Source organism: Vigna unguiculata, chromosome 4, assembly GCF_004118075.2.
Source record: "Vigna unguiculata cultivar IT97K-499-35 chromosome 4, ASM411807v1, whole genome shotgun sequence".
Lineage (NCBI taxonomy): Eukaryota > Viridiplantae > Streptophyta > Magnoliopsida > Fabales > Fabaceae > Vigna > Vigna unguiculata.
Genome location: NC_040282.1, coordinates 31,083,092 through 31,143,779, shown reverse-complemented (window position 1 = coordinate 31,143,779; position 60,688 = coordinate 31,083,092). Strand labels below are relative to the sequence as shown.

Below are 60,688 nucleotides of genomic sequence, written 5' to 3'. Positions count from 1 at the left end.
TATTTTGTTTTGTGAAGATGTTACTACTCTAATAATGAAACTCCTTATATAAACATTAAATAAATTTATCCAGAAAAAATTAATTGAACCATTGAACCACAGATTAAAATTAATTTATACCTATATTAACATTTTTTTTTCTAAAAACACTTAAAAAAATAATCGTCTCTACAAACTTTAAATTGTCATATATAATAAAAGTAAGAATTAAATAGATTTGTATAATAAAAAAAAAGTTATATCTTGGAATTAAATAGATTTGCCTTATATATAGCATGTCCACACAGGAGTAGTATTTTTGATCCCGTGGTTCACAAAGTTTAATCTCAATTTTTCACAATTTTTAGATAACAGATTTCGGAGTTAAACACATCACATCCAAAATTGCGAAACACCTCTCTTATAAAGAATCCGTAAATTTCAGACCAAAATCGAGAAAACAAGTAAGCAAACACACAAACACAAAGGGTGTATTTCAGAGTTAAATCAATTCTTCAATGCAGAAGTAATAATTATTCTTATTCAGAATCAATTATAATCAATCTTACGGAACCAAATACACACAAAATCAGATAATAATCTTAAAATGAATTTACCTGCAGAGCGAAGCAGAGAAAGAAGCCACTGTACTTGTCTTCTCCGAATAACGTTGGACGGAAGCAGCCATTGAAAGATGGAGACTGAATACCCGCGTTCTCACAATATTGATAGATGGGATTGGTGGGATAGGTAAAACAACAATTAACTATAAAGGAACTGAGATTTTACAGCGGTTGTTGCTTTACCCGACCCTCCAATTCCATAAAATCCAACACAGAGAACTGAGTTTACGCGTAGATCTCATCACGTACGTCTTCAGCATCTTATCGGAACAGAGAAGATTGCGTAAGGAAATTGGAAAGTATCGCATTTTAAATGGAGTCAATAAGTGGGGCTCATAACTGGTTTGGGCTTTTAACGTTATTCCTTTTATTTTACTTCTAGGATCGGACAATAAACCCGTAAAAGAAAAAGGAAATGTAATTATATTAGCATATATGAGTTTATAGTCCTAAAGAAGATTAGTCCAATAAATTGAGCTTTTTAGATATTGGAACCATCCAGTAAAAAAATGCATAATTTGAAAATAAGCTTAACAGTTTTGGTTCTATATTTGTAACAATAATTCAATTTTTTTCTCTATTTATTTTTTATTCATTGTAATTCTTATAATTTTTAAAATATCCAAAATATCTTCCATTAGATGAGTGTTAGTGTCGTTCCTCCCATTTCACTTCTACCATTGAACAATAAATGTCTACAAAGAATGGGTGATTATATTAACAAGTGTGAGTTAATCATCCTCTAAAAATTAACTCTAAAAGTTAACTGATCTAACAAATTGACTCTTTTTAAAAAGTATATGAATATAAAAAAATATAGGAAAACATTAAATTATTGTTAGAAATATAAAGACAAAATATAATATTAAATCTTTGAAGATATATTCTAAATCATATAATTTACGATGTATTTTTTTTAATTATGCAATCTGAATTATATTTTTGAATTCCATAGTCTAAGTATTTCTATGTTAAGTAATTCAAAAATATTTATAAATTACATAATTCAAAAGTACATTTTAAAATTATTAATTTAAAATATATTTTTGAATTATATAATTCATAAACATATTTAAAATTTATTGTATATATTACATTTTCATACGTTTAATCTATAAACATATTATATATTATACAATCCAAAAATTTAATTCATAAACATATTTAAAATCTACAGTCTATATTACATTTTCATATTATGCGTTTAATCTATAAATATATTATATATTATACAATCCGAAAATATATTTGTGGATTGCATATTTCAAAATACATTTTCATATTTATAAATGCATTTGAGATCGTAAAATCTATTATTATACGTTTAAATTCTATGAATTACATAATGTAAGAATAGTTCCCACTCATTGACAATTTTCCACATCTATAGATGAGCAGGAAAAATGTATGATAGTTTGAAAAGAAATTTCTTCGTAACTTGTAGTCGCACCTGAAAATGAGGGTTAATTTAAGATACTATCATAAAGAAATAACAACAACCAATAAAATAAGATATTTTCTAATATCACTTTTATTAGGACAACATCTCAGCAAAGATAACATATATTAACCATTTATCTTATTTTAAGATCTAATAATCTAAGTGTATGTTTGAAATTCTGTTACAGAAGGTTAGTTTCGTTGAATGGAATGCAAATGTAAAAACAAATATTCTTTTCCGGTTTAAGCATTTTTGCATTCCATTAAATATAAATGTTAATTACCAAACAAATGGGTTTAACTTTCAAGATATTTTGATCCAAGTTTCAACTCTTAATTTGCAGAACAAACACACCCTAAGTATTCGTCCAAAATTTTCTTAATGAAAATAAAGTTTAATCAAATTCTACTTATTTTTTAATTTAATTGATTAAGTTTGAGCTGAATTTTTGGACAGTGGTAAACTATATCAGTAAAAGAAAAACTATATACAATTGAAAATTTTAAATTAATAAAGGATTGGAGAATAATATAACAAAGTGAAACTCAAAAGAATAAAGTAAAATAATAACTTTTCCATTAAAAGGTAGTATTGTAAATAGGAAACCAAAGATTTTGAAGAACTTGGAACTTTGTATGACCACGTGGTCGTATGCACTATGCCAATCTCATAAAAAAGAAATACAGTCCATTTCTTTCTGCACCTCCTGAAATATAATATTTTAATTTTTAAGTTGCACATTCGAAAATACAAAATAGAAAATATATTTCGGTTGTATAATCCAAAATACAATTACATTTTGAATTATACAATATAATTTTTATATTCCGGATTATATTTTTCAAAATATAAAATATTGTATTTCAGAATATTCAAAAATACACAATAAAAAAAAATCAATTCTAGATTGTACATTTTGAAACCAAATTTACATTCCAAATTACATATTTGAGGTGCATGAAGGAATTTATGGCAAGAAGAAGCTGCCACAGTCTTAGGCATGCCCATGCAAAATACCTGCGTGACAACATGGCCATTTCTTTCTACAGTCTATAGCTTTTTTATGTGCACTTATGGGATGGTTACAAGACCAAACTGTCTCTTGCCGTTGCCACTCCCTTATCATTGTTCTCCGTGTGTTGTGTTGTTAATACCACCACTCTTATCTGTGTTGTGTCGTAGATTGATTCGAAGAAAATGTTTTGAATTATACAATTCAAAAAACATTTTTGCATACAAAAAGCTTCTAGGTTGAGTAACAGAGGTGCAGCAGTGTTGGTACAGTGCCAAAAATAACAGCAGTAGCAGCGGTGGCATGGCGTAGTGAGAGGGTATTTTAATCATTTTCTCTTAATATGGAGGTGCAGTTAGTAGTGATGGAGGTGCAGGAAGAAAAATCCAGAGAAGTAGGGCCAAGTATTTTCTTCTCCTCAATGGATGATGGTGGCCTATAAGTGAGCTTCAATGGATAGGGTTGGACAACAAGAGGAACTCATGGCATCGATATTTAATGAAGGGAGAAATAGTTGATGAGAAACCTAGATCTCACCTAACAAAGTTCAGATATGGTAAAGAATAATGATATTTTAATCTACTTTTTGATTCACTTTTAACTCACAATTCTTATCACCTTTAGATCATTACATCACATCACTACAAAAAATTAAAATAGATGATCTAAGGATAATGAGAGTGGTGAATTAAAAGTGAGTCAAAAAATGTGGGTTAAAATATTATTTTCAAAATAAAACTTGGACCGATAAAGAGAAGTAACGATATGTGACGGCTTACACCTTGTTTGGTTGAGAAAATGAGAAAAGAAGAAAAGAGAAATAACTTTAAAAAATTACAAAACCAATTATGCAAGCAAAACAAAATACCTTTTCCAAAGACAACATGAAGAGCATCAAGAGAATTCAAATATAGAGATTTATTGCCTCAAAAACACTTTGATTATTCAAGAAAACAACTCGAGCCATATGAAGATATTCAAGAAAGAGATGATGGTGTTTGAAATGACTAATCTCAGTTTAATAAGTATTTATTTGTGAACAGAAGAAGAATGCCAAGGAGATTGTGACCTCGTCATGAAGAGCCCTATTTACTTTTTCAATGCTCTCCGGTCTTGATTAAAAGAACACAAAGATTTTAGGTTGGCCTGCTTCTGTGAATCCACGTTACAAAAACACCCTCCTGACAGTTCTTGCAGCAGCACGGGATATTAACTGTCTAACCAAGTTGGCTGGCAATTGAAGCAATTGCTGCTGGGATTCTGGTGGGAGCTGGTAACGACATAGACAGTCATGCTTCGGCAGTTATATATGTATATTGAAGAAAGGGACACTGAGCTTAAGATTAAATAGAAGTAATTATAATATAAATAATCTAATGATTATATTTTAAAGATTTTAAAAAAGTAGAAATTGATTCATGTTTGCTCACAATAAAAGATTTTGAGAAGTTGTGAAATTACTTTTGATTATAACCAGATTTATGTTTCTTTTCTGTTTCCCGTTGTTTTGAATAACTCCAACACAAAAAACTAGAAAAAAAAAAGTGAATTTTTTTTTAAACGAAGTGATTTTGATGAAAAAGAAACTAAAACAAATGGGTCAAGGAGAAAAATTGCTTGAGCTGTGACTTGCTCCAGCTAATGAAGAAATGGGAAGTGGCTACAATTCTTAAATAAAATGGTAATGGTTCGATTTACCTCAAGAATGATAGAAAGAACAGGAAGAACGTCTTGAACCGATTCAACTTGATTTAAAACTGAAGAAAGCTCCTCCATATACAGTATTTGATTCTTGTCATGACTCGCCTGTCTGCTTCCCTACATGTCATTCAAAAACAGTACAAAAGATATTTACAAGATAAAAAACAGCACAGTAAAATGATTATCCATTTATTATTCCATGTTTAATATATTTATTGCTGAAAGATTGACTTAAATAGTCATGTATAACAATACAAGTAAAAACCAAAACAGATCCTCATATTGCAATTTACAAACCAACAAGAAAACATCAATTCTGAAAATATGTTCGGCATTAAGAGGGACGAAACAGGGCATTACTATCCTTGGTATAGGGTAATAAGTTTGCCTTTACGACTTCCCGAGTGCATGTAAAATGAAAATAGAAAAGCATCATGTCTCTTTGAAGATAGCTTAACACATAGGTCTACGGAAACCATTATCATGAGGATAACCATGCCCATTAAACAGTATACTACCCAGAATTTGGCTACCGATAGAACACTTGAAGAGGGACTGATACAGCAGGAAAAAGATAGTGAAGAAGACTGTGTTAGTGGAAGGCCCAAAATATGGAAGGTTTACTGTCTTACACTTGGTTTGCTCATTTTCACATATTCAATAATATAGTTTCCATACACTATCATTTTCTGTTCTGTTTTGAATTGATTTTGCTGTCATAGACCTGTCATTGGTCCGACCTCCCGGATCTCTGCGAGGAGAACTAGCGGAGTTACCCTTTTTTCCATGCCCCCGAATCATTGGTAGAGTTTTGTTAGTCCATGTTGGAGGAATTGTCCAGATTGCATACTGCACGTAGTGAAGGGCAGGTTTCAAGTCTCCAGAAATGGAAGCGTCACCGAAGGATAGGATGACAACGAAGAAGGTAGAATTGCCTTTATTCGATGGAACTGACCCAGTGGGATGGCTTACACGCGTAGAGATATATTTCGAGGTTCAAGGGTCGAAGGAGGAAATGAAGGTGCAATTGGCTAAGTTGAGCATGGAGGGGGGCACTATCCATTGGTTCAATCTCCTCCACGACTCTCGTGAGGGGTTGACCTGGACGAAGTTAAACGGGAGCTAATTGGGAGATACGAAGGTGGTTGAAGTGACAATCCCTATGGGGAGCTTAAGGACTTGAATTAAACAGGAAGTATAAAGGAATACCTGTCGGAGTTTGAATTCATTTCGTCCTAGGTATCACGTCTGTCAGAGGAACAATATTTGGGATATTTCATCAGTGGTCTTTGACCGGAGACTCAAAGACGTGTTCGCACTTTCAATCCTATCAACCGCTTAGAGGCTATGCAGATTGCGAGGAACGTGGAAATGGAGTTATATGGAGAACAGAGTGGCAGAGGAGTCAGAGGACGCATGGGAAGAGGAAATCGGGAATGGGGTTCGAATAGCCTGGATAGGATTGGTACCGGATCGGGTTATAGCCCAAATAAGATGGGTGTAGGAGTGGGTCCAAGTGTTAGAGCCCAATCCAAAGGGTTCTCAAACGAAAGTGTGGCCTAAGGGGGGTCAAGCTAAATACCCAATTCTTATGGTGGAAGAGCTACTAGATGAGTTGCATGGGGCTGCTTGCTTTTCAAAATTAGACTTGAAGTCTAGGTATCACCAAATTAGAATGAGGGAGGAAGATGTGCACAAGACAACTTTTCGCACTCATGAGGGCCATTACGAGTACTTGGTAATGCCCTTCGAGTTAACTAATGCCCCAGCCACTTTTCAATCAATAATGAATCAAGTTTTCAAGCCCTATCTAAGGAAGTTTGTCTTAGTATTCTTTGACGATATTCTAGTGTACAGTCGGAGGTGACAAGACCACTTAGAAAATTTATCTCTAGTGTTGCAACTACTACAGTAGCAAGCTTTTGTGGTGAATCAAAATAAGTGTGTTTGGAAGTAGACAAGTGGAATATTTAGGCCATGTTATCTCAGAACAGGGAGGGGTGATTGACCTTGAAAAAATTCGAAGTGTAGTAGAATGGCCTATTCCTCGCAATGTGAAGGGAGTGAGGGGTTTTTTGGGTTAACGGGATATTATCGAAAATTTATTGTGGGGTATGGAAGGATTGCCAAGCCTTTGACAGAACTAACTAAGAAGGATGGGTTTAAATGGGACTCAGCGGCATTAACAGCATTTGAAGAATTAAAAAAGGTCATGACTCAAGCTCCTGTTTTAGTTCTCCCAGACTTTACTCAACCATTCGAGATTGAATGTGATGCTTAAAGAGCAGGAATCGGTGCGGTATTGATGCAAAACCAAAAGAAAAGTGTTATATTTTAGATTCAGGGATCATAAATATTTTTAAGGCGAGAAAACTTGACCTAAAAATGGTTGGATTCATTAATGGTCCACAACTTGTATGAAACAGCTCCCACCTTGGCCAGAATAGAAAATGGTCCATAATAACGAGCTGCCAACTTTGGATTAATGCGTCGTGCCACCGTTTGTTGCCTATGTGGTCGCAATTTTACAATTACCCATTCTCCTACCTCAAACACCAACTATTTGCATTTCCTATCTGCATACTTCTTCATCTGCTGTTGAGCACGCTGTAAATGATATTTCAATTGTCGCAGAGCTTCATCACAATCAACTAATGTTGCTGCCACAGACTCTACATTTGTTTCTCCTTTTGTAAAGCGAACCAACGGAGGAGGTGCTCTCCCATATACCACTTCAAAGGGTGTTTTTCCCGTAGTCACATGGAAACTGGTATTGTACCATAATTCAGCCCATGGTATCCAATCCACCCAATATTTAGGTTGTTCCAAAACAAAACACTGCAAGTAAGTCTAAACATCTATTCACCACTTCTGTTTGATTGTCCGTCTCGGGATGATAAGATGAGCTCATCTTTAGCACAATGCCTTGTATACAAAACAACCCTTGCCAAAGTAAGCTCATAAACAAGGGGTCTTGATCACTTACAATTGAATTGGGTATTCCATGGAGCTTCACAATTTCCTTAGCAAATATTTCTACCACTTGTCTTGTCCTATATGGATGCTTGAGAGGTATAAAGTGCCCATACTTTTGACAATCGGTCTACTACCACAAACACAACATCAAATCCCTTCGATAATCCCTTCGATTTGGGCAACCTCGTTATAAAGTCAAGCGAAATATCCCCCTAAACTCAATCAGGAATGGGTAATGGTTGTAAGAGCCCAACTGGAGATGTTGCTGCATACCTTTGCCTTTGACATATATCACATTGCTTAACAAATTCTTGCACCCTTTTTTTCATGCCAACCCAATATAGATTCCCAACAACCCGCTTATATGTTCGCAGAAAACCCGAATGTCCCCCTGTAGGGGATGCATGAAATTCTTCTAAGATGTGTGGAATCAAGGGAGACGATGCTGACAAAACTAATCGTCCCTTATGCAACAATATGCCCTGCTGCTAGCTGAACCCATGCTTAGGATTAACATCTTGTTGAATGTTTTCCACCACTCTTTTAAGGAACGGATCTGATTGTTGCTCCACTTGTACTTGCTATCCTTGCAACCATCTTGGAAAAGAAATAATATTTCTTAATTTACTATCTTCAAATACCCTTGACAAAGCATCAACAGCTTTATTATCGGGGCCCGGTTTATAAACCACTTCGAACTGATATCTCAACAATTTAGCTATCCAATTTTGTTGTTTTGCTGTAGTTAATAATAATTATAAAACCATATTACTAACTACTCTTTGTTGCATGTGAAATCATTGTCCAATGGCGGAAACCACATTGGTCAAGAAGTGGCACTTGAACTATTATGCTCTTAGGTAGAAAAGTTATGTCCCAACTATTAATTATAAGTTTATGGCTTACTAGGAAACACTCAATCCAATACTCAACTTTAATATTGTAGCACTTGTTTTTCAATAATGAGGCCATTGGACCTATAGCTACATGAACCTGTTATTTATTTTAGGAAATATAAAGAGCTAATTCTAAGGAAACAAATCCCTGTAGTTGTACGATTGTTTTTAAATACATAATCCTAATTTTAATAGCAAGATATACACCTATAATAAATAATAAAATTATAATAAGGATAAAATGAAAAACTTCCTAAAATCCATAATGAACAAGGACAATAAGTCTACTATTCATTGTCTTTAAAAGGCAGTCAGTAGTAAAAGAACAGCATTTTTATAAGATTTTAGTTTGAAATAGATTTTGGAATAGAAGCAAAAGATGGCTTGGTTATTGTATTTTTTTTTTACACACTTTTTGTTTATGATAATTAGTTTCTAGATTTGATATGATATAATGTGGTATGAAGCCCAAAGGGTTTTGACATGAGAAATACTGAGGTCCTTGCTTCCTAGGTTTAAAACTTCAGGTAAAATGTCAAGTGGCCCTCTAACCTAAATGCACACGATTATTAAATCCATTCCATAGATATAATTCTCTTCAAATAAAATAAAAATCTTACTGTATTGAACTCTTCTTTTCTTCTAGCTCCCAATAGCAATAGCATAAGGCGTTGGAAGGTTCTCAAGTTGGTTACATCTTCATCAGTCAATACAGGGGAATAAAAGAAACCACTGAAGGGAACTCTGGCAGCAGCTGTCTCCAAGGTTGCTAGCCCAAGTGCATCTAAACCCTGAATATGCGTTTAAAAGCAAATTAGAAAACTTGCAGTAAGGGTGAAAAACAGAAATAATGAATAAAGAATCTAATGATGTCAAAAAGAGTAAACCAATCACCTGCATGTCTTTTTACCTAAAATGCATGAAAACAAAAATTCAAGATTTTGCTAACTTGAAAAATGGATAAAAACATGATCAGATGGTATTAAACCATTATTATTGTTTCTTTCCAAGAATCTAGACAACATACGGATAAACTGATAGTAAAGCAACAAAATACAATGAAGTACTTTAATTTTCTTAGGTCCTTCATTTCAAACTAAACATCAAATTTTTCTTCCAATATTTATTTCTCATGTTCATTATCTCATTCATGCTATATCATCAACAAATACCAAGAGTAGAGTAAGTTTGCCTTCTGGGGAATGTTTGATGAATGAGGTATGGTCACCTTGGCTTTGTTGATAGCCCATGAATGTTATAACTTAAGTGAGTCTACCAAACCAAGCACGGGGTGAGTGCTTGAGTCATACAAGGTCTATTGCCTTACCAATGTAGTAGGGAAATAGACAAGAACACAATTACAGCTGAGGTATTTCGAGAGGTCTCACTCTCCACAACCTTTTCCCACCAAAAACTAGGATATTCACACACCTAAAACAGACTATTTATAATGTCTGTTACAGTTATAAAACATAATTGTCCTAGCTGCCTTTTTTATTTCTTCTACTATACACAATGCCAAACCTACCAGATTCTAACAGTCTCCATCTTTGCCACTATAGAACAAATATCTCCTTATAATCAACATCATAAGCCTAAGTATATCCTTTAGAAACTGACCTTGCTTTGTAGCATCCTAATGTGCCATCACATTTATACTTTACATTATAAATCCATTTGAATCCTATTGCATTTTTATCTAGTGGTCTGTCAATAATTTCTCATGTATGACTCTTTTCAAGGGACTCATCTCTTCATTCATGGCTTGAACCCAATTCTCATTCTTCAATGCTTCTTGAATTGAAGTAAGGACTCTAATTGCAATGAGAGGAAAGTTTGGTGCTGCATAGAAAGATTTTTAGTTGTCACAAAATGAGAAATAGGATACTTTCTACAAGGAGTTCCTCTTCTCCAACTCAATGGGCAATTCATCAAGACCATGTTCACAATTAATATTCCAAGAATTTTCCAAAGGTCAGAGTGTCAAAAGTAGCAACACTTACCCTTGGCTCAAACAATTGGATTTGTTCTTGGATTGGGTTAGGTTGTTTTTGTCTCCTTTAATATTGTACACAAAGAGAACTCTCAGGACGACTAATTTTTGGAATTGACCTTGGCTTGGGAACGTAAATGCTCTTGTTAGGAACAACTTTAGAAATAATAAATTTTGGGAGCTAACCCTGACTAGGAAACATATATAACCTTGCTAGGAGTAGCTTCAAAGACATCCATAGGAGATGTGCCAAGAGAAGTATCATGAGTACCAAGAGTAAGTATGAGGCGGTTCCTATATGAAAGGGACAAAAGATGACTCTAGAGAGTCAAAAGACTCAACTTCGAATCTCCCTTTAAAGCTAAGGATGCATGGAAAAATATTTAGTTTCATCATAAGTGACATCCATGGAGGTAAAACACTTCCGATTTGGAGGATGGTAAAATGATATCCCTTTTTATTTGACGCATAACTAATGAATAAACATTTAATAGTTCTAGGTTCTAACCTTCCATTAAACCGACTATGAATATAGACAAACAAAACACATACAAACACCCAACTATAAAGATTAGAGAGAATGGTACAAACGGAAACAAAGAAGATATGAACTCGATGGGACTCAAACCATCTAGGACTTGATGGGGTAACTGTTAATAAGATATGTAACAGTGAGAATAGTCTCATCCCAATAAGATTTAGGGAAATACATTTGAAAAAAAAAAGTGTTTGTCACCTCAAGAAGATGCCTATTTTTTGTTTTAGCAATGTCATTTTGTTGCGATGTAAGGAGTTTTGGATTTTGAGTTAATACTAACAGGATCATTAGTGTCCTGTGAGAAGGGAAACATTATCCCTTGAGAGTGTTTATATTGGAGGTGTGTTGAAGAACAAATAAAAGAGGGGTTTCAGTCTTATCTGGTGTTGTGTGTGTTGTTTGTGAGTGTTTAGTTCTGCAGTTCGGTTTCTTTAATCAAAGTAACCTATCAACATCATTCTCGGTAAGGAATTTAGACATATCATAACTTACATATTTCCACCAATTATCACAACACATGTTTAATTCACTTTCAAAATTGTGTTAGAATTTGACCAGGTAAAAAAAACTTCAAATTTTTCTTTCATTAGGAAAATCCATGTAACATAGGCACACCATCAATAAAAGTGACAAACCATTTAGCACCATACATAAGAGTTTGATGTAGTCCCCCAAATGTTATAATGAACTAAATAAAAAAGGATGAATACTCTGCATATTACTAGTAGATATGTGGCCTGATAGTGCTTTGCAAATTGACTTACATCACATTTAAATGACTAAATAGACTCTTTGGAAAATAAGGAAGGAAACATAGACTTTAGAACAAAAAAGGATGGATGTTCTAGATGACGGTGAAGAAAACAAATTTCAGAAGACTCAAAAGTAGTGCAAGATTGGAAACAAGGGGTACCCGTTTGACTACTAATACTATCCTTAATCCCTAAGTTGTTAAAGCAATACAACCATCCGTGTTCCTTAACAATTCCAACCGTCCTCCCCATGGTAGGATTCAAAAAACACATTGAGAGGGAAAGAAAGTTATTGAACAATAAAGGGCATGGGAAGTTTTTTAATGGAAATAAGATTATTATGAAGATTTGGAATATAAAAGGCATCTTTAAGAATGAAGAATGGCAAAAGAGAAACATTTCCATGTCCAATTATTGGGATGAGTCCCATTGGCAACAATAATGAGATTACCATCAACGAGAAACATATAATGTTAAAAGAGAAACTGTTAGGAAACTAAATGTCTATGGAAGAAGGAAGAGAACAAATAGTTAGTTAGGGGTAGTTGTTTGGTCAGACAGTTGAGGTTGAGGTGTGATAGTCGTTCTTGGTGGGAGGCTAGAGTGGGTCTGTGGCTGTGTAAAGGGTGGGTTTTTTGGAATTCGAGAATTAGGAACAGGATCCTTAGAGTCCTGTGGAAAGGGAAGCATTATCCCTTGCCAGTGTATGTTCACGAACTGTTTCTATAGCCAATAAAAGAAGTATTTCAGTCTTTTTTCCTGGTGTATGTGTTCTCGGTGAGTGTTTCGTGCGGCAGATTGGTTTCTTTAATCAATGAAACCTAACAGAAACATATAATGTTAAAAGAGATGAATAAGGTGTCATATGCTCTACCGCACCAAAGTCTAAAACCCTAGAATCCTTACATAAATTATTAGAAACATTAAAATAGGAATTGGAGTTCTTACTAGTCATGGTTAGAGAGCAACTACCAAAAGGCAGCTTATTGATAGACTCCATGAGAGCTTTTAGATGTTCAATTTCAACACATAATGCATGTATTCCTTCTTCAATTAGAGAGGATGAAGTAGTCTTAATTTTGAAGTTAGAATATCTGTTGCTTAATGCAGTTGTTATGATAAAATAAATAACAGGGCCCGTCCTAAATGAAACAGAACAGTAAGATAAAAAGCTCCGATGATAGTAGTGGTGACAGTAGCAGTTGCAAGAGTGGCAGTGAGGCAGCTGCGACATCTCCAACAAAAGCTCTGGTGACAGCCCATACAAAAGCTATGGCAACGGCTCCGAAAAAATTTTTGGCAGCAGCAACTCTGGTGATGGTCCGACAACAGTGCAGCTCTAGCAGATGGCAGCTGATGGTGGGAAGTAGTGGCAGAACCACAAGTTGGGTACACTTCATACAACTCCAATAATTAAAGGAAATGGGTGTATTTCAGGCAACCCTAATAATATCCGTAGACGGTAAAGAAAAAATGAAAATGCAGGAATCCCAAGATCAGAAGCTTTGATACCAACTTGAAAGAAAAAATTATTCTTAATCAATTGATCGATTCGAAATAATACATCAGCCTCTCTATATATATATATATAGAATTCTAATCCTAAAATAATGATTACAAAGAGACCTCTAGAACCTTCTAACAACTTCTATCAACTTCTAGTAGTACACTTAATGTCCTACTAACAACACCTTACAATAACAACAAAGTTTTATCCTTCTAGGTGAGATCACCTATTTGGCATGGTTAAAAACCAAAGCCTCATACAAATACTACAATAGAAAATCAACACACAATTGTCACGGGTGAGCTCAGTGACACCGTCATGTTATACAATATGTCGTATATCTTTAAATAATAACGAAATGCAGGAGTTGGCAATCAAATAGGAAAATGCTAACAGTAATGATTAAATACCCTATAAAATAATTAATCAATAAATTTTTGGACTCCAACAATGTTGTTTCATATACCTCACTGCTATTTAGTGCTAATAAAAAACTAGGAAGGGACTTACTTTAGCAAATTCTTGAACAATTATTTCCCTCACAAATTCACCCTGCAAAGATTTTCACAAGATCTAATTTAGAGGGGAAAAGTTAGAGGTGGCAAATAATATAACGTTAATCCATAATGAATAATAAGCACCTTTTCTGCCAGCGTAAAAGAAAGAATTTCCTTCATAACCACTCTCGAATCAGTGCCTGCAGCTTGTTTTACTATGACCTTTTCTGTTTTGGCACGGAGAGACTGTCATGAAACTCTATCAGGATGTTTTGAACAAATAAAATTCATCAAGAAACGAGATTTACTAAGAAGGAATATCTTGCCAAAAATGCACAGGGTGCCTTGAAGCATTCAGTGATACTAATATCTCCGTAATATAGCTTGATTTAACTCAGTAGGATGATTCTAAAATTGGACCAAACATTCCCACAGTACATTGTTAATTAAATGCCTGAACCAACATTATATAATATTAAATTGGAAATAAATGACAAAGTTGATAAGAAAGTTTCAACATATACTCTTTTTAATTCTTAAATACTAAGCAACAACTAACAACTAGCACGACACCTGAGAAGATTTAACGAAAAATCTAATGATAACAATCAAGTACCTTGTTTAAACAGACCAGTGAATGGATGAAAATCCAGCTCCAAGATCACAAATTAAACGTATAATTTATATATTTTTTAAATAGGCTCATTTTGGTTAATCAATGACCCATATAGTTTTTAAACAGGTTTATTAGACTGACTCTAGACGTTACTAATAATAAAAGTATGCCTTCATACCAAAAATAGTAATAAAAAAGTAAAGAAATTTAAAAGATAATTTTACCTCTATCAGCAAAGACTCTAGACGGTCTATTCTAAAAACTCCATCCTGGAAAAATGATAATAATCAAAATTATGTGAAAAATGTTTAGAAAATATTCCAACACTAATTACGGCAAGTAGAAGAGAGATATGTCAATGGGAATCAAAATCAAAAGTATTGATCATCAAGATGTCAGGTGAGGTACCACAGAGAAATCTTGGACTTCACTCTTTTATGCTTACCTTGTAAAGAAGATTCTCCAAAGAAGATTTAAGCTGAGGAGAGCCATCAGTAAGTACTTTTCGGGCTATCCAAGGGTAAGTACTACCCAAAACTTTGTACTCAGGGTTAAAGCTGATTGCAATTCCTTCCAGTACAGCAAGGCTAAAGACATAAAATATTGTTCAGAATTTTGAACGGACATTATTGGTTGGGTTGTAGTAACCTGTGGAAAGAACTACCTCCTAATGACAAGCGAGAAGTATGAAGGTATTCTAAATTTGAATTTATACCTGGAAGAAAAAAGAAAAAAGAAAAGACAGTTTGTCAAAGTCAAATATAGACTAGACAACCAACATCGGGAAGACAAAAAAGCAGCAAGGAGCAAAATTTACACTATTTAATATACAGAGAATGTATAAGTAGTATAGGGAAAGGAGAAGTTATTGCGGCATGAGGTGACAGCTGTAACGGTTATAATTGCCAATTATAATTTATAACCACCGCACTGAAAGGACAATGTTGTAAGTAGGATACTAAATGCATTATTAGAAGTTGGTAGAATATTAAATGTATTACTATAAGCTAATAGAAGATTCTAGAGATCTCCTTGTAATTATTACTTTAGGATTAGAGTTCTCTATATATAGTGTACTATTTCAAATGAACCAATTGAATAAAAATCTTCTTTCTTTTATATTAATTCTTTCTAGTTGGTATCAGAACTCCCGATCTTGGGAGCCTTGCTTCCACATGTCTTCTTTCCTGTCTTAGTTATGGTTTCTTTTAGGGTTGCCTAAGTGCACCATTTCCTTTAAATATTGGGATTGCCTGAAGTGCACCCAACTTGTGGTTTTATCCACCCTACTGTCCACCGGAGTTATTGTCAGACCTTCGCCGAATCTTCATTGGACCTTCGCCCAAGTTGTTGCCAAACCCTCGTCGGATTTGTTGTCGCTGTCATCGTCGTTGCCACATCTGGAATTCTTTTGTCTTATTGTTCTTGTTTAATTAAGAGGGGGCTTAGGAATCATATTATTTACTTAAGCATGGTAGTTCCACTAAACAATGTTGAGCTTCTAACTTCAGAGATACATGCTCCATCATGTGTTGAAATTGAACATTTGAAATCTCTTGTGCAGTCTATCGGTAAGTCACCTTTTGGTACTAGCTCTCTAGCTATGACTGGTAAGCATGGTATTCAAAATTGAGATCCTACTCAAGATGGGAAAGGAGAACATAAATCGTAAATCGGAAGATCGTAACAAAGATCGCAAGATCCTACAAAATTCATTGTCACTCAAACTTCATAACTAAACTTCATAATATATGAAATAAAAGAGTACATCATTAAGTGCAAACACAATATCCTAGCTATATAGGAGTAACAAAATAATAATTCATCTAAACCAAATAATCTTGTGAGTTAAATTCATAATCTTCAGATAGACCTTCAACTCCATCATTTCCATCTCCTTCACCATTCAAATCAGCCATATCTAAGTCTTGACTATGTAAAGTTTCATCCTCCTCAACTTCAAATGGAATCAAGTTTTCATCCAAATCCAATACTTCATTCTGCTCATGCTCATCTTCCATAATTCACTCTTCATCAGATAAACAATCATCAATGCTAATCTGAGCTGATTTTCTTGTTTGTTTCTTCTTTGCTAATTTTGAATTGGCCATAACAAAACCAACATCATTCATTGTGCTTTGCATTAGCATATTTCTTTTCTTTGTATGGACCTAAACAAATGCAAAGACAAATATGATACGCAAGCAAGCACTAGACTAGTAATTTATTATAGAGATATATCCTAACATTAATTTACCATCTCAAAGGAACTCCAATTGCGTTGACATCCAGAAGAGCTACATGTCAAACTCAATACATAAATGACAAATTTTTGGAGTTTGGGATACTCATCGCCATAAGACTCCTACCAATCTGCTAGAGTCTTTAAATTAATTGACCTAGTAGCCAAGGGACAACCAAAACATTTTGCTGATTTTTTGAAGTCATCAATTTGAACATCAATCAGAGTTTGTTCATCCTCATCCTCTACCATCTTAGTTATACATTCCATCAAACCTCATTTCACTTCCAAATCTGCTTTAAACTCAAGACAATAATGCATTTGAGGGTTAAGAAAACAATTTGCAGCATGCAAGGGCCTATGGAGTTGTTTGTCCCACCTTTCATCAATGATGTTCCACAAAGGCAAATAACTAACCAAAATACATTACATTGAGTTGGTTTTTTGTTTTCCACTAACAAACAAATATAGATAGTTAGATGACTAATACCTTTTTTTGACAACATTTAAAGCCTTTTGAATCTTCTCCTTTCTTCGGTCCATTGCTTCATAAATGAATCCCATGGCTGGCTTTTGATCCGAATCAACCAATTGAAGCACTTCAATTAAAGGCAATGCACCTTTCAAACAAGTTATTATATTCTTCCAAAATTCCTTAACTAAAACAACATCTTCAACATTTGCTCCAGTGGCAAAGATGAATACAGTTATAATCATTCTCTTATTGGCTGCTTACTTTGGTTGGGAATTACAACAATTTCATGTGAAAAATGCTTTCTTGCATGGACAATTAGAGGAAGAAGTCTATATGAAAATTCCCCCATGTTTTAGGCCTATTGAAGAAGGGAATAAAGTATGTAGGTTGAAGAAAGCCTTGTATGGACTCAAGCAGTCACCTCGTGCTCGGTTTGGTCAACTCATTCATGTTATGATCCCTATGCGATATCGATAGAACCTTGTTCATCAAGCATTCCTCAGAAGGTATACTCTTAATTAAGGAAGATGATATGATTGTTACAGAAGATAGCAAGAAAAACTTACTGCTCAATTTAAAATGAAAGATCTAGAAAAGTTAAAGTACTTCCTCGGGATAGAAGTAGCTTACTCAAAGAAAGGCATCTTTATCCCCCAAAAAAAGTATGTTCTTGATCTCCTCAAAGAAACAAGTCTCAAAGAAACAAGTATGATTGATTGCAAGACCATTAGAGTTCCTATAGAACAAAACCATAAAATTGGGAGTGATGGAGGCAGTTCTTACGTGAATAAAGGCTAATATCAAAGAGTTGTTGGGAAGCTCATTCAGTTAGCTCACACTAGACCGGATATAGCATATGTTGTGAGCGTTGTCAGTCAATTCATGCATGAACCAAAGGAGAGACATTTACAAGTTGTAAACAAAATCCTTCAATATTTGAAGACTAAGTCCAGGAAGGGGATTATTGTTCAAGAGAAATTAAAAATTAAAAAATGCAAGTGTATAGTGATGCAGATTATACAGGGCCTGTCACAGATAGGAAATCTACCACATGATATTGCACGTTCTTGGGTGGAAATTTGGTAAGTTGGAGAAGAAACAAAAAAAAATGTTGTTGCAAGGTCTAGTGCAGAGACTCAATTCCGAGCTATGACACAAGGGATGTGTGAATTGTTATGACTGAAAATTATTCTAAATGATCTTAAAGTGGCATGTGAAGAACCTATGATCCTTGATTGTGATAAGCCAGCTATTAGCATTGTTCAGAATCCAGTTCAGTATGAAAGCACCAAACACAAAGATAGACTGACACTTTATTAAAGAGAAACTGGATAGTGGTCTTATCCCTACTTCCTATGTCCCATTTGGGCTTCAACTAGCAGATTTGTTTACAAAAGGTCTTCCTACTGAATCATTTCATGATCTCACATGCAAGCTGGGAATGATAGATATCCATTCACTAGTTTGAGGGAGAGTGTTGTAAGTAGGATATTAAATGCATTACTAGAAGTTGGTAGAATATTAAATGTATTACTAGAAGCTAATATAAGATTCGAGAGATCTCCTTGTAATTATTACTTTAGGATTAGAGTTCTCTATATATAGAGACTAATGTCCTGTTTCAAATGAACCAATTGAATCAAAATCTTCTTTCTTTTATATTAATTCTTTCTAGTGACACCTTTCAAATGAACCAATTGAATCAAAATCTTCTTTCTTTTATATTAATTCTTTCTAGTGACACCTAACAGCTAAAAGTATAGATCGAAACAATAAAATTAGAGAGTTTATTATCTCTTATGTTCTCCTACAGTCATAAATTATGGTTTTCTGAATTCAAAATATTTATTTATATTTATAATTTAGTACATTGCATCAGTATAGCCTGTTGGATTTGAGTTAAAAAGTTGTTTAAACCATAGTTTGCAATTTGAAATAAGTATTGGCCATAAATATCCCTTATATAGACAACTTTACAATCTAGATTATATTTGTTAGAATATTGAAATCAGCAATATACAGACCTTTCATATGAATATGAATATGGTAGATTCAACAATTATATATCTAATGCATCAACCATTAACAAAGAGCTTACATGGTGGTTCCTAAGTTTCCTAAAAGGTCTCCAAAGCTGATATTACGAACTCCTTTGGCAACAGCATTTTGGAAGACCCCTATCAAGAACAAATGCAAGTGATAAAATTAACAATTATAATCTCTACAAAATTGGAACATTGCCTACAGCATAGTCACAACTATCTAAAATTCAACTAAACACAACAAAGAAAAACCTGTCAAAGCCTTTGTAACAGCTTCTTTGTCTGCAGTTGGTGGAAGAAGCCTGATAAAATTTACAAGCATTGATATCTTACTTCCATAAGAATAGTCACTTTAATAACTTCAAGGGAACATAAATAATATAAATACCCAAGAGTGACAAAGTCCTTAGCCAGTGCATCAAAATCACGGTTTACAAGATGTAAACAAGCTTCCATGAATCCATCGCGTAATTCTTGTGTGAATTCACCTGTCATACCAAAATCTAGTGCAGAAGAAGAGAAAGAATGCACCATTAAATCAAAAGAAATGATTAATTGATTCCAAGAGTTTGGCTTATTTCTATCATTAAATCTTTGAAACAAGACAAATTTGTTTAATCATAACCCAAAAAGCCAAAGGACTTGAAATATTAAATACTTAATCTTCAATTACCCAAATAAGCTAATTTGCCATCATATGTTCGAAGAAGATTTCCAGGGTGTGGATCTGCATGATAGAACCCATACTCAAGAAGTTGATTGAATGAGCAATAAACTCCTACCTAATCATCAATAGGAAATATAAAACATGATTAGCATGGTGATGCAAAATCTAAGAATTTTACAGGTTAGAAAATATAGAATAATGTGCATTTGATACTAGTTTCATAAATGACCTCAATCAGGTAAAGATCCTTCACTTCAGACAACTTTTCCCCCTGCAATACATAGACTATAGTAAGATAATAAATCAGCCAAGGTCTAAAATACTTCAGTGGGCAACAAAAGAGAATATGTAAAGACAAAATCGCCCCACGTGCCTTAACTTCTTTTCAAGGGAGAGACACTTGAGGCATATATCCAAGAACTAAATGTCAAAACTTTAAATGCACATCACATCATTTAGGAAGGTGTTGACAATATAACCATTTCTCTAGGTACGTATCAAGTGTTCATGCCTAAATCACCACAAAAGGATATTTAAGATATTTCCTAATGGCAAAGTTGCTCATCTCATTCACAGAGATAGGTAATAAAATTAACTATGTATCTTATTATACAAATACTGAACTATTCTAGCCAAGATACAGCAAACAGACAACAAATCATAAAATACCTCAATCCACTCCATAACTAGGACCTTGCGAGTTGTGTATTCCATATACATTAAAGGAACCACCACATCTTCTATGGAACCATATAAATTCCTGTTCACACATAACAGATAAGCAATCAATAACCATTAGTAATGGCTAAATAAAATAAAAAATAAAAAAGGAGGTACATCAAATTTGCATCCCTAGGAAAGACTTCCATTGTGAAAAACTAAGTCTCGTGCTGACTAGAAATAGTGCTAAGTTAGTGTATATAAGTGGGGGTAACCCTAATCCTATGAACTAGCTTTTAGGGTTGAATTATCCACATTTTAAGATGGCATCAGATCTATTATTGGCTTACTTATTATATTATTATGCACCAAACCCAACAGTGTTGAGTGTAAGGGAGTATATTAAGAAAAACATAAGTTTCACATTGACTATAGATAATGCCAACACAATGCATATAAGTGGACGCATCACTTATCCTATGAGCTAGCTTTTAAGGGTTCAGGTAGGCCCAAACCCACACTCTAAGAGCTTATGTAGTCATGCTAAAACCAAACTCCTGCAATGCTTTTGTTCATTTTATCTTCCAAAACCAGAAATATATATCAAGAGAATAAAATAGAAAAAACAAAAAAGAGTTTCAACTTTTGACACCAAATTTGAGTTGAATATGCTCTATAATTATGATAAGAACCAGACCTTAATCACATGCTTTCAGACCATACATTAAAATACAATTCAGGAAATACAGTCAGAGTCAGAGTGAAGAGAAAATTAAGAGATAGGATACAAGAGAGCGAGCTTTTGTAGCAATCATTCTGAAACATTGCTGAGTTAGCAAAGTAATTGTAACAGAATGGGAATTACACTGAAAAAGTAAAATCAACTATTATCTCTAATAACACAAACTGAGACCACAAGTAATCTTTTTCAAAAGTCTCATTCACATGCACTTACCTGAACTTGATACCATTGCTTGCTTCGTTATTGTAGTCCATCTCCTGCATTCAAGGTGATTTACCTGTATTCAATTTGAATTTCTAAGAGTTTTATTTTTGAAACATTATATATGAAAATAATAGGTTCATATCATTTTTCCTTACAAAATATTGATCAATATTAGAAATATCAAAGATATTATCTAAAGAATATTTTAAAGTAATTAGATGATCTCTTAGGATTTATTTTTCTTTTATATTTTTATTTTGTTTCCTAATTCAATTAGGATCTTTAAAATTATATGAATATCTTATTACAACTAGATTTATTAGAATATGTTGTAAATAGAGGATTATTATTAGGATAAAAATATCATCAATATCTTCGTAGTGATTAAAAGAAAACATCTTTAGAGTTTTCCTATTTATTTTAGCATATTTTTATTTCCTTGTTTTAAAGGGTTTAATTGTTACATATAAAGGTGATGAGAATGTAATTAGTGTGATTGTAATCAATAAAATAATTCTTTATTTTCTTCCATAGCAAGGGCGGAAAAGTTTTTTGAGATCTAGGGAATTGCAACAAAGGAAAAGTTACATCTAGCTTTCATTAGCATGGAAGAAAGGGTCAGTCGTTGGTTCAGGTTTTGGAAACAGAAGACCAAGAACCCCTCTCGCGAAGAATTAATCACATCCCTGAATAGAAGGTTTGTTGTGTCACAAATTCCTCACGTGTAAGAGGAGTAGTTGTTGGGTTATTTCTTTGCAGAGTGGGATTCGAAATCAGATTAGGCCACACAATCCCAAGCACCTGATTAGAGCTATGGAGATTGCTAGGGATGTGCAGGACTCTATGAAAGAATCAAAATCAGGGGGAGGCCGCATTTTCCGAAATAACAATTTTAGTTTTCGGTATCAAGGAGGAACAGGGACAGTTATGCACACAGAAACTTTCAAAGGAGCTGGAAATTCACAATAGTCTACCAGCAACGTCAGCACAACAAGGAAAGAAGGGGGAGGAGCATCTTTTGGTTCCAAGATCGGAAGCAATTCGGTGGCTATGAGGAATAAAGGAGTTCCTAACCTGCCCTACCCAGAATACATCAAGAGAAGGGAAGAAGGGAGGTGTTTCCATTGTGGAGGGGGGGCCCACAATCTAGGCCACAGGTGCCTAGAGAAGAATGTGTGAATTATAATCATGGCAGAAGATGAACAGGTAGGAGCAGATGTATCCCAACCAAAGTGCTGGATAGAAGGACCCTACAGGAGAAGGGTGAACCCGTGCAGCAAGTCTTAGTTCAGTGGCATGAAGGTGGATCGGAGGCAGCAACTTGGGAGGATGTGAAAACTATGAAGGGTCAATTCCCAAATTTCAACCTTGAGGACAAGGTTGTTCCAGCAGTGGCGCGTAATGATAGGATAATAAATGTATATGTTAGGAGGAAACCTATAAAAGAAATAGGTTATTAGGGGAGTTGGTGAGTTAGGGAAAGGTTTTGCAGTGGAAGCCTTTATATAGTTGGACGGGTCTGTTGTGAAGAGAGTTTTTGGATGTTCGTTAGGAGTTTGGACAGGATCTTTTCTATCCTGTGTGAGGGGAAGCTGAGTCCCTGGATAATATTTTGTGTAATCAATTGAATACAATCAATAACATGAGGTATTTTTAGTGTATTCTCCAGCCCCATTACGTTTCTTTGGTTTCTTCTACTAAGAAACCTTATAGAAACAATGTTGACTTGGATTTTAAATTCAATTACAATCACGACTTAGAGATAAAAGCTTCATATATATTAAGGGCCATTTGGTTTGAGAAAATGTTTTATATTTTTATCTTCTATTTTCAATTTTAGTTACAAAAATCACTCAGTTTTCAGGTTCCTTTCTGTTTCAACAAGTTTGTATAAGAAATAGTGAAAACAATTTCATATTATTGTGTAATATACTGATAGAGACCTAAGAAGAGAATAATAGAGGCTTGGTAAGGCTAAAGAAGAAAGGACTTCCTAGATTAAGGAAGCATGATTAGCAACGAAACATACTTCCTTGATCTAGAAAGTCCTTTCCTCTTTACACTTTCCAGCCCTCATTCATATTCTTCTTTAGTTCTCTATCAAATGCAATCACACATACTCTATCTAGAACATCATTATGGTGAAAATACAAGAAAACAGTGCATACCCGGAAAAGACTTGATGCCCACTCATCAACAACTGCCTGCATAAATAGGAATCCATGCTTAATAAACCAATGCAATATAGAACTTCAAAATATAACATACACATGCAGATAGATACAAGATTGAAGGATACAATACAGGCAATATGTACTATGCCTCACCCCCCCCCAAAACTGAGTTCACAGAAAAATAAATAACTCCATATCAACTGATCTTGAAGTTACGAGGCATCAGTATAACCATTTTGGTGTTAATACAATCAAAATTCTTACATTCCATAAATTAAACTTAGTCATATACTACAACTTCACCTGAAGATCTGTATTAAATTTGCCAGCTCTCCGAACCAATCCAGCCATAAAACGCAGGATTAATATGTCAAGGGAAATTGCTGCTTGAACTCCAGGTCTTTGGACTTTAACAGCAACAACCTGCCCTGTTTTGCGAAGTCTAGCTTGATAAACCTATGCTTCAGAGACAGATATTCCAAGTTTAAGAGAACAAAATCTAAAATTAAGAAATGCATACACATTCTCTCAAAATATCTGCAATCGTTAGAAAAAATAATTGCCAAAATGGGCAACTAAATGAACCTGCCCAAGGGATGCCGCAGCTACAGGCTCAGGTGAAATCTCAGAGAAAAGTTCTACCAAAGATAAACCAAGTTCTTGTTCTATCATACTAAATGCAACTTCAGAGGAAAATGGACTTATTCGATCTTGTAGCAATGAGAGTTCATCTAGGTATGATGGTGGTATCAAATCCTACAAGGAAAACTTCTTTCAAATTGCATGTCTTAATTATAGTGACTGTATATTAAAGTGCGTGATATTAACAGAAAATGAGCATAAAATTACATTTCAACATAATTCCCACCATATGTACAAACTAGAAACTGCATATTTAAATACTAAATCTTAATTTGTAAACAAATTTGGAATACAATATTCAAATAATTGACAGAATATAACACCTGTTCAATTCACAAACCTGTAAATCAACCACATCTAACACAAGATCAGATCATCATATGCAATATTTTTAGGTATTTGTGTTTACGATCTTGATTCAAGATGGAGAAGGTTTGAACTACAAAAACTTAGAAAAACAGCATTCTAAATGTTTCATTAACTTTCGCTTAATTCTATTTTATTTTCACATTCCCCTTATGTGTGTCCTAAAGGAACTGAAATATACCCAATGAAAGAAGACAAAAAACATCCTTAATGATGTTACATTGCATGTAGTCTTCATCAGTGATAAAAATTAATATGAATCTTGACTGCTGCTTATGCTGTGTATAGTTTTAATAGTTTTAAACAGCATAATAAGGATGGAAGTGTAAAGCTTTATCGCCAACAAGTAAAACACAGTTTTCATTAAATTCCTTCACCTATAGTCTTCTTTTAGGTGGCAATTGAAATATAATAACAGGAAAGAGTTAGAAGAAGGATCACAGAGATAAGAAAAAATAAAAAGAACATGGGCATAAGTTTTAATGTGCCAGATAAAAAAAAAAAAAAAACTTACAGCACGAGATGATATAGCCTGGGCAATTTTGATATATGCCTGCAAGAAAGTAATATAAAATAGCAATTAAGACATAAGATATTTTGGCTTATGGTCATGCTGATTTATCAAAAACCAACACAAAACTAAATTAGTATTCATCTTATGCATCAATATAGTATTCATCCATTGTGTCATTAGTAATATTCAAGACTCACTTTAGTCTTTAAAGTCTATATTCCCCCTATACCAACCTAGAATAGGGAAAATAGTCCATACCGAAGAGGATGGAGTAGGAGATGAAGGGAACTTATGTAGATTCCCTGGCATTTTAAAAGGACACACAACAGATAGCTCTAGGATAAAAAAAAAGTTCAACTATATCAGATTTAAGTAAACACAGTTCAAATGACAATATCAGAAAGACCTCCTAGTTTAGAGGAACAATATCTAGGAATTGAAAGATTTGATTCATTCAGTCCGACTATTGAACAAGTTACAAGAGAAAAAAATAAGATTCCGAAGAAAGATAAAGATAAAAGTTGGGACAGTGAGGGGAAAAAGGGATGTGGGAAATTATGGTAAGGAACAATTTGTTGACCCAAAAAGCTGAGGATAAAAAATCCTTGACAAAAATCATAAAACAGACAGGAAACAAATTCACAACTGCTGTCACAAAATTTATCAATCTGGAAGAATGAATAGGTCAGTAGCACCAATGACCCTTGCCATTACGCTATTACTCGATCCAAAAATGCCAAAGATCAAAGAAAAAAATGGCAAGTTAAAGAAAAAAAGTTCAACCCCACTAAAAAAATAACCAGCATTACATACCGGTCCAAGCTCTACCAATATTTTCCTTAGCTCTGCAGCTCTAACCTGCAAAACAAAAGAACAAATAAATAAATAAAAGTATTCTTTCCAATACAAATCACAAATAAAATATCTCAAGAATCTTCAGTTAGGCCTTATTTGAATATACTTCTTTGTAAACACTTACAAGAAAAAAAAATAAGAAGATACAACGAAATAAATTTTTACCATAAACTTTATAAAAGCTCTACTATAACTTATTACGAGAGAAGTTCAATTCATTTTAAGTTTTTATCTCTATACCTGCAAATGAAAAAGTTTCTCCAGACATAGTCTTATAACATAGGTTTCAAAAAATACCTCCACTACAACAACGATAAAAAATGCTCAATTCCAGCAACACAAACCAGTTCATACAAAGTCCTACTTCATAACTATAACAACACACCATTTCCAGTAAAATTGTATAAAATTCATTACTCCAATTAAAAAGAAAAACGAAACCACCACCTCCGAACTTGAATTCACAAGCACAATAAAAAGAGCGTTACGAAACCTGAAACATTGACTCGGAGCGGTCCAAGAGGGTGTCGATGTAACGCAGACCAAACCACTTCCCGAACGCGAGCCCGGTCTGGACCAACCTGCGAGCCACAAGCAGAGGCTTCCGCCCATAAACGGCCGCGATTTTTGGAATCCGGTACTCCGCCAGCGAATCCGCCTCTGTCGTGCTCAGCTCGAACAGGTACCCCGACTTCGCTGTGAACTCGTCGCCGCCGGAGGCCGCGGCAGCGCACTGAACGGCGCGACGGGGAGCGAATTGCCTCCGACGAGGACGAAACCGGAGCGAACGATTAGAAATGAGAGAGGGAAAGGGAGAAAGAGAAAGCACGGGATAGAGTAGCATGTTTTCTCTCGTTGGATTGTTTGTTTGTATTCACAGTTTCAGAGTTCGAGCCGTTTGGTATGGTGGTTGGAGTGGAGACTGAAGAATTCTGCATGCAAATTTGGTTTGATGTTCGGTAGTGTCAATGTGTTATGGTGTTGATATGTGCGGTTTTGGGATTTTGGTGACCTCAAGTTTCTTTTCTTTTTCTACTTAAAGTCTCTCTTGTTCTTGTGGTCCTTGTGTTCTCTTGGTATTTATCGTGTTTATCATCCATACAAATCGAAGTATCATACAATTTCATCATTTTTCTGTGAAAAGAAAAATAGTGTGATATGATATCCAAATCGTTTGATCAGCTGTTTTATTTTTTTATTTTTTCACTTTTTTTTACTGATGAAGAATTCAAAATTCGATTTACATTTATTATTTGATTAAGTTTTAAATTCTTATAAATTTAAATATTTTTAATTAAAGTTTTATTAAAAAACTTTGATACATTGAATATATGAAATTTTTATATTTTTTAATTAAATGTTTACTATTTGATTTTGTCATGAATGGATGATATAGTCATTATTTCTATTATAGTTACATACATATCATGGAATACAAAAAATAATCAAAAATTTTAATCTTTTATATTGAATTTTTTATTAAATTTTTTTTTATATAAAGTATTTAAAATTTTTTTAAAGATTTTATTAAAAAATAGAAAAAAAAATCATATGAACCATATCAAACCTATGATAAAATTACATGAGAGATATAGAAAAAAAAAACTATTATTAAAAAAATTCCATATTTCCTTCGGGAAAATCATTTCATGCTTTGAATTGGAAAGAGACATATTCTTCGGTATATTAAAAAATTTATCATTAGTTAATCCTCACACGTTCCAAAAAAAAAGACCTTTAATTTTTAAAAGCTTTTACTTTTGAGAATTTAGTTTAAACTTTCATTTGCTCACCTGAGGCTTTCTTGTATCTTGAATCGACTCATCATCCTCTTTAGTATTAGAATCTTCATCCTCTCATAAAACATATTAGCCCATTTAGAAGCTATTTCCAATTTCGCTACAAAACAAACCTCCTTAGACGTCAAAAGATTAGGAACTATCGTTAAACTACTATGAATGGGATCCAATTGTTGTAAACCCTCCAAACTATTGACATTGGGAGTGACATCTAGGCACCAGCCAAAGAATCATATTTCCCTGGCATAAATATCCGATTAACAACCACTAGTGAATATATTAGTGCAAATTGGGTTTTGATTCATGTGACACAAAATCAACTACTAGTATTATGTTTTTCTTTGGGTGGAGGTGCAATATCATGAAAATTTTCTAAACAACTATTGTTTCATGATCTACCATGGAAGCTAAGATTATTTGCTTTAGATATTGTTATTATTGAAGCATAATTCTTAAAACTTTTCTATATGGTTTAATATTATTAAATAGGTTTAATTACTCAGATGATACCCACTTTGGTACAGGTGTGTCAATCTGGTACCCGCTCTTAAAAAAGTGTCAATTGCATCCCAACTTTTAAAAAAGTGCTTCAATTAGGTCCCTTTCAGACGGAGTTGACTAATGTTGTTAGTCAACGTGCCACGTGTCAGTCTGTGTGTTTTTTTTTTATAATTTTTTTAAATTTTTTTAAATTTTTTAAATTTTTTAAATTTTTAAATTTTTTTAAATTTTTTAAATTTTTTGAAAAACAAATAATAAAAAAAATGCCATGTGTCAGGTCCCTGTGTGTGACACGTGGCACTATCAGTGTCACGTGGCATTGCAATGTCACGTGTCAGTGTCACTATCATATGTCATTGTGTTGATTTCGATTTAGTCCCTATATATGTCTTTTTGTTTCAATTTAGTACCTACTTATGTGTATTAAATTCAATTTTGTCCCAATTTTTTTAATAAGTAAAATATTTTTGTAATCCATTTTTTATAAGATTAAAACTAATTAAGTATAAATATTTTTACAAAATTAAGTACTAATATTTATATTGTTTCTCTCAATTTCAGACCAAATTTATCATTTGTATAAATGTTTTACTAATATTTTTTATTAAAAATGACTTTTTAACATATTACTTTATTAATTACTTTTTTATTAAGTATTTTGTTAATTTTTTTTTCAAAATAGAACATTATTGTCTCTTACTAATTTTAAACCAAAATTTCTATTTGTGTGAATGTTATACTAATTGTTTGTATTAAAAATGACTTAATAAAATGACTTTTACTACTACATTTTAATATGAATGTTAAATGCTTAATTTTTGTAAAAATTTTATACTTAATTACTTTTAATTTTATAAAAAATTGATTTTAATTATTAAAAAAAATTAGGTCAAGATTGAATCGGATACACATAAGTAGGTACTAAATTGAAACAAAAAGACATATATGAGGACTAAATTGAAATCAACACAATGACATCTGATAGTGACATTGATACGTGACATAGCAATGCCACGTGTCACATAATGCCACGTGTCACATACAGGGACCTGACACGTGGCATTTTATTTTATTTTTCAAAAAACTAGCATCACACCCGTGCATACGCACGAGATTTTTTTTCTGTTTTGCGAAATATTTTAGTATATATTTTAGTCAGTAATTAATGCTTTGTCAGATATATTTTAATATATATTTTAATCAGTAATTATTTCATGGTCAGATATTTTCAGGTGTAGTTTTATATTTTGCGATACTTTGATATTATTGAAAAAGCCATAGGTTTCGTTTTTCAGTTTGAGGTTCTCCATTAGAGTTTTTCCGTTCTTTGGTCGGCTGGTTCTTTTGTGGTTGAAGATGTCGTCTTCCTGCAGATACAACTTCAAGAACTTGTTCCAGAACTCGATCTGCTTGCTAACTCCGGGTGACGTAAGTAATTAGTGACTTTTGCAATTCATATGCGTTATGAATATTGGTTATATATATGTTTTTCAGTACCTTTTGTTGCTTTGGTGAATTCTTTCGTTGTCTTTTTAATGGTTCTGATAATGTCATTGATGCTTAGTTTGGTTAATTTTTCTGACATGCATGTTGTATATGGCTGTGTTGTTGCACGTATGGGCATTACAGGGCTTTGGGGATTTTGAAGAAGGTTTTATAGTTGAATGGGGTAAGAAGTTGGTTATTGGAACGAACTATTTCACCGATCCAATGGGAAATGTTATGAACTTAGAGTTCGAGGACGATTTGATTAGTAAGGGGATATTTCGAGTTCCATATGATTTTGAAGATTTCTACGAATTGGATGATTTGCATTATATATGTACCTTGTTCTGTGGTGATCGATATTTCCGAATCAGAATTTTCGACACAAACTGGATTGAGATCGAATACCCTGGTTTAGGTAATAGTTACATTGCGGAGGAAAATTTAGTGTGGTCCAGGTTCTTGTCTTCATTTCGGGTGAAGTTATGTCCCACAGAGGTTAACTTTTCAACCTTATTAAATTCTTTTGTCTTGTAGTATATCTTTATTCCAATGTAATATTTTCTGTTTTTCGGAATGCAGTCTATGATTTGCTTGGATGAATATTTTCATTTATTCTGGGAGAAGAAATTAATATATGGTGAAAAGATGCAGTTCATAGATCCCTGTTATAAAACTTTTAAGTTTAAGTTTGATGTGAAAACAAATGGTACAACAGTTTTTCGTGGTGGTATTGGAAAGATGTTTAAGTACTACAATTTGAAAGATGAAGTGTACTTGCATCTGAATTATGTTTCGAAGAATGTTTTCTTGTATAGGTTGTTTTCGTTAGAAGGAATGGAGATTGATTATAACATAAATGGTGCGTCCTGTTCTGGTAGTGGCAATGTTGGTTCAGATGTTGCTGACCCTGGTGCAGATTATTCGTTGGTTAAGTGTTTGACTGATTATGATGTTGGTGCATCGTCGCTGGTACTGTTATGTATATCTTTAATGGCAGTATTGTTTTTGAGTATTCATTTTATTGTTCAGTTAATTTGTTAACATTTTGAATTGTTGTTTTCAGTATCTTAATGCTTCGTTTGTTGCATCTGCATTGTCGAGGTCTAAGAAGGAGTATATTCTATCAAATGGCAATGAAAACAGCTGGGAATGTTCAATTAGATGGGCTACAAGATCAAAATCTGAATGTTATCTGGGTTCCGGATGGAAGAGATTTGTCAATGAAAATAACTTATGCGTTGGAGACTCTATCAAGGTGGAAGTTCAGAAAGATGACGACAGAACAATAATAATTACTAAAATATAGGGTGTTTTTTGACTTTAGATTGGTAACGCTAAATATAAAGTTATGTGATAACATTTTGGTGCAAGTGTGGCGCAAGTACTTTTAATTATGTTTGCATTTTTGGTTTGGTATGTATGGATATCTTTATTTTGGTGCATGAAGTAATTGGTTTCTTTCAATTTAGAATTTTTGATCTATAGTAATGGATCATAATTTCGTTTGTGATACTTAATGGTTGGATTTTTGTTTCTCAAATGTTGTATGAAAAGTATTGGTTTTTTAAAAATGAAATAGTAAAATTTTTTTATTAAATAATGAGGCGTTACGATAATTGATTACAATGTTACAATCATGAATAGATGAATAGATAGATGAATCGATTGATTATAACAACAAACATAATGTATTTTGACAAATGAATGTGCAATGATTTACTTAGATTAAATATCAATATTAGTTGAATATAACATTTTATAATCTCATAATGTATTTCGATTGTGGCTTTCGTAAATGACCATTTTTAAGAGCAATGTGTTTGATGCAGGATATGGTTCGAATATCCAAGTGTACCGTATTTTGGCATGCGTATTATAGTTTTAATACGGGTATTCAAATAGTGGTGGTGTATATAGAAATTAATTAGGTGTTAATAGGGTCAAATTAGTAATTTTGATTGTTGCGTTGTTGGTTGGTGTTGTTTTAAATGATGGAGAATCGTTTTTGGGTATCATTGTTTTATATCATTTAAGAGATGAAGATGGGGAGAACGAAGAGGGGAAAACAAGTGTAGTGTAAGCAGCAAGAACAGGTGATTTTTCGTTTTGATTTCGTTCGACATTTTCATTCTTAATAATTAACGATATGTATTTTTTTTGTTTTAAAAAATGTAAGACCAATAATGTTTTATAAAAATTGTGTATTTTTTTAATTTTTTTATATTTGTTGTTATGTAATATATATGACTATTGTAGATCGTGAATAGATATAGAGAGGTGCATATACTATATAATGTTCAGACATAATACAATGATAAAGATATAGGTTGCTTCCTGTTATACATTCTGGAAGACTTCCTTGAAAACAACATTTGTTGTATGAGACAAAGGTCTTTTTTCATTATCATGGATTAATATCTTTAATCCTGATTTACTATGAACCCTAAAAACTGCAACATATAACTGACCATGGCTAAATACTAGTGTGGGTAGGTATAATCCTACCGAACCTAATGATTGTCCCTGAGATTTGTTTATTGTCATGGCGTAGGATAACATGATTGGAAATTGCCTTCTAATTAGCTTGAATGGCCATGGGGACTGGGATGGGGACATAGACATTCTGGGTATATATACTTCCTTTCCATTGTTGTTCGCTGTAATAGGCTTTGCACCAATGACATGATTTGTCAGTCTTGTAATAATTAATCTGGTTCCGTTGCACAAACCCTCTGACTGATCCAAATTTCTCAATAACATTATGGGTGATCCAATTTTGAGTTTGATGTTATGACTTGGCAATCCTGAAATAGTCAATGAGTTTAGAAATTCTGGTGTAATGATATCCATGTCATCATTTGTGAAATTATCAGATTTATCAATTGAATCTGCACTAAGATATTCTTTCGGTTCCCCTGCAAAACAGTATTAGTGTTATTTTTGTTGTTGTTGCATGTATTATAGTATATAATGCAGTTGGTGAATAAGAAATGCTTTACCTGGGATCAATGACAAAATGTAGTCATTGATTTCATCGACAGTCTCGATTCTACTGGCCAATATTGCTCTGCTCTTTAGATAGTTTTTATCACTGTAATTTTGAATTAGTTCTGGATAAGTGGAATCCACAATTGCTTGAAGAGGATCACTGAATTCTGTTATCAGAAATTGATGTGGTATTTCGATTTCAACCATTCCATCATTTGGTTCACACAACTTTCCATCTCCAAGTTTAATAATCCAATCAGAGAATTCTTCAATTTCTGTTGCTGTAGATATTTGGAGTCCTGATTGCATAAGTCTCATGTTCTTGGACAATGTTAATACCTGACAGTGATTCCATAGGTATGACGCATTAATTGTAGCATTGACTATATCTGATCGACTTCCTCTAGGAATGACAGGTAGAATCTGTCTAAAGTCACATCCAAATACAACTACTTTTCCTCCAAAAACTGAATTACATGTTAGATCATCTTTCATAATGTCTTTTAATGTTCTATCTAGGGCTTCAAAACAAAATTTGTGTGCCATTGGTGCTTCATCCCATATTATAAGATGAGCTACTCTTAATAGGTGGGCAGCATCAGAACCTTGTTCAATGTTACAGATGGAATTTTCAAGTATAGGAATCAGAATTCTAAATTTAGAATGTGTTGTTCGTTCACCGGGTAACAAAAGTGATGCTATTCCGCTTGATGCCACTGTGAGGACGATTTTTTCCTTTGATCGCAGTGCTGATGATAATGTTGACCACATAAAAGTTTTTCCTGTGCCCCCATATCCATACAAGAAAAACATTCCACCATTGTTCTTCATAACGGCCTCATTTACCTTTTCAAATATGTTCTTTTGTTCACCTGCAACATGAAATAAGTTAATGCTGGATATAATTATTGTAACACAGGTTATTGTAATTATTTCGTTCACCATCTACTATAAAATTATATTTGAACTACTCACCTGTCATTGAATTGTAGTTTCTTTGAAATAGATTATGTTGTTCAGCCACGTTATAATCTAGTTCAGAGTATATCAATCTATTACCACAATTAGTTGTTGCAAAAACATCAGGATAAGGCATTGAAGGAAACTATTTCAAACTTCTCCTATTTTTCAGAAGAAGGTCTTCAATTTCAGATAAAGTTAAATTTTTCAAGGTGTCATTGCTAAGTTGCAATTCTGCATAAATAATATGACAATTACTAAGATGTATTTTGGTGATCAATGAAAAAATAAGTTTGGGTAGTATTTTAAATATACCTGGATTTGCAGCTGTTATTCTTTCTCTGTGTAGTATTCCATCAGACAACCAATGCCACGTCTTTTCCCATACTTGATCCGGTCTATTAAGACTATCACAAACTAACATAGTTACAAATAGTTTCCTTAGGAAGTGACCAGATCCCCAATCTTTGGCTTCTGTTATAGCTTCTATGTATTCATTATCATCTGCTAAGAATCCAGACGCTTGGCAGGCATCTCTAAAAGTTGGATACACTATGTTGTTGACTGTCCTAATGTCTTCGTAACATGATGGCCCTTTGATTACTGTAAGCATTCTCCTAAGATAGAAAAGTTCACCTGCTGTTGGTGGCACCCAAATCAGTCTTCTAATTGTGTTGCCATTTTTCCTTGGTTTCCAGCATCTATCCTTTTTGACATATACAAACTTTGAAACAAAAAGTGGGTATGTTAAAGTCTTTGCATCTTCATGCGTTTTATTGCATTCCATCCAGCTTGTAAACATAGATTCTGCAACTGTAGGTTTTCCTAGTATATCGCCAATATAGTCGTCATCCTTGAAGTAGACTGATTGCTCACCAGGAAGATGAAAAAATAGCATTTCTATAGCTGGATTTCTTTCGTGAATAGAAAATGAAAATATTCTCCAACATGCTTCACTGGGAGATATATGTCTACAATCAACATACTGCTTGATTTCATCTACAGCTTGATGTGAAGCTGAAGATTGGTTGTTGTTATCCACTATAGCTGCTGTAATTCTGTCATAACCCTTGTTAATGTATTTGAATAAGTACTTTATGGAGGTACTTCTATTACACCATTCAACATTGATATGAGCTTCATACTTAAGCAACAACTTGGAGTTGTATGGAACTACTGAACGGTTGTCTAAGCAAATGTCATTCTTGACAATACATATTGAATTATTGCGTCTGCGGTAGTGTGGGAATCCATCTTCAGAAATAGCAATTGTCTTTTGAAACATCTTTGGATAAAACCTATAGCACTTTCCATTTTTCATGCAAGGTAGAGATTTGTTTGCTAATCCACATGGCCCATGAATCATATGATCTTTCACGCATTCATATAGTTTTGGTTCTTGTTTAGGACATGGTATTTCAGCTGAAATAACCCTATCAATATCTTGCGTAGTTGGATATTTGCAACTGGAATGCAAGAAGAGAAGTAAATGTGCATGTGGCAGACCACGTTTTTAGAATTCAATAGTGTACATATCTGCATTGAAAACATATAAAGTTATAACATGTAATTAGAATTATTAATATATAACAACTTTGTAGTTTTAGTGTAATCCTCACATGCAATAACCTTTCCAAGTAAATGGTTTTTGGTTAAGTCTATAAGAAGTTGATCGAACTTAATTCGGAATACCCTTGAGATCAAGTCTGGCCTATTAGATGGTGTCAAATTTAGGTTACACAGTATCCTGCGAATCTCAGGCCATTTGGGATTGCATGTGAAAGTTAGAAACAGATCTGGAAAACCAACATAACTACAAATGGCCATTCCATCAAAATATAATTGATTCATAAATCTTGTGCCTCCAACGAAAGTGGATGGTGGAACAACTCTTTTGCCCTTGGTTGATCCTTCTTCAAGCATATTTGAACTTGTTTGACAACTATTATTGTACTTATCCACTCTAAGCTTTGATTGGTTATTCCTAATAAAGGACAACCGTTCAGATTCTATCATAGTATAACCGTCAACCACGAATTGTTGAAACAATCTCTTTGATCTAAGTACTGTTTGGGCTTCATTTTGTCTTGTCTGAATTCTGAAACAAAACCATTCTCTGATTGTTAGGCGGTTCCTCTTTGAATTGTTCCCAGTACTGATATCACGATGCCTAACATCATGTCTATATCCATCTTCACCATATGGAAATAGTAAAGGATATTGAAATCCTAGGTAACTGGTGTGCAACTCATTAATTCTTTGCAGCCTTCCACTTCTGTTTTCCATTATAATATCCCTTGGAGAAGCAGTGTCAACGTCACCAACAATTAAGGCTGCTACTTCTGAAACATTAGGAGTATTGTATATCCTTCCATCCTTAGTTCTATCAGCAATAAGTCTTAGTTTCAGATTCGTAAATTCTTTCTCCCGATAGCGATCTCTTGCCATTCTAAAAGATTTTGCATGAACATTGTGTTCATCTAACATGTCCGTTAGCTTCTTTACAATTTCGATATCAACCTCGTTGTCATTCCTAAAACAAAATAATAATTTGAAATTGCCTTAAGTTGTATAACTTTTCGATTGAAGTATATTGGTTAAGTACAATTACCTTAATGATTGCATTCTGTTGTGAATTTCATTTTCAGTGTCGTAGATGTAGAGTTGGGCAAATCTTGGTACTTCTCCAACAGGTGGTAAAAGACTTCCAATTCTATGACAAGCTTGGCCTTGTATTCGTAAATTAGGAGGACCATGTCCGTTGTTGTAACTGTTATCAATTTTGGCTCCAGGTGATGTAAATGCAAACATCATATTATATGTTCTGATATGCTGTTGAAAATTTCTAGACTCTATTGAATTGGATTCAAATAGCAGTTTTTGCATTACAATTGGGGGATCATTCAAAAGGAGCAACTGAATTTTTCCATTACCACAACACAATTGAAACTTTGGATTAGCAGAGTGTGCATGTTTGTCTATTCTTTCTTGGTACCACATTTGTGCTTTAAAATGTCTACATATGAAAACTGGATCACCTATATCTGCATAAAGAGTGAAATAATACGAAAGTCATCAGTAATTTAATTTAATCATGGAATGTAATAACACAGTCATATAGGATTAGATATCATATCTCTTTGGTGAACTACTGGGATACTCAGTTGCCATAACAGTAGCAATAATTTCATCTGCATTCATACACCAAATTTGATGATTGAAGTTGCAGATATTATTCCAAACATATATAATGATTAATTAAGTTAACCAAATAGTTGAGTTTTATTTGTTATAATATGACAATGATACCTTCAGTAACATCATCAGATAATGTATTAGCATTTTCTTCAAGAAGTTCACTGATAGAAGAGTCAGCCTCAGGTATTGCATTCTGCTGAGAAGACGTTCCTCTATACAAATAGGGATGACTCTGATTTGTCTCCTTTGAACCAACTATATGAAACTTTTGCAACAAATTTTGTCGCAGTGAAATGGTATGATTTGCATATGTATGACTATTTCCTTCATTTGATTCTTCATAACAATTTTGTCTACTTTCTTGATTGAGAATATTAGTTGTCACATCACAGAATGGGGTAAACATCCTTCTTTTGGCTTGATTGCTGAATGACAGTGTGCATTGTTGATTATTTTCCTTGTTAATCCTCTTCTCTTTGAGTATCGTTTTTCTTTTTGATCGTGCATTTGCAGAAGAAATGTAGGAAGAGTTTTCGTCCTCCATTATTAAGATAATTGATATGAAGTAACTGTATTACAAATATTACAATGTACTGAATATCAAAGTCTTCATTAATGAAGCAATAATATATTATTCATTTTGGAAAAAATCAAAACTTAAAAAAGTCATACCTGTATGCATGTTGTAAATGAGATTTTGATTCATAGGAAGTTTGGAGATCTTGTATTGAATAGCTTCTGTCTGTTACATTGCGAGTAATCTTATGTTTCAAGGTAGTTGAATATGTTTTTGGTGCTTAATTATGTTCATTGTGTATGCAGCAATAATGGCGCGAAATGAAAGTCCATTAATTTCCCTTCCATCCGGTTTTCAATCATATGTCTTGTCCAATTAATGAAAAGTTGTTCATAAAATGAGTATAGTAGCGTCATTATAGAGTAAAAGTACATTGTAGTGCAATGAGTACAGTCGTCTTAATTTAATGCAACCCTATTGAGTGCCGTCAATTGAAAAGCTAATATTTATATATATATATATATATATATATATACATTACTGTATGGATAGAAAATATATACTGGCCGTTCAGATTCCGAGTTGATATACAATCATAATGACAATGTACATAAGATGTCGGTTTTTTTTAATATATATTATATATAAGTATGCCATTTAGCTTTGAAGCAAAACTTCCAAAATCAGACTCTAAAACTTCTGCAAGTTTCGCTTTGCAATGGCTTCGTCTTCTTCTATAAGCCTTAACAACTTCCATCCGTGTTGTCTTTCGGTTCTTAATCCCATCAAGGTAAGTCATTTCCAGTATTTTTAGTGATTTGTTGTTGAACATCATTTTTGCGGTCAGTTTATATGGTTTTTAAGTTTGATCTTCGATTTATGTTGTTAGATTATAAATTAATGTCCTTTTTTTTTCATTCATGTTTTATTGTTGGTCGGCTATTTACGAATTCCCTAAAAAATTGTTACTCATAATGTTGATATTCTTCCAATTTGGTCTGAATTAGGTTGACAATTTGTATTCGGAATATGGTTGTCAGGTGTAATGTTGATAGATTTTTAATACTGTAATTGATACTTGGCAGGACTATGTTGCTTTTGAAAAACCTTTCTTTGTTTATTGGAAGAAAGAAATTGGTTTGCAATCCTGCACATTTATAGATCCAGAAGGAAACGCATTCGAGATACAACTGAATGAACCATTATTGGCTGAAAGAAAATTCCCTGCAGGTTTTTTGTTAGCAAAAATGTATAACTTAAGGCTTCTATATTTTATAACTGTCCGCTATGCAGGAGGAAACTTGTTTCATTCTAGGGTTTTCGACTGGGATTGGACTGAAATTAATTACCCTATTCCTAATGAACAAACTCAGTTTCCTAAACCTGTGAGATCAGTAAAGTTCTTCACCTGTTTCTGCGTAGATTTTCCACTCGAACCGGTAAACATTTATAAATTGCTGATTTTTACTAATTTTAATTTGACAAAATTTTGTACTTGCATTAATTTCATCATAATTCATATTCCAATTGTGAATCAGGGATCTATAATTTTCGATGATGCCTTTTCCCATTTCTGGGGACCAATATTTGACTCGTCAAATCCTGACATGTACCAGAAAGTTGAGATGGTAGACCCCGTCGGCAATGAAGTTTTCATTGAGGGATCTTACACAGGAATGATATTTGCTAGACATGGATTAGAAAAAATGGTAACCAATTATGATCTACGTGAGGATCACGTTTTGCGTCTCAACTTTATAGGGGATCGCAAATTCTTGTTTAGGATATTCTCTTTGACAAGAAATGAAGTAATTTATTCCAAACATTTGATCAAAGATGAACCTACCATAAATGAGGACGATGATTTAGAAAGAGAGTTTTACTACAAAACGATCAAGACTTTAACCGACTATGATGTTCATTCTTCTTCACTAGTAAGATTTTTTAATGTTCTATATTTTCCTTTATGTCGTTTATTAGATTTTTTAATAGATTGTAATGTAATTTTTCAGTACTTGGATTCTGAGTTTGCTTCAAGAGCGTTGGTAAAGAACAGGAAAAATCATGAACTTCGCAATAGGAATGGTTGTTCTTGGTCATGCACCGTAAGATGGGCCAAGAAAAGGACATACGAATGCTTTTTAAGTTGTGGATGGAAGAAATTCTGTGCTGAAAATGGATTCCAAGGCGGAGATGTTATAACTTTTGGGGTCGATATAAATCGATCAAATATTATTAATGTTAGGAAGGATTAAGTTTAAACTGTTATGTAACAGTATGTTAGTTTCATATATATGTTTTGGAGTACTTTTGATGGATGGTTATGGAATTTAGAAGTAATGGCTAACTTAAAACTTATTTTCTATCCAATGAAGCTTATTGTTTATAGTAGATTATATATTTTGATTCCAGTTACATTATTGTTTATAGTACTTTACTTATTTTGTTTCCAATCAGTGTTATTGTTTATAGTAGATTAGTGTTATATTTTATAGTAGATTATATATTTTGATTCCAGTTACATTATTGTTTATAGTAGTTTACTTATTTTGTTTCCAATCAGTGTTATTGTTTATAGTAGATCAGTGTTATTGTTTATAATAGATTCCAGGTATCATCATTAAACCAATTAAACTAACTGTTTGACTTAAATTATATCATGTAAATGATGATTACATCACAATCCTTTTAAGCCAAAGTTTCCTTAATTTGAAGAAAAAAATTTCTGTTGAATTTGACTAAAAAAAGAACGATAAAACTGCACTAATAATGTCACTTAAATGATAATAACGTTATGTGTAATAGGAAAGTAGATAGAACAGAAGTTCTTCTAACGTTCTACGATTGATTAAAAATAAAGTACTTTATCAGTCGTTACGATAATTAACATACATTTATCAAAAGTGATGAAATTATTAATTCATCAAATTACAGAAAAGCAAAACACAGAGTCCAATCAGTCGATCTCTTACTTGATAGTCTTCATGGGCTTGGTAGCTGATAGTTCACCAGACTCTATGTCCTCAGACGATTGTACAGATACACCACTATTTGGAAGGATTCTCTTTGATGGAGTACCCAAAGAAGAATTATCAGGATCATTGTCAGCTGTTCCACTCAAACTCATCTGCATCAATTTATAAATTAGAAGTATATTATTATAACTTAAAAAAATTCAAAATACACAATTGAATAAATAAAAAAACAATTACCAAGTCATGATCATTGTCTGCTGCTAAATTACAAACCCCTTTTGAACGAAAATCAGCAATCTAACCAAATAACATCGACAAACAATAATATTAAAATGAACTTTATGAACATGGAAAATTAGAAAACGAATCAATATATAGAAGAAATTAAAGACATATTTAAAAGGACTTACCATTCCACTGGAAGTATCACCTCCTAGATCAATTATGTTCTTATGACTGCACTCAGCAAGCTATGAAATACAAAATAATTACAATAATAGCATATTGAATAAAGTGTATAATTTAAAGCCAAATATGAAGTATTGCAAAGAAATATTATTGAAAATAGTTACTTGTACGGGTTGTATGAGCTTCTTAATGTAATTGATTATTTAAGGTAAGTCAGACACTTTAATGACAGAGGCACATCTGTTCCTTGGTTGGGTTCGAAGTTTGAAAGCGAGAGTACAACCTAACATTACATCCAACTCATCAGGAAAGCACTTGGGATCATCTTCACCCACCTAATTAAAAAAATGAAAACAAAAACAATTTAATATCAATGACAAAGCAACTAATGAGACTGATGATGACAGTATTAACCTTGATCATTTTCTTTTGCAATTCTTCAGCGGAAATACCAATAATGTTTCTACATTCTTGATCCCACACCACGAAGTTAGCATAATTAAACGTATCATCACAAACTTGCAACTGAAGTTTATACCTATAAACATTTGGAATATTATAACAAATAAAATACAAAAACATGAGCATATGAAGTTGACTGAATATAAAATAAAATACAAACTTGAACGTGGGAATGTTGTTCTCTTGATCACAATAGGTGTATTTGAAAGGACCAATTTCATTAGTTCTTTTGTTGCAATGATTACAAACCAAGTAGTACCACCTATCGTTATCAAGAGTAAACTTAGTGGTTGTCGCCACAGTTACACATATAATTTCCTGCAGGGGGAAAAATATAGTCAAATATCGAAAAAAATACTATATAATGTCAAATATAAAAAAAAACTACTATATAATCAAAACAATAGATATGTTTGTTTATAAACATACCTTTTTTATCAATGGAATTTCAGATATGCTCTTCACAAAACATTTATAAACAAACCTTTCAGCATCACTGTATTGGGAGGACTGAGTCAATTGACTTCCAGATTGACTCATAATTGTTAAGTCATCAACAGACATTCTGAAATATAAGTAATCATAAAACAATTATTTGCAATTGAATTATTACATGACTTATACCTAATCATGTACATATTTTACATAAATTTGAAACAAAGATACGATAATTACTCATTTAACCGTTGTTTGAATTGCATAATTTTGGGAATATCATCATCCATAAGTAATTTTGTCCCATTCCATGTATTGGACACAAACACTGGCCATTCCCCTATTGAAACCAAAATTATTCAGGAACAAAAGAAAGATCTTTTGACAAAATAATAAAATAACGACATAAGTACCTGTAGCTGCTTTAACTTTGGCTTGAGTAACAATGATAACCAACTTGTCGGAATTTGGATTGTCATTATACCTTTCTAAAAATTTCTTGCAATATTGATCCCATAACGTACAAGAAACTACACCACCACTACATATGAAGAATTTGGTTAAAAGAAATAATATGTCCTCTCAAAATAATCATTATAACGTCATTACCTTAGATCCATCAAACTAAAAATAACATTTTTAGATTGTGCCTTAGCTTTGACGTTATCTACCCAACCGATCAAATCTGAAATCATAAAGATTACAAATTAAAAGCACGAATAATTACAACATACTTTCCTAAATAAAGCAAATAAGATCATTCTAATTGTACATACCAATCAACAAATCTGGAGAGAAATTACCAGCCACTACCTCTTTTATACTCCGAAACTGGTAAAAGCTATTGGGTACATTTGCAATAGCTTGGGGACGGACAGAGGTGGCTTCGATAAACAACAATTTAAAAGGATGTTCACACACTCTATACTGACCATCATTTTTCACAATTTTGAAATTGTGCATGATATATGTATCGCCTTCCTTCAACTTACCATCCCAAATATCAAATTCGTCCTTCTTAACTATGCAATGTATCTTGTCCCCCTAACAAACGATATGCGAAACCAATAACCAATAAATACAACATTCTCAAACACAATCAAATATAAAAGAAAAAATACATTATTATTACCATTTGGTCAATCAAAATCATTTCAAGGTGCACATTGGATTCGTGGTTATGAATATACCACAAATCAAGCACTCTCACACCAAGTTTCAGGGTCTCCCTCCTGTCATCAATATCTTTAATCATATCAAACTTCTTTGCCATTACAACCTAGGAAAAAAAAACATATCAGCAATAGAAATACATTGAACTATCACACAATAAAAACCTATACTTCAATAATAACCTACAGCATAATCATAAAAACGAAAACTTTAGCGAAGAACAAACCATAATGGTCAACAAAAAAAACTATCATAACTATACTGGAAATATAACAAAATAGACGACCGTTACAACGAACGAAAATAAAAAAATTATAGCATCAAGTAACCATAATATAAAAACCAAACGTAAACTTTAACAAATATGAAGAAAGAACACAAATTTAAAAACAACAGAAAAAATTACAACAACTAAAGTTCAACTTGAAATAAACTAAACGAAAACCTAGGGCAAAAGAAGAATAAAACCAAAAAAAAAATGATGAAGCACAGAAAACAGAAAAGGTATAGATGATTATGAAAAACTTGAATCCTATAGTTTGACGAACCACCGTCCTCAAACAATGAACCAAACCCAATATAAACGAAGGAAAAAGAAAAAGAAAAACATCACCTGATCAAGAAAACACAACCCAAGCACCAACTTCAGAGAGAAATGATAGACTGTGAGGAAGAGAGAAGAGAGAAATGATAGACAGTGAGACAAAAGCCACTGAAACAATGAAATGAAATTACAAAATGAATAAATGGAAGAGTGTAATGGAAGCTACCGAAGAATACAGTCTGACTTGAAATGAAAGATTTCAACTCAGCTGCAGTAACAGGCGGGAAAGCTTTGGACGTTAAAGCAAAATCCGGAAAATCAAAGGATGACCAAAAAACCAATGTAATGGACACGTGTCGAGAAATTAATCATGGGTAGAACGGTATTATCCCTACCAGTTTGGGTTCTTATATTTATAGTAGATTAAAAAAAAAAAACCCACAGACTGACACATGGCACGTTGACTAACGATGTTAGTCAACCCCGTCTGAAAGGGACCTAATTGAAACATTTTTTCAAAAGTTGGGATGCAATTGACACTTTTTTAAAAACGGGTACCAGATTGACACACTTGTACCAAAGTGGGTACCATCCGAGTAATTAAACCTATTAAATAAGCATATAACTCCTATAACATTGCATTGTGACATTCAAGTCATTATATGTAAAGTTTATAGCAAAAATTTTAATGAAGAAAGGCATATATGCATATAGGACATATTAAAAACTTATTACTCATGATATTATTTTTCTTGACTTTGTCAGGTCAAAAAAGATATTGTGGATCCACTTACCAAAGGGTTGATGCATCAACAAATACATAATTCATCGAGGGAAATAAGACTAAAGACTATAAATTAGTTGCAACAATGGACACTCATCTCCACATGAATGACAATCCCATGGAATGAAGTTCAACGGGTAAAAACGAAGTTGTTATTGACTAAGGTACACCAAATGATATGAATAAATGTTATGTCTCATTCTTATGGTGATGCGTACTATAAATTGTGGCAATAATAAGGTTGGGGATGTGCATTATTATGCTTATTCTTTTTAAAAATACCTGTTATAAACCCAATGACAATTATTGTAGAGGCGTGAGTCACAAACCACCCTTTGAAGGTTTACTTAGTGAGTGTGATGGTAGGGCTACCATTGTGAAACATGGGCAAGTCTCTAAGTGACACTCATGAAACAAAATATATGCACAAGGTCGTAATGTGCAACCACTTATTAGAACCTAAAATGAAAATCGATATTGTATGTGTTATTTTTTAAATCCTGATTACATGAGATGTAGTTCAAGGCAATTAAGTCTCTACATTTTCTCGTGTGGAAGTTTATAAGCACTAGGTGTGAGGCTCAACCCGAAAGGTTCTTTATGCTTAAATAAAATATTTTGTGTTTAGAAGATGATATGTTTTGTTTTATTGTATTTTATTTTTTAAATTATGTTGAGGATTGTTGAAAATATTTAATATAATTTAATAAATAAATAAATTACTCTATTGTTACTCATATTTTTATGGACTATTATTTTATGAATAAACTTTATTTTATTTAATCAAAATATTTACAATTTACTCATATTTTACTCCCTTTTACCTGTAAATACTACTATTTGCATGAGGAAAAGACATAACAAAAGAACAACTTATATAAAATTATTTTTAGTCTTTTATTCTTGCGCTCGGTCAATAGTCAATAGCGAATTGTTGTATCTTGAGAGAGAAACACATAATATTATGTTTTGTACTGTGCAAGAGTGATGTTTTCTCTCTAACGACATATGGCAATTAAGTACTAGTCCAAATGGTGCAACCAAACCATTTTTGTTTAGTTTTTTTTATCGACAAATGCTAGTTGTTAATTTTGTTAGTAGGAGAGTTAAACTCACAACTTCCACCCTCTTCCATGCCAAACCAATCTTATATCTTCCAAATGTTAGTGAGAAAAGTTGAATCCATAACATCTTTCACCCTCCTTTCCGATTTTTACCACCAACCTTATAACTCATGCTTTTTGTTAATTTTATTTACTTAAACTCAACAGTTTATAAATTGATACCTTAACCAGAAGGAGTACACTCTAATTTTTTTTATTCATATTTCCAAAGTTTTTGTTAATTTAAGCATTAGATTTTTTTTTTTCAATTGGACCTATATACGACATTCACACTTGACAATCAAAGTTCAACCTCAAGAAGTCCCCTAGGTTGGGAAAGAGACATAACCCCTTCGTTAACATTTCACCTTTCGATAAAATCATGTTGGTGTACACTATCAGGCTCAGGTAAAGCTATTTAAGGACATTCATATTTATCGTTCTTACAAAAGGCTAAAACACCATCTTCTCTTTCTCACACAGGGAGTTGGATACTTCTTCAACTCAAAAACACACATGGAAAGCCTCTTTGAAAAGAATGAAGTTGTACAAAACAAAATCACAATTTGTGCAACAATAAATTAAAAAGAACATCTAGGTGCAACTCCCTAAGAACTTAAAAATTGTTTAACAATATCAGACTGAGCTACGTTACTATATATTGGTGTTGGGAAGATCTCAAAAATAACAAATAATCAAATGGAAGCAAAATCCAAATCAAATATTCCCTGAATAAATAATATGCAAAATAATAAAATGCATAAAATAGAGAATGGAGGAACCAACAAACACCAAAACCTTTAATGTGGGAAAACCTCAATGTGGAAGAAAAACCCACAACACCTAGTCCAGTAAAAACTTCTACTAATAATAATTTATGGGTACACCACAAGTTCTCTTAGAGATTCCAATGATCAACATAGCATTTTTCTCTTCACCAACAATGTGGATAACAAACCCCAATGGGTACTTTAAATAAACAACATAGAGAATCTCAATATATAGAAGAGGGATAAAACATTTTCTCTAAGGTAGCTCATATGCACATACTGATCCAAAATAAACTGGTTGCTTTTTCCTTCTTCTTTACTCTCTAATGACTTCTTTCTTTACTCACTAGAGGCACTCACAAATTCTGTCTCTATCTATTTCTCACTCTTTTTTTTTTTTGCCTAACAAACCTGATGCAAGGATTACATATTTAAATAGCATAATAGACCTGGAGCCCATAAAAAAATATCTCCTTTTTTTAATTAAATCATTATGGATCTAATAAATTGATAACCCACCTAACAATTGGTTTATAATTGATAGCCACAAACTATTGAAGATGATCCACAAAGCCAAGATCCTTGACTATATGATCAATGTTCGATTATTGATCTGAGAACATGCATAAAACCCTAACTCAGCCCTTCATTATTTTATACTTTCACAAAAAAAATCGCATAAAAATACCATCATTTCACCTTGAGATTGTGATTGTCAACCTTTCACCGAAATGGTGATGGGGAAAACAACAACACAAACAATATACCAGAGAATGCAGCAGATATAATTTCCCCTAACTTGCAAGAATCTATGAGGAGCAATAATCAAATAGCAGCAATAATAAATCACCAAAGGCACAAATAAAGGCACTAAGATTTTTAACGTGGAAAACCCCTCAAATCAAGGGTAAAAACCGCGAGTCATCCAGACCAAAGAAATAGCTCCACTATGATCAACAAGAGTACAAAAGAGTCTCAATCAATAGCAAAAAATTAGTGCCAACACCCAACCAAATAACAAAGCAACAAAGCTTTCAAAATAGAGAAGAACAAGATAGGAGAACCTATAATATCACTACTGCAATGCGAAATTAATATCTCCCAACTCAGACCTCGTTTCAACGATCTGACTGGTCAGAATGAAGAGCAATGAGTTCCGAACCTGCTGTAAAAATTTCAGCCCGATCCAACGGTGAAAGAATCCGCAGTGCCGAATTTACGGTGACAGCTCTATGAAAAACGTGAACAAAATTTTCCCTCTACCTCTCCCTCTATGTGTTAGGGCTTTCAATGTGTTCTGACTCTATTGTTCTGGCTCTCTGTTTATTTTATAGCCCCCTCTCCACTAGGTTAAGTGAGACATGGGCTTTTCAAGTTTTGGGCATTTTCTCCACATAGGAAGGGGGCCCAATACCCAACAAATCTCCCCCTTACAACTATATGGAGATGACCGCCAAACCGGCGATCTCACAACAAACTACAAACTTCCCTCTTGGCAATGCTTTAGCCATCATATCAGCACCATTATCATTTGTATGAACTTTTTCCAACTCCAACAACTTAGCATCCAAAGCATCACGTATCCAATGATACCTCACATCAATATGTTTGGATCTAGAATGAAAAGTTGGATTCTTACCAAGATGGATAGCACTTTGGCTATCAACGAACAATGAATAGTTATCTTGTCTAAAACCAAACTCCTGCAAGAATTTCTTCAACCATACCAACTCCTTGCATGCTTCAGTAATAACAATGAACTTTGCCTCTGTAGTAGACAACGCTACACACCTCTGTAGTCTTGATTGCCAAGCCATAGCTCCCCCTGCAAATGTAACATCTCGTCTGGATATTACGGATTTAAATAATAAAAAATGAAGTAAATAATAAACCAAAATTCCCAAAACGCGGGAAAATTAAAAACTTTTATTACTTTCATAATAAACCAAAATTCATAAGTATAAATAAGATTGTAATTATCCCAAAAGTCCAGAATATTCATAATTACAATTTATTTGAAAGCATAAAAAAACTTCATAAAAGTTCTGATAAAATCTTCTCCCAAAACTTGCCCCGCTCCGTCTCTAGGCCTCACCAGATCCACCTGCAATAATATATGCTCCCATGTACCGTGTACACGATCATCACCAAACACAAGCAGATAGGGTGAGCTAACATATTACACATATATATAAATATTGCATAGTCATATATATCACACAATCACACCAATATTGTTGCAGTTAAGGTTGGGCATGAATTTGATTTTTAATGATCCAATCCACATTCATTTTAGATCCAAATAATTGGATTAAATTTTTGACCCAAATCCATTTTTTTAGCAAAAGTAGTTTGGATTTTTTTTAAATCCATATCCAAATATTTGGATCAAGACTTAAATCCAATCCAAATATTTGGATCAAGTTCAAAATCCAGAATCTATTTTTTATAAAAGAAATTTAAATTGATTTTTTTAAAACTTGTGTCATTAAGGCCCAAATGACACGAATGGGCTCGACGACCCAGACGAGCCCGACGACCCGAACGGGATCAACGACCCGGACGGGCCAAACAATCCGGACGGGCCCAACAACACGAACAGGTTCAACGACGCGAACGGGTCGAATGACCTGAATGGGCCCAACGACCCGGACGGGCCAAACGGATCCATCCAAACAGTCGGGCCCAATCGGGTAGTTGGGCACGTTCGTGTCGTGGGGTCCGTCTGGGTCATTGGGTACGTCAAGGTCGTCAGGCCCGTCCGGGTCGTTGGGCCCTTCCGGATCGTCGGGCATGTCTAGTCGTCTGGCCCGTCCGGGACGTCGAGCCCGTCTGGGTCGTAGGGCCCATCCGAGTCGTCAGGCCCGTCCGGGACGTTGAGCCCGTTTAGGTCGTAGGGCCTGTCTGGGTTGACACGCTTGTTCGTGTCGTCGTGCCATCCGGGTCGTAAGGCCCATGTAGGTTGTCAGGCTCGTCCGGGTCGTCGGGCCTATTTGGGTTCTCCTAGTCGTCAGGTCTGTCCGAATCGTCGGGCCCGTTCGTGTCATCGTGCCCATCCGGGTCGTAAGGCCCATGGAGGTCATTAGACCTGTCCGGGTCGTCGGGCCTGTCCTGGTCACTGGCCTGTCCACATCGTCCGCCCCATCCGGGTCGTCGTACCCGTCCGGGTCTTTGGGCCTGCCTGACCCGTTCGGGTCTTTGGGCCTGCCTGACCCGTTCGGGTCTTTGGGTTGCTTGACCTGTTTTCATCATTGGTCGTGCCTGGTCTGTTCGGGTCTTCGCGTCCACGTGACCCTTTCGGGTCTTCGGGTCCGCCTGACCCGTTCGGTCTTCGGGCCCGCCTTACCCATTCGATTCTTCGAGCCCGCATGAGTCGTTCAGGTAATCGGGCCCGCTTGACCCGTTCGGGTCTTCGGGCCTGCCTGACCTAATCGGTTCTTCGAGCCCGCTTGACCCATTCGGGTCATTGGGCCCGCTTGGCTCGTTCGCGTCTTTTGGCCCGCTTGGCCCGTTCGGGTCATCGGGCCCGCTTGGCCCGTTCGGGTTTTCGAGCCCGCTTGGCCCGTTCAGATCTTCGAACTTGCCTGGCCCGTTCGGGTCTTCGGGCCCACCTAGCTCATCAGATGATTGTAGCCCGCCTACCCCGTTCGGGTCATCGGGCTCACTCGAATTTTTTGGATCGTTGGGCCCGATCGAATCGTTCAGTTTGTCGGGCCCGCCTAGCCCGTTCATATCTTTAGGCCCACCTAACCTCTTATGGTCGTCAGGCCTGCCCAATTCGTATAGGTCGCCGAGCAAGGCCCGTCCAAGTCTGAATTTAGCATAGTCCATCTCAACCTTTAGTCTAACCCAACTAAACATTTAAATTGAAAATTTGGATTGGATTTTTTGGATTATCCATATTTAAAAATCTTGATTTATAAAATGGATATCCAATCCATAAAATATATAAAATGTAGATTAGATTGAAATCCAGATCCATTAAATGGATTTTAAATGGATTGGATTTTTAATAAAATGGATTATAAATGGATTGGATTGGAGCAAAAGTGGATTGGATCAAGAAAATTAGATTTTTTTACCCACCCCTAGTTGTAGTAAAATCGCCTGGCGGGGGACACGTACCGCCAAGCGCTGCCCGCTTCCAAACCGCTTGGAAGGTATGATGAGTCGAACCTTGGCTCACATTCAATACTTAAATTTTGGGAATTTAATATTATTTTTGTGCTTAAAAATTGTATTTAGTTGCATACTATATTTTTGGATATTATTGAGTTTCATAATGCAACTGTAATTTAATTTAGGTCCTTAAGAGTGTAAATAATGAATATTTTAATTCATAAATTAAGTCCCAAAATAGGAATTTTGGAGAGAAATAGTTCAGGTACTAAATGTACCCCCAATTCTCATGTTTACACCCCCTTTTTCCAATTAGAATATCTATTTCTAAAAAAACATTTCTTGAGCTAACTGCACCCCCTCTTTTTAGGTTTACACCCCTTTCTGTAATTTAATTTTCAATTTCTGCTTTGCACCCCTCCTTTTTACTAAGTTGCACCCCTAATATCACTTAAACTTCTGTCCACCAGATTGCGCCACGTGGCAATCCTCTACTTATTTAGTTAACCAATTAATGTTTGCCACGTCCTGAATCCCCCACTCACTAAAATAACCACTCACAGTCTGCCACATCACCAATCCTCCACTAACTCAAATCACCAATCAATGTTTGCCACGTCATCATCTCCTTCCCAACACAAACCCTAACCCTAATCTCTCTTTCTCACCTCTAATTAGCCTTTTAAAAGTGCTCTTAATTTGGTTTAATGGTCTAAAACGAAAATCTAATTAAATTATGGTTAATGTCCTTTAATTGGTTGTCTTATGATGGTTTTCCAACCTTAGCTGCTAGGGTTTTCCTCTACCCTTTCATATTCAATCCAAAACTAAGTTTGGCAAAAATAAAGTTTAATTTGGGTTCTCCAAGACTTGAACCCACAACCATGCCAATACCAAACCAATGCTAAACCATCAAACCAATTCATGTTTCTTGCTAACTAATATAATTTACATATGTTATTAGTCCACAACATAATTACATATATTGTTAAAACAATAATAATTAATTAATACATAAATAGCATACATACGACTTGAACCCAAGTCCTCTCACACAATTCAAGTACTATCAACCACTTAAGCTAGTATTTTTCCACATCATACAAATAAGAATTAAATACCATAAATTTTCTTCCTACTCGCGTTTATTAATTAATTATTTATTTAATTATTTAATTTTAACGGGTCTTACAGCAAACTTTATCAAATAGCCCGAAGTGGACTTTCTGGAATCAATGTCCTCAGTCATATCTGAGTTTGAGCAACCTATCAAAGTAGGTTTATCACCTCAAAATCTATTTCAAAGCATTCTAATGCTCTCTACCTGGGTTCAACAATAATCGACTTACTATACCAACAACATGGGCAATATCTGGTCTTGTACACACCATCGCATACATCAAATTACCCACCGCAGATGCATAAGGAACTCTACTCATATTGGTCTTCTCAACTTCATTTGAAGGACTCTGTTTAACACTCAGTTTAAAATGAGTAGCAAGAGGAGTACTCACAGCTTTAGCATTTTCCATCTGGAATCTCTGCAACACCTTCCTAATGTATTGCTCTTGTGATAGATAAATCTTATTTTCTCTTCTATCACGTGAGATATGTGTTAAGACTTTGGCAAGTGTACCAAGTCGCGCAAGTAGTAACCGGTAAGATCGGGATATCGTTTCCCAAGAGACTCGTGTATACTAAATATTTGCGTAATTAGTGACTAATTTAAACTAATGAATAAATTCATAATTTGGGATTTTGTATGAAATTAAATTTTGCCTAAATAATTAAAATTGAACTTGGATATTTGAAGACTCTAGGAAATGGTAAAGACTAGAAATGCAATGGATTGATATTGTTGGAGTTAGACTTCACCTACTTCACTCTCATGTATATTAAGCAATAAAACTCTTCTCAATTAATTACTAATGTCAACCCACAAGTTTACTCAAACTCTAATCCCTTAGTTGAATGAGCCTAGGTTTCCTTATTTAGAGTCAATTCCTTGAATCCCTAAATAAACAAACCCGCTTTACAAATCAGGGTTTAAGACAACTAATGGGTCAAGTTCCATTCCTAGATACAAGTTCCATTAGGTATCTTGTTCCAATTCAAGGTTTCAAGAGATATTTTCCAATACCTAATGACCCAAATATCATGCAATGAATGGGTAAAACAAAGCAAGCTTTAAATGCATAAACAAAGATACTAGAAATCAATGGAAGAAGCATATATATATTCAAACCATTCGAAAATACATGAAAGTTCAGTGGCTACATCTAACCCCAACAAAAATGGGTTTAGCTCTCCATTGTCATGGAGAGCTCAAGCTTACAAAATAGAAAATGGAAGAAAAAGAGATACAAAGAGGAAGATGAAGTTGTTCCCACAAGCCCTAGCACTCCTCCAAGCTCTCCAAATCGCGTTGCTCGAGCTCCAAAATGTCCAAGGTTCGTTTTCCCTCGCGAAAACAGAAGAAAAAGAGCCAACTTGCCACATCAGCGAAAACGTGCGCCTGGCGGAAGGGTCTCACCGACATGCGCTAGCCATCAAACAGGGGCAAACTTCTCATCTACCGCCCGGCGGTGGCCAGGTGCCGCCAGACGGTGACCAGCAGTGGCGCCTAGCTGGCGCTTGTCTGGCGCCTGGCGTTGGCGGCCTTTTGGGCCTGGCGTTGTCTCTGTGTCGCTGGGCGCTTCCTGTTGATATTTTTGCTCTTCTCCTTGCTATTCCGGGTCACTCATTTATCTGGACTTTTGGAGCAAAGCTTCCAATCTACAAATAGGATACAAAAATGGGGATTAATGGTATATTTAGATCAATGTAACCCACCATGTATTTATTTACAAAAGTAAGGTAAAATTGAGGATTAAGTAAGTTAAAAGCTTTGGAAGAGATGATTTTGCTAATGAAATATAGCTTAGATAATGGTAAAAATTAACATTATCAACTCCGCCAAACTTAAAACCTTGCTTGTCCTCAAGCAAAAAGGTAACTTGGCCTAAATGAACAACACAATTGCAATGATCTAGCAACTCAAGAAAACAAATTTCAATTGTGCTTGCTCCTATTTGAAAGATTGTGTAGCACATGTGTTTCATTAGCAAGGCAAACTAAAGCTATGGTGTTCACAAACAAAAGTTTCACAAGTGCATGCAAGAGTTTATAAGGGATCAACACTCATGACAAAATGTTTCCTTGATCAATGGGAACCACTTCTAACAAGAACAAGTGTTTCACTCAAGCCCACTGGTGTATGGATATAACAACATTCTCTCTACAATCACAATGTCACACAATTTAACTTTGCTTTTTGTTCAAAATGGCTAAAACTTTCACAAGCATGCTACCATCACAAGGTCTTTTATGGCTTGTATCGTGGGTAGGCTAAGAAGGAAATTTGGTTTTTCAAGATAACAAAAGTACCTTGAGCTAAGAGAGCAACTAATCAAATTATGAAAGTATTTTTCTCCCTTCTCTATTGAACCAATGAAACCAATTCCCAACTTGCTTGCACAAATTTTCTTTTCTTTTCTTTTCTTTTCTTTTCTTTTTTCTTTTTTTGAATTGAACCAAAAACTTTACAAATTTTCCCATGCTCTCTTGTATTAGCAATAATTCCCCCAAACTTGAACCATACTCATGACTAACAATCATTTGCTCTCTCAAGCTCAAAGTAAGGTAGTCAATATCTTCACTATGCTCAAGGTTCAAGGAATGGGGCTCAAAGAAGATTCAAAGGGTTTGCACAAGAAATCAACTTGAAAAGAATTGGCTCAATTATGTAACAGGCAAAAAGAAAGATGGTCTTGATCATCTGTAGCATGCAAGTAAATTATTAGCAAATGAACTCAAGCAAACTCAATTATGAGTCCACAGTGATAGCATTCACACAATTCAACTCTGGGGCACAACCTCTCACAGGGTATTTGGGTTCCACAATTGTCAACATATGCCAAAATCATTGATCACAATTAAACTCAAGCATCACTATATCAAAATGAGAACAACCACAAGCTCATGCTCACAAGCCAATTCAACATCATTTCATAGCAAGCATAAAAGATGATCATGAAAAGTACTAATTCAATGCAAAAGATTAGTTCACCACAACCAAGTTACAAAGTTCTACACTACGCTAAAAAACTTCAATACTATCAAAAGAAAGTTAAAAAAAAACTGAAATCTAAAAGCATAAATTAAATCAGGACTATAAGCAAAACAAGTCCTGCAAAATGTGAATCACTCTCTCCAAGTGCTCAAGCGTCATCCTCGCCCTCTTCGTCTAGCTCCTCATCCTCATCCTCTGCAGCAGCTGAGGCTCCACCTCCCCCAATAGTAGTGGCCTGGGCCCCAGGCCAAGCAACAGTAGCAGCAAACTCCTCAGCTGATGGGGTGTGCAGCTCGGGAATAGTTAAGGAGTTGCCCCTAAGCATGTCAGCATTGGCCATCCCCATCCGGTATAAGGCCTGCATCTGGGGTTCCAGGAGCTGAAGGTGATCAAGCTTGGCCTCCAAAGCTTGCAGCCTCATGTCAATGGTGGGAGTTGCCTCGGGCTCGGGCTCTGGCTCAGCCTCTGGCTGTGGCTGATGGCGCCTCTTGGGTCTGGGAGCAACTGAGCAGAACCTCTGAAAATATGAAAAGTCCAGGTCCTGCGTTGCTTTCTCCAACGGGGGTACAAAAATATCCACCCCTGCCAGGCTGCAAAGATGGGTGATGAGAGAGGGATGGCCAAGAGTGGCCTTGCCAGCGGCGTTGGCACACCGATGGATCTCATTTGCAATAAACTGCCCTACATCCATCACCCAACCTGTCAGGATGGTATACAGAATGGTGGCGCATCCCTCCGTAAGATCAGACACATGGGAGCACAAGGAGATGTTGGCGTGCATAAATGCTGACCAGAAGCGGGCCAAGGGGTGAAGGGAACCTCTCTGAATCGTGCCCCTGTGAAATCCTTCACCCGCCAAGCAGAGTGCTTGGATCAGCTCTCCAGGCGCCACGCCCTCATCATCCAACACTGAAAACTGGCACTCTACATCATCAGCCAGCTGGGTGCCCAAGAATTCATTAATCGTGTCCGCATCAAAGGGCACCCTTTTCCCCCGCACATAACTGAGAAAGGTGGGAGCTGCTGAGGTGGTAACCTTGGCATTAGCACATAATTCTTTTACCAAGGTTACACTAAAAGTGCTAGGGTAGCTACCCAGCCTTTCCCAGCCACGCCTGATCAACTCCAGCTGAAATTCGTTGACCTCTCCAGGCTTGAGAATCACTTTCCTCTCTGCCACCAACTTTCGTTGCATGACCACTTGGAAGCGGTCCTCATTATCCTTTGTGAGGAAGTAGTGAGAGTAAATTCTCTCCTTTCGCTTTTGCCCTTTTGAAGGGTTGCCAACGGTGGTCTTCATTCTTTTGGGATTTGAGGAGGATGCCATCTGCAAAATAAACATTGGTACAAATAGGCAATTTAAATTTAGCATTGGAGTGAGAGATTCAATCAAAAAGAGAGTTAATTGCATCTAAAGACTAAACTAGAACAACAAAATGTCAAGTCATTCAGATGCAAAAACTATTGTAGCATTGGTGCCTCACAACCCAAGCAACAATCACAAGAAAAGCAAAGAAAGAGGCAAAAATAGGGGCCACCGCCTGGCCCTTCAAAAATGACCACCAGGTGCTAGCTCGAACCAGCGAGCTCTGCAAGGCTCCGTCGCCTGGCGAAAAAACAGGCCAAAATGGCCATCGCCAAACGGTACAAAACTGGCAGCCATGGTTGTGTAGTAACAACGAGGCACAGAAAGCAAGTGATACAACCACAATGGCAGCCAAAGCACATCAACACAAACTTGTAAACAGAATATCAACATCAAAAACGAGAATCAAAGCAAAGTAAAACCCTAACTAATGAATCAACAATGGAGTAACAAAACAAAAATCACAAACGCTAAAATGAGGAGAGCACAAGAAAAAGATGTTTTACTTGAGTGGATGCAAGTGTGAGTGTTGGAAAACTCGTGAATAGTGGCTGGTGCGAGGTGGGTTGAGTGGTGGGAGTAGCTGCGCCTGGCGGGAGTAAAGAGAGTGGGAAGGGCACGAGAATGGGGAGAAATTGAAGGTTAGGGTTTGGACATTAAGGAAGGAATTGGGGATGAGAGAGTGAGATTGAGAGTTAGGGATTGGAATGGGAGACTGAAATTGGGGGAGCTAGGGTTAGGCAGATGTAAGAAGTGAGAGGCGCCAGGCGTTAGAGTGCTGATGTGAGGTTAGGGTGCAGTTCGAAAACATTTTAAAAAGGCCCAACAGTGCTGCGCAGCGCTGCCGCCTGGCGGTAGGTCACGGACTGCCAGGCATTATACCAGTAAAATGCCACTGGAGTTGTTTTTTTGGTGTGGCGCCAGGCGGGCGCTAGGGAGCTGCCAGGCGGGCGCTAGGGAGCTGCCAGGCGGCTGTCTCCTGGAATGCTTCCAGGGGTCAATTTTTCAGATGGCGCTTGGCGGGAGGGAGTGAACCACCAGGCGGTTAAGCTGCAGGGGTGGATTTTTTGTGTTTTTGGGTAATGGTTGGGTTGGCTTTGACTCTATTGTGCTCCCACCAACCTTTCACTCTTGCATACATACTTTTTCAAGCTTTTCAACTTCAAACCAAGCATTCACACTCAAGCAAAACATTCAATTCACAAAACACATGCACAACTTAACTTAAGATATGAATTTACTACACAAGCTATGCTACTAATATTCTCACAAACAACCAATTTTACACTACCACATTCTATGATGCACAAAGGCTAAACTCAATTCAAAATGCTACAACTAGCACATGCTAACACCATCCTAAAACTAAACAATCTTAACAACATTCTAGGCTATGCTTCCACAAATTCACCAATGCAAATTTAACACAAAGTTCAACATCTCAACAACACAACAATCATACTAACACAATTCACACATGCATACAAACATCATACTGAATAGAAAACGAAAATTAAAAGCTAGAATGAGTTTAGAGCACTGGGTTGCCTCCCAGGAAGCGCTTGTTTAACGTCACGAGCCTGACGGGTAAGGCGCTTAAGATTGGTTGGTGCTTTTGGTGTGCTCCTTCCCAACCTCACACCTATACAACTTCAATTGAGCACTAGTAACCAATTTAGTCCTTCTAGAATAAGGAGCTTCAATTTCAATTCTTCCATCAACTTTGATGTCTCTAATAACCCATAGCCTTGCCTAATTTGACTTGAATCTTCTAGGAGAAATCTTCAAATGTTCCTTTCTCATCACAATTGGTTGGCCAGGTCTAAGTCCATTAGTCCCCATCAAAGAGTGGTGGTGAACTAGAGCATCATCTTTCTCTTCACTCTCTTCATTCACTTTTGCGGAGAAACAATTTGAGCACTTTCCAAGCAACTAAGAAGCTTGCCACAGTCTACTGGTCACAGATAAGACTTCATTGATAGCCTTAAGACTAGTTTCTTCATCAGTTGATTCTTGCACAACTTCCAAAACGTTAAAATTTACTTCCTTATCTTGGTCCTTCAATTTCAGCGTTCCCTAATCCACATTGATGACAACCTTGGCTGTCTTCATGAATGACCTCCCAAGAATGAGTGGTACCCCTTCATCTTTCTCCATTTCTATCACCACAAAATCAACCGGGAACTTGAGCTTATCTATCTGCACCACCACATCTTCCACCACGCCATAAGGGTATTTGATGGAGCTATCTGCTAGTTGCAAGGTCATCCTTGTTGGCTTGGCTTCGAGACCACCAATCTTTCTAAGCATAGATAGGGGCATCAAATTAATGCTAGCCCCTAAGTCAACAAGAGCTTTCCCCATATCTTGATTTCCAATGGTGCAGGGGATGGTGAAGCTACCCGGATCCTTGAATTTTGGAGGAAGATTTTTCTGAATAATGGCACTACAATTCCCTTGCACTTCAATTGTTTCCTCTTCTATGTATTTCTTCTTTTTGCCAAGGAACTCCTTCATGAACTTTGAATAAGAGGGTATCTGTTGCAGTGCTTCAGAAAACGGGATCTTGATCTCAAGTTGTTTGAATATGTCTTTGAACCGAGCTACTTGTCTCTCTTTCTCTTTTCTTGAAGGATGTTGAGGATAGGGAAGGGGTTTCACAACAACTTTCTCTTTTTGTCTTTTTTCTTTATCTTTCTCTTCACTTTTATTCTCTTTTTCTTCCACAACAATCTCTTCATTAACTTCTTCCTCTTGAATCTCTTCTTCATTCTTTCTCTTTTCTCTAGCCTCCACCTTTTCTTTAGAACCTAGTCCAACTTCCTTTCCGCTTCTAGTGAAGATGGCCTTACATTGCTCTTTGGGGTTGGCTTCGGTGTTGGCAGAAAAAGAGCTTCCTCGTTGATCAGCCAATTGCTTGGCTAATTGCCCCACTTGAACCTCCAAGTTTTTTATTGATGCATCAGTGTTCTTTTGATTTTGAATTGACATCTGCAAGAACTGTTGCATCATGTCCTCAAGCTTTGAGGTTCTGTCAGTCAAAGAGGGATGTTGGTAAGTTTGTTGATGTGGGGGCCTATTGGAAGGTCCTGCTTGGCCCATGTTTTGGTGAGGTTTCCATCCTTGATTATAGTTCCCTGGTCGGCCTTGATTGCCCATATAACTAACTTCCTCTTGAGATGTGCTTGGAATAGCACATTGCCCATTGGTATGGTTTTCTCCACATAACTCACAACTTTGCACTTGTTGGAGTTGAGCTACAGAGGCATTTTGAAGCTCTTGAGGAAGTTGTGACAATTTCTTCATTAGGGTCTCCAGCTGCTGAGTCATAATCTTGTTTTGAGCCAATATAGCATCTTGAGATTGAAGCTCTAGGATACCCTTCTTTTGAGAATGGGCTCTCTCAGTATAGGCTTCATTATCATTAGCTGCCATATTCTCTATTAACTCATATGCTTCCTCTGGCGTCTTCCACTTGATACTCCCACCGGCAGAGGCATCTAACATCAGCTTTGACTGGGATTTAAGTCCTGCCAAGAAAAGAGTGAGCTGTGTAGGTTGATCAAACCCATGAATGGGAGTTTTCCTCAGCAGTCCTTTGAATCTATCCCAAGCTTGGCCTAAAGACTCATCCATATCCTGTTGAAATGTCGAGATTTCCTGTTTTCCCTTATTAACCTTGGACTGGGGAAAATATTTGCTCAAGAACTTTGCAACCACATCATCCCAGTTAGTGAGGCTATTTTCAGGAAAGGAGTTTAGCCAGGCTTTTGCGGGTCTTGTTAGTGAGAATGGGAAGAGACTCAGTCGTATGGCTTCATCAGGCACTTGATGGATCTTCACAGTATTACATATCTCTAAGAATGTGGCCAGATGAGTGTAAGGATTCTCATGAGACAGGCCGTTGAACTGATTACTCTGCACCAAATGAATAAGTGTTGGTTTCATCTCCATGTTGGTGGCATTGACGGTTGGCCTAGCAATACTGTTGAAGTTGATATGGCCTGTGAACGCTGCATAATCTTCCAAAGTGCGTCTTTCACGACCTCTACCATCACCATTAGGATTTTCAGCCATTTCTTCTTCTGGAAAAGAATCAAGATTCTGAGAAGTAGACGGAAGAGTGTTTGAAGTAGAAGAGTGATGGGCAACTTGTTGTGTTTGAGCTCGTTGTCTCCTTGTGGCACTGTTGTTTCTGCGGGCAGTTTTCTCTATCTCAGGATCGGCAAGGAGTGGTTCTAAAGATGCAGTCCTCCTTGTACGGATTCTACCCTGCATAAACTATAGAGCAACAACAAAAGCAAGCTCGAACTACAAGTTAGCCCAAAAATAATGTGCGTATATAAGTAAACAAAAGCAGTAAATATGAACAAAAGAATTTAGTCTAAATAAGTCAAAAATCACACAAAAGTCTAGTATTAGACACGGGTCCCCGACAACGGCGCCAAAAACTTGTTAAGACTTTGGCAAGTGTACCAAGTCGGGCAAGTAGTAACCGGTAAGACCGGGATATTGTTTCCCAAGAGACTCGTGTATACTAAATTTTTTGCGTAATTAGTGACTAATTTAAACTAATGAATAAATTCATAATTTGGGTTTTTGTATGAAATTAAATTTTGCCTAAATAATTAAAATTGAACTTGGATATTTGAAGACTCTAGGAAATGGTAAAGACTAGAAATGCAATGGATTGATATTGTTGGAGTTAGACTTCACCTACTTCACTCTCATGTATATTAAGCAATAAAACTCTTCTCCATTAATTACTAATGTCAACCCACAAGTTTACTCAAACTCTAATCCCTTAGTTGAATGAGCCTAGGTTTCCTTATTTAGAGTCAATTCCTTGAATCCCTAAATAAACAAACCCATT

General features: G+C 35.1%; 1 protein-coding gene and 1 pseudogene across 1 annotated transcript; both read right to left on the bottom strand.

The window, feature by feature from the left end:
* Nucleotides 1–3,954: 3,954 nt before the first annotated feature.
* LOC114182092 (uncharacterized aarF domain-containing protein kinase At1g71810, chloroplastic) lies at nucleotides 3,955–27,171 on the bottom strand. Its single transcript, XM_028068849.1, has 21 exons — nucleotides 26,608–27,171; nucleotides 26,073–26,117; nucleotides 25,260–25,298; nucleotides 24,323–24,493; nucleotides 24,041–24,193; nucleotides 23,732–23,767; nucleotides 21,573–21,616; nucleotides 20,627–20,717; nucleotides 20,187–20,228; nucleotides 19,964–20,072; nucleotides 19,679–19,793; nucleotides 19,543–19,592; nucleotides 19,347–19,425; nucleotides 15,196–15,246; nucleotides 14,977–15,118; nucleotides 14,756–14,800; nucleotides 14,060–14,161; nucleotides 13,929–13,970; nucleotides 9,249–9,419; nucleotides 4,754–4,873; nucleotides 3,955–4,325 (listed from the first exon to the last, which is right to left on the bottom strand). The coding sequence occupies exons 1-21, from the start codon at nucleotides 26,956–26,958 to the stop codon at nucleotides 4,221–4,223; spliced, it is 2,103 nt and encodes a 700-aa protein (XP_027924650.1). The 5' UTR covers nucleotides 26,959–27,171; the 3' UTR covers nucleotides 3,955–4,220.
* Nucleotides 27,172–32,239: 5,068 nt separating this feature from the next.
* On the bottom strand, nucleotides 32,240–36,901 carry LOC114180738 (annotated as a pseudogene).
* Between the last annotated feature and the right edge of the window lie 23,787 nt (nucleotides 36,902–60,688).

Coding starts and splice junctions, on each gene's coding strand:
- LOC114182092 (XM_028068849.1), bottom strand. CDS start 26,958: ATGCTACTCTATCCCGTGCTTTCTCTTTCTCCCTTTCCCTCTCTCATT. Junction 23,768..24,040: donor AATTTAATACAGATCTTCAG/GTGAAGTTGTAG, acceptor CTATTTATGCAG/GCAGTTGTTGATGAGTGGGC. Junction 4,326..4,753: donor TTCTTTCTATCATTCTTGAG/GTAAATCGAACC, acceptor TGTCGTTACCAG/CTCCCACCAGAATCCCAGCA.